The sequence below is a fragment of the Pinus tabuliformis genome, chromosome 7 (assembly GCF_031772625.1).
Source record: "Pinus tabuliformis cultivar Carrire ecotype Pingquan chromosome 7, CPIR1, whole genome shotgun sequence".
Lineage (NCBI taxonomy): Eukaryota > Viridiplantae > Streptophyta > Pinopsida > Pinales > Pinaceae > Pinus > Pinus tabuliformis.
In genome coordinates, this window is record NC_142293.1 from 87,339,367 (window position 1) to 87,411,455 (window position 72,089).

Sequence of the window (72,089 nt, forward strand, 5' to 3'; positions counted from 1 at the left end):
CATGTTCCTATTGCAACTCATTGGACTATCTATGTAGCTTCATGTTCCCCATGAGTTGCTAATTCAGCACATGAAACTCCTTCTTTGTTCCATCTTTTGACTTCATGGGATCTTCATGTTGCATCATCACTTCATAGCCCGAGTCTCCAAAGTTTCTTTCATGATCAGTGGACCTACTTGATCTTGAAACTTTTCTTCGCCTCTATGCTGTTAACAACCTTCCTCTTGCATTCACTGCATTTAATTCATTTGTTGCGTTCACTGTGTTCGGTATGCTGCCTTCAGTTTTTGTTCATGATGTTTCTTGATGTGATGCTCTTGCTTCATGTCCTTGTCGATGAACAACTTGATGTCTCCATGAGTAGGTAATCCCATGGACACTTGAGTGATTGCAACCCTAAGCATGCTATGAATTGTGTCTTCATCTCTGCTCTCTTGGAAACAATTGTATCTGTACTACTGAGAGGCAGATGAACACCTATGATAGCTAAAGATTTGGCAGCACTCATAGCAAGCAATCTGTTAGTTGAAAACAAAAATGAAAATGAGAACTAACTTGCAACATACCTAGGTGAATGATCATGAAGGTTGCACAATTTTGGCTGGGAGGTCGGGAGACCGATTGCCAAGTATGCACAAGGCACAGACTAGGTTGCTGGGAGACTTACTAACTACTGGAACTGCACAATGCACAGTCTAGTTAAGTAGTTGGTTGTTGGGATTGTGCGATGAACAATCCCAATTGGGAAGGACTCCTGCCCCAGGGGTAGATTCGTGCAAATTTTTGGGCCAAGCAACCACTAACCTCCAGAAATGTGCAATTCAGTCCAGGAGGCTAGTGTTGGGCCATAATGTGCAAATCTGGAGAGGAAGGTGAGCCTTCCTTCTCTAGATTGTGTAATGCATCCTTTGTGAAGGCACAGACAGGGCGAAGGTTGGCCCAATTCGCCGATGGGCAACTGAAAGCAAGTTAGTCGATGAAATGCATAGCAACACTAAGTGATAGCAGAAGTGATAGATAGTGCATGCAAAACATGAATGGAAGATTGAGCAAATAGATCAACATGCATGTGGGTGAGGCCATTCATTGGTTGGGTGAATGTCTGTGCAAAACAATTTCATGCATTTGACAGTAGTAAGATAGAAATGAAAATTTAAACAGAGCTAGGACAAGCTAGAATATATGTAAATGAAAACAAGCATTCAAAGAAATCAAGCAAAAAATACTCATACAATTGAAAATAGAAAAAGCGACAGAAATGCAGCACAAGGCATGGGAAGGGAGCTTACCCCAAAAAAGCTGAGCTGAATGTGCCAACTGCTCCTAGATTTGATGTGGGATGTCAGAGCTACAAGGTTGATGTGAGGAATAAGCTCTGAAACCTTCAGTTCATGTGTTTTGATAACATCAAGTTTGTGACACGCATGCCACAAAACTAGGGGAAGCGACACTTGGAGAGAGGTTTTTGAATTGTTCCTTGCATGTAACCTCCAACTGCTAAACATAGATCCCTGAAACAATGGATTCCTTCGGATGTTGCCTTGGGAGAAGCAACCTCTGCATGCAAGTCTGTTTTCCTCGGTCCCGGAGGGAACCGGTCAACTCAGCTACAGATGCAAGTGACTACTCAACTACTGGATAAAAATGTGAATTTTTTACTTAAGCTAGGCTCACTGCCCAAGGGGATTGCACAATTTTCGTGCCTAGCAACTGATTTCTGCCCAGATTTGCGTAAATCATGGGCTGAACAGCCTGTTGATGGGAAATATTGCGCAAATCCTGCTGGGAGGGTTGGCTCGAAGGGTTTCGCAATCCTGGAGCCTAGCAGGTTTCGAAAGGGAATCACACAACTCTAGAGGGAAGGTCGGTTTCCCTCGAGAAATGTGTAAATTTCATTGGGAAGTTGCTTAGACTTCAGCTGGACCAAGTTCGAGTGAGCAGAGTGTGAAGGAAAAATATCAAACTACGATCGATAGACTACCTTTCAGCAAGAAAGACACTGAAGGTTGAGGACTTGACGAATCAAGGAAAGCTGCTATGAAGGTTGGTAGGGAGGCTCCAAAACAGGCTAAGGCAAAATTGTTGAGGGTGGCTGTAGCTGCTACAACACTTGGTGACACACTAGTAGAACTCCAGCTCTTTGAATGGACCTTGTTCACGAAAATCAAGTCTAACACCTCTGAAAGTATTTTTCATCTCTCAACTCATCTTGGCTTAACACTAGCTTGATTGTAAGATGTAGCATCTGCCAGACTCCTGGTCAATTAATACACATTCCAAGCCAAGGAAACACAATTGTTTCGATTGGGGTTGAGGGGTATATAAGTGCACAAGTATTACAATTGTTAGAGTCTGAGTTTCATCTCTACTGTTGCTCCACTGCTAGCGGGCCTTGACAGTACCCTGGTGGAGTCACATAAGAACACAAGAATGGCTCCACTACCAGCGAGCCTGGCCAGTACCCCGACGGATTTACTTGCATCACCTCCCTGTGTAGGAAGCCTTTCTCTTCTTTCACCTTATTCATTTTTCATTTGAATTTTTTGACCTTTCATTCATTTTTTTTTTCACTGTGCGTAACACTTATTCATTTCATAGACGGAAGAGGGATCTTGACTTATTGAGAACAGAAGAGGTTGTTCCAATAGATAATTACTTTATTGTATCTCTGATGTGCTTGTTAAGGTTTTCCCCTCACCTTACTCTACTTGACTGATCTGACAAGGGTTAACCCAAAAAAAACCGACTAGAGCAGGTGACACTAGTTAGCATGCAAGCGTTGTGTTTACACCAAGTTTCACTTTGAAGAGTATGTATTTTCCTTTGATTTATCATGGAATAAGTGTAAAAATTTCATCATACAGAGGCAAGATGACAGATAAGCAAGTAGTGATAGCTATGAAAACCCTCTTATACTTTACCCAGCTCGTTTCATGAGTCACACATGGTTTCATGTGAGCTAACCTATGAACGAAACAAGCGAATGAACTAACAATCAACAAATCGAAGCAAGAGAAGAAAAAAAAATGAAAGAGAAGTAAGTAAACAAACATGAAAGAAAAAAAACAAGCAATCAAAGCATGAAATAAAATAGGCATGCAAGCAAACAACTGAATGCAAACACTACTCCTACTCCTACACTAACGGTGCATGGGCCTGATCACGTGAAGTGATACTTCCAATGCAACCATAGGTGCATTGGTAGACCCATGTGGGTGAAGGCTTGGTCCGTGAGTAACCCAGTCGTGCAAACTAGCATACAAGAAAGATATAACATTGAAGATAGCCACACTTCATGCTTCAAAGCTCCCACGGGACATAAATGAGTGTATTTGCATGACGAACAGCCTGTGGACTTATCATTGTGTTGTGTTACACTTCGTGCAATTTTGAAGCAAAAGCACACTCTTGAATAAGACATGCAAGCAAACGAAAGAAACAAATATAACTTGTGTCGTGCATGATTTCTTGCAATGTAACACTCCTCCAATGCATGAGAAATGGGATCGTGAAGTTCGAGTGGAGGAAGTGTGATCTGTGTGTGAGATGGATCTTCAATGCATACAGATGAGTGATGAGGAGCCTTGGGTGATTGAATAGTTTCATGATTGGAAGTGATACTAACCCAAAGAGAGCAAGGACCTGACATAACCATCAGCTTGGGCTGAAGTGCCTCAACTGTCTTGGGTGTCTCAACTTCATCATCACATAGATCATCATAAACCAGTGTCCTCGAAAGATCAATTGTGATAGATTCACAATCGTGATAAAAAACGGAAGAAAATGGATCAAGCCTGCCATGATCAGAAAAATCAATGAATTCTTTGGCATCCTCATGATCAGATGAATCAAACGGAGGGGTAGATAAAAAGTGAAAGAACTCATCCTCTGTGTTTTTGGAAAAGAAATATGAACGATCAAGTGGATCTTCAATGAATAACTTATCCTCTCCGTTGTCGAATGATGGACTAGCATTCGTTGAGTCCTACGATTGATCAACAATGGGTGCACCTGTAGATGAAGACACACATACAGAATCATGGATGACAGGTTCACCAAGGAAGCTAGGAAGGAACGGAGGGGGCTTAGACGGAGGGGAGTCATCCTTAGTCGAGTGTTGATGTTCAAGTTCCCACTCATACTCTCCATGGATGATAGCACATGTTGGTTGTGTAACACCAACTCCGTCAATGGGTTGTTCCTTGTTCAAAACAAGTAAAGAGTACAGAATGGATGAGCACAAGACAACATCACCCGAGGAACACCTGAGTGCGAAGACGGAGGTTGAAAAAAATAATGCATATGGGAACTCGAAGGACTCACAATCAACTCTACGCAAAAATTGAGTGGAGCGATGTTGGAAGGGTGTGAAGAGGGAAAAAATGTGCGAATGTTATCCTTGGCATCACTAGGAGATAGTAGAACTGTTGAATGAGAGGGAAGCAGACAGTCCATTGAGACAGTGTCAGCTCCCACATGGGATTGTGTAGTTCCATCAATGAAGAAGGTTGAGCCAGGCTTGAAATCAATCTTCCTCTTGGGACGGGAAGATTTCTTAAGATAGTACTCGAACTGGTCCCAGAGATAAGTGAATGTCATCTCACTCCTCGGAGCTTGAAACTGCAAGTCGCAAAAGCTATTGAGGAAAATTAATTACCTATCATTTAATTGTCAATTCGGGGGTTTCGTAGAACTTGTGAAGCGTGCATGCACTATATATGCTAGAAATTAACTATTAATTTAGATCATTGTAACTACGAAACCAAATAATGAAAAACCAAATTAACCTATTCTAATTCAACAATCAACACAAAAGAAATTGTAGTACAATGCACTGAATTGAAATCTTAATCTTTCAATCTTGCAGGAACTGAAAAGCACACCACTCTTTCAGAAATGAAAGAAAAAACAATCATTCTTAACCTCTCACATAGGAAAAGATATGAAATAAAATAAAAACAAATGCTCTTAACTTCTAGGTAGAAAGAAAATAAAACGATCACTCTTAACCTCTCACACAGGAAAAGATATGAAAGCAAATAAAAACAAATGCTCTTAACTTCTAGGTAGAAAGCAAATAAAGGCAATCACTCTTAACCTATCATAGAGGAAAAGATATGAAAGAAATAAATCTTAATGTATGAAAGTAATAAAGCTTAATCTACAAAAAACAATAAATCTCACACATTGTAGGTGGCCAATCCAAAAGCACGAGAGATGGAAAGTTGAGAGGCTCCAAATGCAAGCATAACCAAATCAAGGTGAACATCACTCATGAGCATGGTGCCAAATCCAAATTCTCTATTCAAAACATGAGAATTTCCCCAACATTACACGTGCCTTTCAAAGGAGAAGGCTCTCCTATTTATACAAAAACATAAGAAGCTACCTCATTAATGGAGGTCCATTATTCTCTCCCTAGATCCCTAGAAAATCTCATAGAGTTACAACTCAAATAGGTAATGATGAGACACATATCCTCTTTGACATTTATCCAAATCTCCGTCCATACCTTGAAGATAATTCGAATTTTAGCATTGCATGCCACATAAGGGTGCCTTGGAAGCTTCCAAATGACCTACACATGTCATGAAACTCAAGTCACTTTTAAGTATTAGCAAGTATATGTCATTTTTCTAAATTTTAACCATTTAATTCACTTATAATACTAGAAATCATTAACTTTTGGAAAACAAAAAGGTAACCCATATAATTATGAAAATGGAGGCTAATGAAAGGTTATATGGTCATGGAGTTGTGACATGTGAGTGAAATGGTGGTGATAAAGGTGAAAGTGGATGATATTTTGAATACATTTTGGAGACTCTACATTCCCCCCAGCTGACGTTATTACATGTCCTCATGCAATCTACTGCATTTCTTAATCATGATTTGTTTTTGAATGAGCTTGGATTATATCATATGTCCTTAAAATTTGCATTTGATAGTATTTGAAAATTTTATTTCGCTTTGCAAAGTATTGCTTGTCATACATCGAATTGAAACATGCTTGGTTGGTTCTTGTGTGACAACCAAATTCTAATTGGTATTGGTTCTTGTGTTTCAATACCTTGTTTCTTTTTATTGCTGCAAGATTCATTGAACATATTTAAGAATGCATCTTTAAATCAGCCATATAATATGCTCATCATTTAAGCATTTATTTGAAAATCACATAACTTTTGAACCATAATGCTATTATAATGATTAGGACAATTATTTTACGATGAAATGAAGTGAAATGGAATGAAGTGATATGGATGTGATAATAAATGGATGTCCCTTCCCCCCAACTAAAGGTGTTTATGTTTTTTTTTTCAAATGAGAAAGGAAATATGGTGAAGTATTTTCCAAAAATTATAATTTTAGAATTCAAGGAATTTTATGATTAAAAGCTAGATAAGGACGTACCTTTACTTACGTAGGAAGTGGACAAACTGTGCATATGTAAAGAAGTTGTAGTTGTTCCTGGATCATGGAATAGAATGTAGAATTTCATCTTCTTCTTCGTTGCATAAATAGTGGATGAGGTAGTGAAAGTGGATTATTTATTTTTGCTACTAAATCTATTGTGTCTACTGCAAAATGTTGAATGATATAGTCTTCACCTGCTACAAAACCTGATGGTACAATTCTAGTCATGTGAATGAATGTGTTGTTGTCGAGCATTAAGAGAAGTCATTGGATTATCGGCCATTGATGAATGTCGTTAACCAATGAGAGAAAAACTCGCCATTAATGTCAAGGAGTGCCAAGGTACCTAAGTACATCTTGAAAATTGTGAATATATGAGCTAATGTCGATCCACTTGCAAGATGTTGGGTTGTGTTATATTCTTTCCATGACTAGGCCACGAAGTTAACCGAGGGGTTAGAGGGGGGGCGAAGGCCCCCCTTCGTTGTGCCTATTGGGTAGCGGGGGCATCACAAGGGGGTTTAAGGGGTGCAGGTAACCCCATTTTATGGGGTCTTGGGCAACGGCTCAGAAAATTTTGGTTTTTGGACCCTATATTAGGTTGGGCGGACCTACCTATGGTTTTATGCATGATTTTCGCACATGGTTTTGGACGCGATGGTTTTCAGTCCATGGTTTTGGACATGATAGTTTTTGGTCCATGGTATTGGATGCTTTGGCATGTATAATTACTTATTGTAGCATTGAAAAAAACATAATGAAAAATCAAGCTAAGAGTCCTGATTTTGGGATCAAGGGGAAAATATTTGTGTATGTGTTTTATGTGTTATGCTCTTGCATTGTTGATTTTCTGTGTTTTAGAATTCGTATGCAGGTAATTTCTGTACGATGTTAAAACCTACATTTGGTATCATAGCTATTTTGGCTTCAAGGAAACGCCTTTGTTGCTAAGGGGTTTCGCTCGGGCCTATGGTAGACCCTATTCAGTGGGAGATCTGTGAGATCAATTCTAGTGGTGAAAGAAGATGGTCAGCAGTCGAAAGATAGAGATCAATAAATTTAATGGTCTGAGTTTTGAGTTGTGGAAACTCAAGATGGAGGATCTGTTGGTGGATAAAGATTAGTGGATCGCAGTAGATCTAGGTACTAAACCAACAAGAGTGTCTGATGAAGAATGGAAGAAGTTGGATTGGAAGGCAAAGAGCACAATACGATTGTGTGTCTTAGATTCAGTATTTTTTAATGTATCAGGGGAAGCTATGGTGAAGACTTTGAGGGACAAGCTAGGAACTTTGTACCAATCTAAGCCTCTGGTGAATAAATTGTTCCTGCGAAAAAAGCTGTATAACCCGAGGATGAGAGATGGAGACTCGGTGACAGAGCATCTGAATGCATTTAATATTGTGGTAAGTCATATATTATCTATTGATATTAAAATTTTAGATGAAGATAATTGCATCAGTTTGTTGTGTTCTCTAGCGGATTCGTGGGATAGTCTGGTTATTGCAATAGGTCGCAATACAACTGCCTTGCGGTTTGATGAAATAGTCTCATCATTGCTGATGGAGGAGATGAGACGGAAAAATATGGAGAGCCAAAATGGTGATCCCTTGTCTGTATGACGACAGTCCCAGAACAGAAACAAAAATAAGCCATCGAGTGCGAGATCTAAATCTAGAGGGAGATATAAATCTCCAGGAAAACATGTAGAGGTTGTGTGCTAGAAATGCGGAAAGGAAGGGAACTACAAAAGGGATTGTAAATCTAAATCTCGTAATAAAGGAAAGGGATCTGATGACACTCCTTCTGTAGAGCCGAAAACCACCTCAGATGAAGGTGGAGATGTATACTTGGATTCTTCAAGTACACATCTAGATCATGAGGCATGGTTGATTGACTTAGGTGCATCCTTTCACTTCACTCCCCATATAGAGTGGTTCTACGAGTATGAGAAATATGATGGTGGTGATGTATTCTACGTGGATGACAAAAAGGCTAGAATCATTGGTCATAGAAAAGTAAAGTTGAAGTTGCAAGGAGGAAGGGTTAGAACACTTCTAGGTGTTCTACATATTCCTGCATTGGCCAGAAATCTGATTTGCATAAGTAAGTTGGATGGTGCAAGTGTAAAAGCAGTGTTCGAGAAGGATACCTACAAAATGGTTCTGGGAGCACTGGTATTGATGCGGGGAGTTCAGATTGGAACTCTATACAAGCTACAAGGTAGCACTATCATTGATGGGTGCAACAGTTCTGTGGTTCCTGAAAGTGGAGCAAAAAATCTAGTGGTCTCTGGAGAGAAGACCATGCTATGGCATCAAAAGCTTGGACATATTAGAGAGAAGGGCCTTTGAATACTTCATGGCAAAGGTATGGTAGAAGATATGAGTAATAGCTCTCTATATTTTGATTTCTGTGAAAATTTTGTATATGGGAAGCAGAATCGGGTGAGTTTGCCCTCTAGTGGTAAGAGGGCAAAACATATATTAGAACTTGTGCACAGTGATGTGTTTGGACCTGTGAAGGTTCCATCACTAGGTAAGTATTTGTACTATCTATTATTTATAGATGACTTCTCAAGGAATACATGGATATATTTCCTTAAGAAGAAATATGAAGTCTTTGACAGGTTTAAAGAATTTAAGGCTCTGGTGGGAAAACAGACAGAGAAGAAGATAAAGGTGTTGAGGACAGATAATGGTGGAGAGTTTTGCAGCAAGGAATTTGAAGAATTTTGTAAGAAGTGTGGTATAACACAATAGAAGACTACTCCATACACACCTAAGCAAACTGGAGTTGTAGAAAGAATGAACAAGATGTTGATGGAAAGGGCAAGAAGCATGCTCAGTGGTGCCTGGTTTGGACAGGAATTCTGGGTATAGGTGGTGGAGACAACATGTTACCTAGTTAACAGATCACCTTCATCAGCGTTGGAGGATAAGACTCCACAAGAGGGATGGACTCGTAAGAAACCTTCCCTTTCACATCTGAGGATATTTGGATGTGATGCACATGTACATGTTCCAAAGGAGAAAAGAACGAAGTTGGATAGTAAATCTGAAAAGTGCGTCTTTATTGCGTATAGGGATGGTTTAAAGGGTTATAAGCTTTGGAACCTAGTAAAAAGGAAAGTTGTGTACAATCGAGATGTGGTGTTCAGAGAGGTGAAAGTTGTTATTAAACATGAAGTCCAACCAAACGAACTTGAGAAGATATATTTTGAGCTTAAGGAGGAAGAATCAGACTCTACAACAGAGAAGGAATTAGAATATTAAGAGCCACAAACTCCGAGTGTGAGAAGATCAATTAGAGAAAGAAGGCAGCTGGAAAGTTATAGTCCATCTGCTTTCTACTCAAATTTTTCTTTATCTATTACTGATGATGATCCCAAAACTGTGAAGGAAGCAGTAGATTCAGAGGATGGAAAACCCTGGAAAGAGGCCATGGTTGATGAAATGGCATCTTTGAACAAAAATGAGGCTTGGTATCTAGTGGAGTTTCTAGCTGGAAGGAAAACCACTAGCAACAAATGGGTGTTGGGCATGGAATCCCCCCACAGCATGTTTTGGGGCTAAAAGCCCAAGTTTTGGTCAAATGTATTGTAAGTATCCATGAATTGCGGGCATGGAGCGCGAAGTATACGTTGAGTCATAGGGTTGTCCACCCTAAAGTATTGTAATGTAATGTGAAGTCATGTCGGCCTACCCATGGTCCGAGGACCATGGGATTGTATAAATAGAGCGAGGCTCTAAGTTGTAGGGAAAAGGAATATGAGAGATGAATATGAATGGTTCGAGCATAGAGTAAGAATCTAAGTGTATTGGGTCATAGTAGTAGGAAGAAGCTTTGCAGCTGAGTGCATAGAGGCCTAGTAGAGTCTGTAGCTGAGTGCGCGGACCCCTGCAACTGAGTGCGCAGGGCGGTGTTGAGTATGTAATCTCAAACAAAGAATAATAAAGGGAAGTTTATTCCTATTTTTGTGAATTTTCTTGTGTATTGCCTTCTTTACATTTATGTTGTTTTTTTTATCGCGTGCACTTATATGATTGTAGGATGTACTGTTAATTATCACTAGTCTTACACAAATCAGTTAAGTAATTGAGTAATAACAGATTAAATAGAAATAAAATTGAGTATAATATGGATCGCGCCCTGGGTAGGGCTGCGTGAAGGTGGCCTCACAAGTTGTGAAGGACTAATAGGTGCTCGTAGTGACGTGCACGTAGGGTTAAACCAAAAACCACCAGAAGCTCATCATACATCCCCAGGGTGCGGAAAACTGGATCTAGCACCCTCCCATACTACTTTGGGTGAGACCTCAGTCCGTGCTCTGCAGACTGTTGCCAAAAGGGCTAGTAGTACCGGGATTTGTATGGCTAAATCACCTCTGAACCTGGGTCAAGCCCATACAAGCCAACAAATGGTTCCGTTGCCGGGACCGGGATCTGCATAAGGGATGTCTGATGTCATGCCACTAGAATCCAATAAAGAAAGAAATTGAAGAGTTGTTGGACAAAAATATTCACGAGTCCGCAGTGCAGGAAAACAGAAATCCGTGAGTATCTAAGGAACAATTTTTGGAGCACTACTTGTATACGGAAATCCACAAAATTTTCTTTGCATCCTCTCCTTCTGAGCTGTATGAGTGGATCGCGAAGTTAGTAGACAACCAGGGAAGGTGTAGGATCGACAAACCAATAATGTCAACTCTGGAATTAGTGCACAGACTAGAAGTGTCAGGAGATAAGATCGCACGAGCTGTGGACGATTGGCTCGACCGAATAATAGGAGGATTTATCATTGAGTTCTCAGTATAGGTGACTGTAAGCTACAGTGAGGCGGAGTGACATTTCCTCAAATGACCGCAACGTAAGTATATTAAATCTTTGAACACTTGGATTAAGATGCTATTGTGTGAAAAGTAGGATATGTGAATAAATTAAAGTTTGGAGCTATGCGAAGTGGGAATATCTACAAAAGCGGAGGTAGTGAAGAATTAGAAACTAGTCCCTTAATTTCAACCTCGCGGGAAATCTAGGAAGAGCTCGCAAAAGTTTCTCTGAGAAGCACAGTCAGTTTGATAAGGCAGAGAATTCTGTGTTTACCACCTCCACCCACACTGCCACTCATCTCACCCTCCTCACCTCCATCTCCACCCACCTCGCCTCCACCACCACCACATTTCAGCATGGCGAGTGCGATCAAACTACCGGTATTGAGAGGAGTGGGGAGTGAAGATCCAGACCAATTCTGGTTCGTGGTAAGAGCAGTATGGGAAGAACAAGGCATCGTGGATGACAATATTAAGAAGGCTAAGCTGGTGAGCGCGTTGCAGGATCACGCATTAACATGGTACATCAAGCATTCTAATGACCATCCAAACGCAGGAATCACAGAAATCCAGGCTACACTGAATAGGGAATTTAATAGGCCAAAGTCAGAAACATAATCAATCATCAGGTTTAAGGAGATCGTGATGCTCCTGGACGAGTCCCCCTAGGATCTGGACCAAAGTATGAAGAGTATGATTCGCGAAGCCAATATGACTTTGACAGATGGATAGCACTGGGCATGGTTTGTAGCGTCACTTAGGCCACACTTAAGGATGACGCTGTCACAGCAAAAACTTTCCACCCAGGCTGAATATTTGGAGATTAAAATGAGATTACATGAGACCCCTATACAAGACCCTGGGTTGGGAGTCCAAAAAATCAATGCACAACTGCAGAATCTGTGTTTGGAAATGCAGAGTTTGAAATAGGACAGGACACCTCGGCCATAGGTGCGTGAGGAGGTATGGTGCATAAAATGAAAACGCCAAGGGCATGACAAGAACCACTGTCCAGTATTCGCAAATTACTTAGCGGGTGGAGGGCTGATGCCGTTAAGACTTGAGGCACAGGTAGGACCAAGCGTGACACCTGCATTATGGTGCGCAATCTATCAGATAGGAGGAAAACATGCTATGGATAATTGTCACCTATTGCAGAAGTATATGCAAACGTCTCAGCAATTGTTTTGTAATTTCTGCAGGTCGGTAGGCCATGATGAGCACACCTACAGAAGATACGAACTAATGATGGATCAGAATCCTACCTACAAGGTGCAAGCATAAATGCGAGCCCTCGACCCAAATGTAGGGATGACGCACACTGGATTTCAGGGGCGTGGTCAGGGTCGAGGCGGAATGGGACCAGGAAGGGGTCGCAAACAACTAATTTATTATAATTGCATAGGGACAGGGCACTATTCCCGTGATTGTACAAACACAATAAGGACATCATGCTTGTACTGTACTCAGTTTGATCATGAGGTAGAAGACTGCCCTTCACTGATAGTGAGGATGCGTGAAAGAGGGGTAATCTAGCCGCCTCCAACTCAGAATTTACTGATGATGAGGTCTGAGCTATGTGAAGAAGACCCAAATGTAAACATGATGCTCAGGAGCGGTATAACCACTGGTGATGATAAAGGGAAGCAGCCGGAACAAAGTGCATGGGTTTGCAAGGCTCCTACAAAGGAACCCAAATTTGCTTTAGAAAGAGCAAAGGAGACATTCATGGAAGCTAAGAAGAGGTTCATGGAGGCCTCCACTTCAAGTAGTAAGGATCAACTAGAACAAGGGATGGATCCTTCAATGCTCACTACCTTTCTGGAGACATGCATGAAACTGTTGTGTGACAGCAAGGTAGTCAAAGGACTATAGGGACTTAGCACTAGGTTCACGACGTCAGAAGAGCCATGCATGGTCTGGAAACTTGGAAAGCATGCATTACGCACAGGAAGGGAAATGAGGTTGACTGTGCAAATCAGACAGTATGAAATGGATTAGGTAATCCTGGATCTTGGATCGGATGCGAATGTATTGCCAAAACAAACATGGGAACGCATGGGCAAATCCACACTGCTGTGGTCTCCCATCTAGTTACGAATGGCGAACCAATAGAAGATTTTTCCCATGGGAAGATTGCAAGCAATAACAGTAGATATCGAAGGTGTGAGCGCGAAGGAAGATTTTGAAGTGATAAATATTTTTGATGATAGTAATCCCTATCCTGCACTACTAGGAATAGACTGGGCCACCGATATGAACGGAGTCATAATTCTGAAGAAGCGCAAAATGATCTTCGAGAAAAAGTCATTACGTGTAGTAGTACTGCTAGATCTAGCCGAAGGGGCGCGATACACTGAACCGGTGCGCAATGACGCTAGTGATGACAATCTCAATTGTATTTACAAGATAACTGCGCAGGAACAGGATTGGGTGAATCTGACTGCAGATGGAAGGATTTCATGGGAGCATGAAAGCTCCTGCACTTCAGATTCAGACGAAGAAGTAGAGCGATGGAAGAATTGGCTACACGATGTAACAATGCTTAATTGCAACATGATGGTTAGATCACTGAGTTGCATGATAATAGAGGCAAGGGAGCTGCCAACATATGATGGATTGACAATGATGGATCAATTCCTGAGCAAATTTGAATGCATAGTACCAGAATAGCAGCGATTCGATGCTCTGAAGTGGGTGCTGCAAGCAACGCCCACACGATGGTGGGGTACACATAAAGGAATTTTTGAGGAGTAGGTTGCTGAAGGATGATGTGCCTATGCTTTAGGAAGCCCCAACCAAGAACGCGAGCTAGCCAACTAGGCTGGAACAACTTGTGTGCCCACCTTTTCCGATGGGTACAGAAATATGCTGTATAGACTACACAAGCACCCACCACTACTAGAATAGAGAATCAGAACAAACCGCAGCCACAAGAAAGGCGATACATGATACCAATCATCCACGGAGAGGCATTCGATAGGATGTGTGAAGTACTAAACAAGGTTCACCAGGTGAGACGAACTAATTGGGACCTATGTGTGCCAGCAGTTCGATGGGCCTATAGGACCATGTGCAAAACCCTGAGCGCAGGAACGATTCCAAAGGTGCGGAACAAAGTAGAGACTGTAATTTCTGAAGAGAATACAAAAAGGAATTTGCACGTAATGGCTCCCGCAGTTGTTATAGTGCGCGAAGACCAGGAGGGAGAAATCACACAGCTATGCGAGGTTGAACATATAAGGATTCAGGAATCCATTCAGCGAGGGAACCTTAAACTTCGCGAACTTGGAAAGGACCAGGTATGATTGACAAAGAAAAGCATTTTGATGGACGCTGAGATCAAGAGGCTAGAAAATGAGATCACACAAGCATGTCTCGTTGATAAACCAAGGATGGCAAGGCAAGATATGGATGATCTGTTATGCTCTTAACCTGCAAAATAATACCCAGATACAGAATATGCGAAGAAAAGGTACCCAGAACACAGAATATGCGAAGAAAAGATACCCAGAACACATAATAGCAATGATTTTATTATTCAAAGAGCAATGTTCACATGCCTCTTCGAGGGGGCAACCTCCAATAGAGCAGAGCTCGATTACAAAATAAGACACGATGCTCCTCGCAGGGAGTCTCTATCCTTTATATATGACTCATACATGCAATACCACGGGCCAATACCGTGGGTTTTATTAATACCATGTATCTAATACTACGGCCCATTTGCAACTAATTGTGGTCCCGTCATTAATTGCGGGTTAACCACTTACAAATATTAATATGGGCTTTATTGACTCTTGACTATGACGTGATCCCATGACATAAATAAGGGGGTTAGGGTGGGACCCTAACATGCCCTCCCCCTTAAGACTAGCCTTGTCCTCAAGGCTGAAGCGGCGGAAACTGCTGAAGAATAGTGGTTGGTTCCCAAGTTGCATCTTCCGGAGAGGTGTCTTTCCATTTGACGAGGACTTCCTTAATCATGCGGCCGCGCAGGTGCTTGTCTCGTGTGTCTAGAACCTGTTCGGGTTGAAGCCAGATTGACCCTTCTTCGTCCAATTCAGGTAGACTGGTTTGAACTCGGCAATTGTTCCCAATCACTTTCTTGAGGCACGATACATGGAAAACTGGATGGATTTTTGCCGTAGGTGGCAAAGCCAACTTGTAAGCCACTTCTCCAATGCGCTGAAGTACTTGGTATGGTCCGTAGAATTTTGGAGAGAGCTTTTGACAACCCTTGTCTTTGAGTGATTTTTGCTTATATGGTTGCCGCCTCAAAAAGACCTGATCCCCTTCTTGAAATTGGCGCTCTGAGCGATGTTGGTCGGCCTGTTGCTTCATGCGGTTCTATGCTTGATGAAGATTCTCGCGAAGATGGGCGAGGATGGTTGCGCGATGTTGTAGAAGTTGATCCACTGCTTGTACTTTGGAGAACCCCTTGAGATATGAAGTAGGGGAAGGTGGAAGTTGACCATAGACTGCTTCATAGGGAGTCATTTTGGTGGTGGCATGATAGTTGGTGTTATACCACCATTCAGCCAGAGGTAACCACTGTGCCCAAAGGTGTTGCTTTTTTGAAGTGAAACACCTAAGGTAGGTTTCTAGACATTTGTTGACGGCTTCGGTTTGACCATCTGTTTGCGGATGATATGAAGTACTGAGTTTGAGTTGAGTGCCTTGTAATCTGAAGAGTTCCTGCCAAAAATTGCTGGTGAAGATCGGGTCGCGGTCAGACACTATAGAAGTGGGCATGCCATGTAATTTGAAGATCTGCTCCATGAAAGATTGAGCAACCAAAGTTGGTGTAAACGGGTGGGGTAGGGCGCAGAAATGAGCATACTTCGACAGTCGGTCCACAACCACCATGATGACTGACTTGTTCCCTGACTTTGGAAGACCTGTAATGAAATCCATAGAAACCTCCGTCCAAATTGATGCCGGAATGGGCAATGGTTGTAATGTGCCTGGTGTGTTGACGGTTTCCCCTTTGTGGCGTTGACAGACATCACATTCTGCTACGAAAGTAAGGATGTCTTTTTTCATGCCTGTCCAAAAGAATGATCTTCTGGTGCGAGCATACGTCTTCTGAAAGCCCGAATTTCCTGCAATGGGAGATGAGTGCAATTCTGCCAAAATGCGACTTTTGAGGGTGGATGTTGGTGATATTACGACTCTGTCCTTGTAGCGAAGAATATGACTCTGTCACGAGTAGCCCTTGCTGGAATTAGGATCTACCTGCAATTGAGAAATGAGTTGGGAGAGCCCTGGGTGTGAAAACCATTCCCTGCGAGCCTCTTCAATCCAGTCTGGAATGGGAAGGGAAATTGTGAGCAGAGTACTTTCCTCCTCAAATTGGCGCGATAATGCATCTGCTACACTGTTGTCTTTCCCTTTTTTGTAAATGATCTCATAATCATATCCCAGCATTTTGGCTAACCATTTATTTTGTTGTGGGGAGGATAGGCGTTGCTCCAAAAAATATTTAAGACTGTGATGATCTGTGCGGATTTGGAAACGTCGCCCCAATAAGTAAGGCCGCCAGGTCTCGACTGCATGTAAGATGGCCATCATTTCCTTCTCGTAGGTAGATTGGCCAAGATTCCTCCCACTGAGTTGTTGGCTTGTGAAGGCCAATGGTTGCCCTTCCTGCATTAAGACCGCCCCAATACCTGTACCCGAAGCGTCACATTCAATGACAAAGGATTTGGTGAAGTCAGGTAGTGCTAAGACTGGAGTGGAACACATGGCGTTTTTGAGAGCGGTAAATGCCTGTCGTGCTTCCTCGTTCCAGAAGAAGTAATTTTTCTTTAGGAGTTGAGTGAGGGGCTTTGCTATGCGGCCATAGTTGCGAACAAATTTATGATAATAGCCTGTGAGACCCGAAAATCCTCTCAAGCTCTTCAAGGTCTTAGGTTGAGGCCATTCTTGCATTGCATGGATCTTTTTGGGATCCACCTTGACACCTTCACGCCCCACAATGTGGCCCAAATACTCAAATTCTTCCATGCCAAACGAACACTTAGACATCTTGACAAATAATTTATGCTTGCGGAGCAGTTGCAAGAGTAGATCTACATGCTGAAGATGTGCTGCCCAAGTGCCACTATAGATGAGAATGTCATCGAAGAAGACAAGGACAAATTTTCTGAGATATGGTTTGAGTATGTGATTCATAAGACTCTGAAAAGTAGAAGGGGCATTACAGAGACCAAATGGCATGACCAGGAACTCATAATGGCCTTCATGAGTTCTGAAAGCCGTCTTGGGAATGTCGACTTCCTTCATGCGAATTTGGTGGTAGCCGGAGCGAAGATCCAACTTAGTGAAGAATTGAGCCCCATTGAGTTCGTCCAGCAAATCGTCAACCACCGGGATGGGAAATTTATCTTTGACTGTCAACTTGTTGAGGGCCTTGAAGTCGGGACACATCCACCACTCCCAATCTTTCTTGAGGACCATGACCACTGGGGATGAATAAGGACTAATGCTGGGACCAATGACACCTGCTTCCAACAATTCCTTGATGATTTTTTCTATTTCATTCTTTTGGGTGAACAGATATCTGTATGGCCGCACATTTGGGGGTTGGGCCCCTGGAACCAAGGTGATGCTATGATCATGTTCCCCTTGCAAGGGTGGAAGCTCATGAGGCTTGTCAAAGACCGTCCGATGGTTATTTAAAATCTGCTGCATCTCAGGATGAATTGGAAGAGACATGGTTTCTACTACTTGGATGGCATTAAATTGAACTACCACTCCATGATGGCCCTTTTTTAACAATTTTTCCATCCTATGCGAGCTGATGACAGAGGGGGCTCCCACCTGGAGTCCACGGAGGGTATGTGTGGAGTTGTTCTACTTAAAACTCATATATAACTCCTGGAAATCCATTGTGATTGGCCCAAGAGTGCGGAGCCATTCAGCGCTTAGGACAATGTCGCAACCCCCCATGTGTATGGCAAACATGTGGGTTTTCAACTGATAATCCCCCACTTGAAGTTTGACATTTTCACAGCGGCCTTCACATTTCATTGTGCCCCCATCTGCAATTTGGACTTGGAAGTTAGAAACTGCCCGTACAAAACAATGCGCTGCTTCGGCGATTTTTTGATGGATGAAATTATGGGTACTTCCACTATCAATCAAGACTACTACTGGGCGATGTTTAAGAAAACCCCTAATTTTGAGAGTTTGAGGGGAAGAAATTCCTGCCAACGCATGTAGTGAAATAACTGGTTCGTCAGATACAATCTCCTTTTGGTTGTCTTCTTCGGTCGCCTCCGATTCCTCAAGTGGTGGATCTTCCTCGGTGGAGCTATAGTCAGTGGCATCTATTTGAAAAAACTTGGGCTCCTTGCATTTATGGCCCGGGGAATATTTTTCATCACAGTAGTAACATAGTCCTTGCTTCCTTCTTTCGGCCATTTCCGCAGGTGACACCTTTTGAACCTTAAGTGTCTGAGTCGTGTTGGGAGCCTGTGGGGGACGACCTTTAGCGGGGAAGTTGGGGCGGCTGGATTGGGCTGTTAATGCACGTTGCACCTTACGAGCTACCTGGCAAGCCTCTGTCCACGTGGGAGGGTGGTGGAGAAGAACTTGAGCTTTGATGGCTTCTTTAAGACCGCTGATAAAACATTCCATGTAGAACTCATCTGTGAGACCCTTAGTGCAGAAGGCTAAGGCTTCAAAAGCGGTAATAAATTCATCCACTGTACCCGTCTGTCGGAGCTTAGTGAGACGCCCCAAAAAAGAATCTTCCTGTTCAAAGCGATTTATAAGAGCTTTGGTAAATTGGGCCCAATTCTGAAAAGGTCCATTGCAACGCTGATGCCATTCCCCCCATTGCCATCATTCATTGTCCAAATACCTGGTCCCCACCATAAGCTTAGTCCCCTCATCTAGGATATGATTCAATTTGAAATACTGCTCCATTTGTGCTAGCCATGCGGACGTGTGAGAACCGTCAAATTTATGCATATCCAACTTGGGAGGTCGCTGACTAGGTGGTGGATGGGTGTGCCAGACGTGAGGAGAGTGGCTAGACTCACCCTCATGGTATTCATGGCCCTTATATGCCTCCTCGTGGGCTGGCTCCTTGCCCTTCGAGAGTGCTAGCTGTACCTGGAGACCTAGTCCGCGAATCTCAGTTTGGATGTTGTCCATCACAGTTTGGATGGAGGTCACAGTGTCTTCAATTTTGTCCATCCTTTCATTGGCCATCGCTTGAGTGCGAGTTTCTACAATACACCAACCTGATGAAAAATTGGGACCGCCTAAAAATTTTTACTAATAAATTGAATGGTACCACCTTGCTCAGCTCGTCGTCCTGATTCTGATGGGCTAGATCACCAATAAGCGCCCCGGAAGATCTCAGACTTTTTTTTTTTTTTTAGAAAACTCCTAACGGAGTTTTACTCCTTCTTGATTAATAATGCAGTCGCCAAATCCTCAAAATGTCAATGCTGCCCAAAAGTCCTGCTAAAAGTATTCCCCTGTATAGGAACCCTGCACAACAACTCCGATCTGGTGGATCTGAGAGATCTGAATGGTGGAACAACTGCTGCTGCGGATCTGATGGAGCTGCGAGACTGATTTCCGCTGCTGCAGCATGTCTTTGCACACGCGGATGTGTGATCCCCGATAGAAAAAGGAACTATGGTCGAGAGGAGTGTCAGGTGCTACAGATCGCAATATACATAAGGGTTTGACGGTAGTACTCAGCCCAATGTTTCAGGGCTCTAACTAAGGAGGATCGACCGTACCCTTAGCCGTACAACCCGACTACCCTATCGTACGGGTGAGTAATCTCTCCGAGTGATGTTCTTGGTGTAATGTAGCCACAAGACGGCCGAAGGTTTATCTATGGCGAGGTTTCAAGGGAGCCTAGGGGGCTTCCTATATACCCAGAGGGTACGTGGAAGACAGTCCGTGCACGGTTCTGTCTAATGCGCTACTACTCGAAGGGGTACCCATAAGGGTTACAAGGGAGTCCAACAGACGTGACCACCTCTTGTATTTCCTGCGTGCATGCCTCCCCAAATCCGCAGGTTTATGCGCTCAACGACAGATCCCGTGGTTTAAAGACGCCGGAACACGTCTCTAGCCAAAAAAAATTTGCTAAAAATTGGAGATCCCACCGAGCCCTGGAAAGTGCTCTGATACCACTTGTTATGCTCTTAACTTGCAAAATAATACCCAGATACAGAATATGCGAAGAAAATATACCCAGAACACAGAATATGCGAAGAAAAGATACCCAGAACACAGAATAACAATGATTTTATTATTCAAAGAGCAATGTTCACATGCCTCTTCGAGGGGGCAACCTCCAATAGAGCAGAGCTCGATTACAAAATAAGACATGATGCTCCTCGCAGGGAGTCTCTATCCTTTATATATGACTCATACATGCAATACCACGGGCCAATACCGTGGGTTTTATTAATACCATCTATCTAATACTACGGCCCATTTGCAACTAACTGTGGTCCCATCATTAATTGCGGGTTAACCACTTACAAATATTAATATGGGCTTTATTGACTCTTGACTATGACGTGATCCCATGACATAAATAAGGGGGTTAGGTAGGACCCTAACATGATCATACCACTATATTAGAAGGTTGTCACCAAGAATTTATGACTCTACTGCCCTGGCTACGACCGCACCTCACCAAACATGGTAACGAGTGGAGTGCACTACATATGGTAGAACATGCGGCGCCGGATGTCACGAGGGAAATTGAGAAATTTCTAGGGATTATATTGGAAGGTGAATTGAAGTCTTGCACAAGCGGTGCGACCACCTGACTAGCCGTAGGGAGCACAGTCTCAGCACTCCAGGCAGTTGAAAGAGAGTGCAGGACTATAAAAGAGTTTGTTTGGGAACTGTGCGATAAGGGAGATGTGCGCAGAATCAGAATGTCACAAGGTTCGTGCCTGCGCACGGTGGGCTGCGCTACCACGTGGGTAGGCTGGGAAGTGACCGTTGGTGTCACTATTCATGACGGGATGTCCGATTTAAGCCAAAATGGAGCTGGCGACAGGTATTTAAGATATGAATTAAGGGAAAGATTTGGGACAATCTACCGCCAAGAAAGCATTAATGGCCCAGAATTGGGGGGAACAGTCGAATTTGAATCCATAAGGCGCTATAAAACTCGAGGGGCTAGCCATAGGACAACCCTTGTTCACTTGAGATTAGAGCAGTTGATTAGAGACCAGAGTGTCCAGCGCCGAGCGATATTCAAGCCCCGAAGTTCGTGAATGACCACATACCGTGCAAACAAGATGGCAGCTAATAGGAGAGGTGTGGGCTTTGTAGAAAGAATGGCCGATGGAGCCATGGAACCCACAGTGAAGGATGTTTCGGTAGATGCTGGGAATGTGCCAGAAATCCTGAAATCACCTCGAACGCCAAGGCCAATAAAAGATAAGCAGGTAGCAGGACTAGTCCGCATGTCCCTGCGAAATCCATAGTTCAGTAAGCTCTTAATGGAAGGAAAGGGCAAGGCTGTCACCATTGAGACAGATGACAAGGAGGAGGACCTATAGGCTCTCATCGATGATTTAGAGGAACCAAAGGACATAGAAGAGGACATCCAGCTGGTGCGCTCTGCAACGAAATTGCCTGAGTACATCCCTTCGCGAAAAGGGAAAACAAAGATACCAAAGGATCTGGATGCCACCAAGAACGCACTCCAGACCTTGCTCGTCCGTGATGGAATTATGTTTGAGGGCTTGCACCTGGGCCACCTGCCCATAATGAATTTTGAAGATTGGGACCTCGTGGACAACAAAAAGTTCCCACATTTAGAGACGGAGAGCCTCATGAAGTAGAGCATGGAGGGGCCAGTCACAACATTACAACAACGAAAATGGCTGCACGGTGTGGAGAAGGTCGGATTGCTTCATTTGCTATGGATTCCACACTTTCACCATGTGACCATCACTATTTTCGTCATCAGGCAGTTGCCATGCTTGCTGCACGATGGATACCTATGGCTGGACGAGCATATTACCATCACAGCAGATCTCATCCATCGAATTTCTCGGCTTCCTTGTAAGGGCAAGGACCCCACGATGATAGCAGGAAAAAGTGGTGATTTGGCTCTCGTGGAAGCCATGAGGAAGAAATACAAGCTCGAGAAGAAAAAGAGGGGTTACATATCAGCAACATCAAAGATAAGGTGGTGATCGTAGCCACCCAACTCCTGGCCGGGAAGGTAATGAGAAAATGCCTTGCCGATGAAGTACCAGCGCCGGTAGTTGCATTGGCTGAGCAATGCATAGAGGGGGTCCAATTCAACTGGGTTGAGTTCCTCTACAAGGAATTCTTGACCAATTGCGAAGAAGCCCAGGAGCAGGGTAAGACCTTCCACTACGAGTGGTTTCTCTTGTCCATTCTGCTAGTAGCGGGAGAACTGCCAGAGGACAGTCAGTTCCTGAGCATCGAGCAGGACTTACTAGAGGCCGCAAAATATGCATCTCTCTAGGCTACCAAGGATGGGAAGTGGATTCGCGAAACAAAGATCTTCTGGGTGCTCATGGAGGCGAGCATCCGCATGTGGATTAATAAGAGGCCGTTCCTGTTCCCCATAGTTTACAACAGTATGCAGAGCTTTGTAGACTTCAAGGCAAACATGTACACCATCTACATCAAGGCACGAAGGGATCTGCGCAGCAGTGGACCAAGCTGCCCTTCATCACCATTTACAATGCGATTTTTTCAGTGTTAGAATCATGGCCTCGTGAGTGGCACGCCTTGAATTTGACAGAGCTGGATAGGACAGTAGCCTAGAAGAGAAAGCATGAGCTTGAAAAGTGGAAGCAGAGGTATGGGCTGTCCGCGAAGCAGTAAATGCAGCCACAGAGTAGGAAAAGGCCACCAAAGTTGCAGTAGTAGCGCAGACAACAGGGGCCACAACAACGCATCAAGAGGAAGGCCATGACATGTCTACAGGATAGGAGGCAGAGGACACAAACCTTGTAGAAGAAGGTGCGGACCCTAGCACAACGTCTACCCAACTGAAAGGGTTGTGCGTCATAGAGAGATCGGGTCCACGGAAAAAGGTCAAGGCCTCCAAATTGACCTTTGACCTGATCACGTTAACAAAAGGCGACCTCTATGACATCGACAACACGGTTTGCGAGGTCACCAAGGAAGCTCTCCAAGAAGCCATGTCAGAGTAGCAAACTTTGTTGGGGGCCCTAAGGGTGCAGCTGCAGGAACTACAGGTGCAACCCCCACAGGAAGAAACCGTAGCCAGCTACGGTGCAACAGGCACATCAGCAGCAGAGCAGCTGCAATGCGTAAAGATGGCCAACACCATATTGCTACCAAATGGGGCACTAGCAACAGAGAATGAGACCGACAGAGCCATGGTTGGAAGAATCAAGGGACATGGCCTTAATTTGGCTACTCTTCCATGCGACACACTATACCAGCTGTAGGATGGCATAATAGCAGAGCTCCGCGCAAGGGAGCGCCGCGTGATTCAGGTGATGAAATGAGAAAAAGATCAACATTGAACAGCTCAGCCTGTAGCGTGACGAACTGGTGTCATAGAACCAGTAGATAGTGCAGATAGTTGATGAAGCATGTCGGCGGGTCCCAGAGTTGTCCATCACCGCAGACTTACCAACAAAAATGTGGATTCATTGTTTGGCAAGTGGATTTCGAACCGCATGCGAGGAAATAACACGAGTGCAGCTAGAGGTGAATCTCCAGATTTCCAAGCTGCGGCTGAAAGTGCAGCCTTCAATTCCTACCGAAGTTAGGGAGCAGCAAGTTAGCACTATTCAAACAGGACTGGAAGAAATTGGATGGGTAGTGCCGAACTGTATTGATACATTGGACCAAGCCTTATGATTCCTCACATCCTTAAAGGAGGATCCCAACATACAACGCCTGGAAACAGAAGCGCGCGAGCTTCAAGAGCAGTACGACAATGTAAGGGGAATGACGCAGACAGTCATCCTCACTCAACAACTCGCAAATATGCAGCAAGCAAGGGCACTGAAAGAGCAGGTGGATGCCACCAGACAGAAATAGGCACTCCTCAAATCATGCATCCATCCATGGATTGATGATGCCTTCACCATTACAGCAGATATCGAGGGAAAACTCGCACAGATGTAGGGGATTTACACGCTAAGGCAAGGATTTGATCCACACAAAGAAGTATCAGAAGAACGCATGCAATAGGTCCAACAAACCTTAGAACAGTGCATCGCGGACCTCCGAGTAGTTCGGGACTAGTTGGAGGGACTCTGCGCCAAGGTTGCTGCGCTGACTGAGTGACTCGACGACGAGTCATGATGATTGTGTTGGGGGCTTGTTGGGCATGGAATCCCCCAACAACATATTTTGGGGCTCAAAGCCCATGTTTTGGTCAAATGTATTGTAAGACTCCATGAATTGCGGGCGCGGAGTGCGAAGTATAGTTTGAGCCATAAGGCTATCCGCTCTAAAGTATTGTAATGTAATGTGAAGTCATCTCGGCCTACCCATGGTCTGTGGACCATGGGATTGTATAAATGGAGCGAGGCTCTATGTCGTAGGGAAATGGAATAGGAGAGATGAATACAAATGGTTCGAGCATAGAGTAAGAATCTAAGTGTATTGGGTTGTAGTTGTAGGAAGAGGCTCTGCAGCTGAGTGTGAAGAGGCCTAGTAGAGTCTGTAGCTGAGTGCACGGACCCGTTTATCCAAAATGGATCCTCAAAACCCTCTAAGTCTTCAAAAATAAAAAACTATCGCAAAGGATGAACTTTTAAAAATGGCGGATTACACTATCGGCCCTGAACTACATTTAGAAATAGTGAAAAACAGAGCTATCGGAGGTTTGAACAAAGATGCATAGGAGACGTCGGATCCGGCCATTCAACAGTCCAGATCCAATCGGCATATCTCAATCGGAGATGGAAAGAGGAGGCTATTGGAGGCTACCATATGAAATTTGCGACAGGGATTAGCACAAGTCAACGAGGACCGTCAATCAAGCGTCCAGATCGACGACCCAGGTTAACTCACAATATCACATCGACAACGTACAGGGGAGCACTTACCAAAGGCTCGGGGACTATCCAATATGTGATATCGCAATATCGCATCGGAGCGATACAAAGGAGAGGGAATGGTACAAATGCAACTTGTGATAGCTGGATCCAACGGGGTTATGGATGGAATTTAATATATTTTGAGTTCCATAAAAAGGGGTTTTTCTGTGTAAATTCGTGTTTTCATTAAATAAATGAAAAACAAAGGAAATGGGAATTGGTCGATAAAACCGAAAGGGTTTTTACAAGCAGCGATATATATATTCTGAATTCTGGAATGAGCGGGATATCGGGCAGGGTTTAGGCGGTAAGCCATATTGGCTGGGCTCTGCCCAATCCTATACACTAGCCGACACGTGGCTAGGTGCCAAAGAGAGAAAATCACCTTTTCGGGCGAGTGTTGGGCCTCAAAATAGTCCTTATTTTCACTCCATTATTTTGAAAAAATTTTAAAATCAACAAAATTTTATTTATTAAAACCTAATAAAAAAAATTCTAAAAATATACTATAACTAAAATGAAGTTAGTTTTTTTTTTAAATAAAAATAAGAAAATGACAAAAAATTATTTTGTGTTGTTTTGATTTTTTTTCTTATTTTTTTTTTTAATCAACACAAAATATTATTATTATTATTATTTTTTATTTAAATAACAAATTAAAAATAGTTGTTTTGAATTTATTATGTATGTTGATTTTTTTAGATTTTTTTTTTTTTAAACAACAAATTAAAAAAACAATTTTTTTTTTTTAATTTGTTATTTAAGTTGAGATTTTTTAAGTTGAAAATCAACAATTTTTTTTATTAAAACCTAATAAGGAAAAATTCTAAAAATAAACTATGTTTTAGGATGGGAACTATTTAGTGAGGGAAGTGGCCACATCCACTGATCATTAGGTCCTAGTGAATCGATGGAGGACTCAAATGACACAGGGGATGTTTCCTGCTGTAAGTAATGCACTAGATGTGGTGAAAGCAAGTTGAGACGCAATGGAAAGAAGCTTCCGACATAGTTGGAAAGGTAGAAAGATTACTACACCAAGAAATATCATGTTACTAGCCAGCACCGTTATTGTATTTTGAATAAAATGAAACAAAGGTCCTTGCATCCCCACAAGTCCATCAAATGGCACATCCTCAATACCATCCGCATCATCTCCACCATCAAAAATTTGCTCAACATGTGCCTCAAGTCGTGCCGCTTGCATTTCCACACGAGCCGCTACATTTTGTGCATTTCTCCTTATCAATTGCCCTGCACCTACGTTTTCCTGGCCAGCTCCATCTGGTACAGGTAGACGCCTTCCTGCTCTTTCCCCATTTTGCCTGTTGATGCCATCTTCTTCCCTCTCAGGATTTGGCCTCTCAATTTCACAAAGATTTCTAAAGAACTCGTGCAGAGAGGTTGCACACAAAAATATAAAAACAATTAAAGCTGACATAAGGAATCCATGCAAACAATCTGTAAACAAAAGAGCAAGAGAAATATGTGTCGTGGAGATATGACTCAGAAACAAAAGACAGCTGCCAGATCCAGAAATTTATGAATGGTATAAAGATGAGCCATATAGAAAGTACGAAGGAAAGCTGCAAAATGAAGTGCAAGCCATGCCATGCTTTTGCTACTGTGCCAAGTAAAACCTCTCTAAAAGGTAATCTTGATGGTGCATTTTCAGCATAAACAAGGGAAAAACGGAAGGGGTGGTTGCAGACCTCACACTACCGCGCGTTGTTGTGATTGAGCCACTGAAGAAGGAAATCCTGATGAAAATATTTGATGCTTCCACTGCATGCACACGGGTAAAATAGAGGATTCTCCAAGTCTCCAGACGTTCTGCATATTCGACAAACATCTTCATCCTCCTCCCAATACAAGAAATATGCATTGGATATATCCTTTCATAGAGATATATATGTCTTCAGATTATATTATTGTATCTGTACCATGATTACATTCAAGTTTCAGTAGTATTCGTGATGTCAAGAATATTAATAGTTGTGGGTCGCCTGTCTATCATGTAATCGACATGCAAATTGAATTCAAAGAGAGCACAAGCAATTTCTCAGCAACTACTCCATGGATTTAGCCTGTATAGAAGGTCACCTCAACCAAATTCCTTAATGCCCACTCTGGATTTTCAACCAGCTTTTCTCCAGCAATTAAATGCTTTGATTTTCACGGGATTTTTTTGTCAACCGCTTCCATCTTCTTTGTTTCCCTACTCACTGTTATAGACATTTTTGTGCCTTACAGCATTGAGCATGAAATGTCCATAATCTAAGGGATCCAAAGTCCCTAAACATGTTGTTCCTACCCCTAGAGGAACAAGGCTAACAAACCACAGTAATTCACAGAAGTTCTCCACCAGAAACTGCTCAAAAACAAGTCAATTCAGGATCAATTCAGTGGCTCCACTAGCTCTCTACGCTGAATGTCAAATCCAACACTGGCTACCTACGCTGAATGTCAAAGCCAACACTGGCTACCTGCGTTGAGCGAGAATTGCCAAATGGCAAGTTCATTCCAAGAGGTGTCAAGACCCACGAAGCTTCGAGAATCTTCCTCAATGACACTTGCCTCAGTGAATTCGACTGGTGATGAGTAAGAGGTTCCTAATCTCCAAGTGGAAGCAAGAACCTCCAAGTGGAATCAAGAACTGACAGAGGGAGAGGACAGTAGTCAGATCTCAAGCTGACTCATCCTCTCTCCAAACATCTATATATGGATCTCTCCTCCATGAGATCTAGAGGCTGGAATTTTGTTATTGTAAAGAATTGATGTTGGTTTGAGATTAGAATCATTGGGTGCTTAATGCTTTGAAGGGGGTGAAGATAGGAATTCCATTTGCTGGGAAGGAGATGCTGGATTGGAGCCCTCTGGGTTGTATCTCTTCCTGAACCTTGTTATTCATCAATAAAGCTATCTTGGTTTCTCCTATATACTGATGTATCTTTGATGTATGTTTGCATTAGTATGTTTAGTTTATTTCTAATCCTGAACTAGTTATGAATATGAATCCATGTCTTGTGTAGTGTTCTCTTCTTGTGATCTTGCAGAAAACTCTTGAAGCTGGGCGAGCGAGAAGGCAAGTAGCTGGGAACTCTCCAAGAGAAGAGAAGCCGGATCGAGGGACAAACGGAAGACACCGGTTAGTCCATCCATCTCTCTCTTCATTCTTAATTCATAAAGGAAGAATACTAGAATAGTTGTCTCTGTTTGTTGCTAAGGCACTGTCACACCTTAGGTGGATAGGATCGTCCTGCATAGGCATTTTTCCCCACAACAAATTGGCGACTCCACTGGGGAGATCTGTTTAGTCATTTTATTTGTGTCTCTGTCATTGTTTGTTTCATAGACTCGACAGCAACAATCGAACTGCATCTGCTATTCCCAGATGCAAAGTAGACAGTTGCTGCTTTGATCCAATCACTGGACTTGTCTATGATCTGAACAATGGACTCACAAATGATTTGATGATCCTTTGTGATAGATCTTAGTACTCCCTCAAAGCATCCCTTTGATTGCACCTTGCTTGTTGCTTTTATTTGGCCTAAAACAGTAGATTAAATAGCAATCTCTGACCCAGAACCCAGTGAGAAACGAGAGTTTCTCCTTCAGCGCAGACCCTGTGAAGGGATTCTGCATTTCAACGCAGGTCCCGTGAAGGCTACCTACGCTGAATGTCAAAACCCCTGTGTTGAGGTTGCGCTGAACCAGTTTGGCCTTGTGAAGCTGGGGTTCTCTGCTCTGTTTTGCCTTGTTTTGATCTCTGATTTTTGCAGCCTGTAACCAGCATATGTACCAGTCTGATAACTCCTTTTCTCTGCTTAAATTCTGCCTCCTTTTGTACAAAAAGACTGTGAGTGTTTTTATGTGTTTGTGGTGTCATTTACAGTTTTCCTTTGCAAGAGTGAAATAGTCATCCTGTGGCCCTTGATTCAGATCTGTTGATTGTGATCTTAGGAGAGAGTTCATTGGCTGTTTGCAGTTGATTATACATTTACTCTTGCTTATTGGTTTGAGTTTGTCTCTTTTAAGTGTCGAAACAAGTGTTCATTTCGAAAATCGTTAAGTGTTGTAATCTCTTCTACCCTTTCTGATTTCGAAAAAAGTAAACTTGTTTGTATTTGTCATTTAAAAGCAAATTCAAAGTTGTACAAAAAGCTTTCTTTGTAGGTATCAATACTAAGAAAGCGGAAAACAAACACCTGCATTGTGCATTTGCATCTTGATAGTTTGCATGTTTGATTTAGGAAAAGTGCATTAGAGTGTGCTGATTTCTCTTTGAGAAAAGATGGTGTCTTTCTTTTCCCATAGTAGATAGGATTTTCAAAGTTGAAAAGATATAAAGCTTGCTTATCATCTTTAGACTGCATTTAGGAATTGTATCATACATCTCGTGGTGAACCTCAAAAGGCAAACTTCTAAAAAGATCAACCTAAAATAAATTGAATGAACTTAACAACGCTTTGCAACATAACGCACAACATAGAGGTCTAGGCTAGAGACGTGTTACGGCGTCGTAAAGCCTGGTGACTGTCGATCTCGTTGATGGTGGGTGATTCCTCCTGAAGGACGATAGCGCCAGTACGGATTGTGCTCCCACGTACCGTCGTGTATATATTGGTAGACCCCTATAGGCATAAAACCTTTATCCTTAGGAAGCCGTGTCAGCCGCCCTACTGATCGCAATGCACTGAACACAGCATTCAGGAAGATCGACCGCCCGTACCTTAAAAAGTATTCTGCGGTTTTGCGAAACGTTTGGCACACCCTCTGCCTAGAACTCGAGAGCAGTTCCTTTTGGCCTTTTTCAGACTCTATAACGGAAAAAGTCCATCCGAGCATTTGTCACTTCGGGCTCGTTAAAACATCGAAGGAGACTAGAGTCATCTTTAGCTTTTTCTCGACTCTTTAAAATTGAAAAAGCAAGTTGTGTCTAAAGCGTCGTTAAAATTTATTTTAAACGGAACAATCACCCTTTATTCCTGCGTTGATCTTTAGGTTGAAAAAATGGAGCACACCAACCAAGGAATTCCCCTTGGTGGAAATCCTAGTCCCTTCTCCTCTTGGGGAGATGTTGGTGCGCCCCATATGGCCACATTGTCGCTTCCAGTACTGACAATTGGCCTGCCGGTCTGGCTCTTTTCAACCAATGTCGTTCAGAACACCACCATTCCTGAACAGTCGAGTCAACAGTTAGACCAGACCAGAGTTGCCCACCAGCCTTCTACTTCATCTAATTCTTCCTCTCCTCCTTCCTCTTCGCTTGACGGAACTGGTAAAACAGAAAACCAAGTTCCTAAGGAGAAGAAGGAAAAGAAGAAGAAAGAGAAGAAGAAGAAGGAGCCAAAAGCGACTGGGGGCAAACAAGTGTCGTCTGACAAAAATCCACACACAACACTGACTAGGCCTAAATCGCCATGTGTCATATGCAAGGGAGACCACTTCCATAGAGATTGTCCCTGCATCCCTCGGATACTAAGGGACTGGTCTCCCCGTTTGCACAATTCGGTGGCATCAACCTCTGATAGCCATGTTGACTACTCACCGTCAACTAGTGAAAGTGAAGCCACAGGACAGAGAGGGAAAGCTAGATTTCCCTGCAAACTGTGTGAAGGCGATCACGCCATCCACCGTTGTCCCTTCTTAGACGAGGCTAAAAGAGTTTTGGAAGATCGCCCGATCTTACGAGCGCAACTTCCTCCTCGATATCAAAAACTCCTGTCAAGTCCTTCACTAGTTGAGAACCCGGTTGGCCCGCCCAGGTAGTCAGCCGAAGCACCCATCATTGAAGATGAACCATCTGAATCCATACCTGACGAAAGTCAAAAGGTTGAGGCGGCAGTTGACCCGGTTTTGCCTTCAGAGGCTCTGTCTTCAAATGATGCCATCACAGAGGAGAATAAAGACGACACCGTCCAAATTCTCTTCGTCAACACAGACTCCGACAAACAAGGGGGCAATTTGCCCATTCCTTTATCGCAGGAAGGAACTTCGTCAGAGTCATACCCGACCGTCTATTCGGTCCCACCACCAAGCAACCTGGTTGTGTCCTTCGACTGGAACCAACTAGGCAGACCCTGGTTGCCAGCAAGCATACCATTCAGAATTATCGTTCAAATATACAGAATGGTAATGGCTGGCACTATCATTGATGAGGGGGCATCTGTGAGTATCCTTTCCTCTATTGCTTGGAAAGCGCTTGGTTCGCCAGCACTTTTGCCTGAAATGAGAAATCTATCAGGCTTTGATAAAGGAACCAGTCGACCTTTAGGGATCCTCCCCAATATGCCTATAACATTGAAAGGGAAGACCGTTCAAATGAACGTGATGGTCGTTCAAGGACCCTTGGATTATAACCTACTCCTTGGACGAGACTATATATATTGCATGGGAGCCATCGTCTCCTCACTCTTTAGAGTAATGTGTTTTCCGCATGAAGGAAGAGTGGTCAAGCTCGTGGACCAACTTTCATTTCCCGGATCACGCATCGCAAATAGTCATATACCATCCCTAAATGGTCTCTTCATGCAAGAAATGTCTCAACCCGGGGTCCGTCCTCCTGATGAGCGCGAGTAATCTGGGAGGATATGACTGGAACCCAGGGGGCATGCGTCCTGGTCTGCTTCGGCGGGAAAACTTTGGGTATAGGGTAGGTTTCCGCGGGAGAATATGACTAGTCCGTACCCCGTCCGTGGTTGGAAGAGGGGTTGTTCTGGAATAAGATTCTCTTGTCAAAGTTATGTGGTTTGCACTCGTTGTTACTCACCTTTGTCTATTTCGGTAGATATCGCCGAAGAAGTGTTTTGTTGAAAGAATAACAGAACAATCTTTGGGAAGCCTGAAAGAGGTAGGCCTCTCCTGGTAAAACAAATGTTTTATCTGCAAATTGAGGGGTAACCTTGAAATCGTACTCTATGCCTGGGGGCATGCAAACCTTTTGGAGTGCAAGAAAGGGGCGGCTATTTATTTTTTAAATTTTTAGGTCCTCCCTTTAAACCTGTAGGTCTAACCCTTTAAACTCGTAGGATTAGTCATTTCCGAACTTGCATAACGAAAGGATCCGGAGCAAAGCTTAGCGAGATGAAGCTCCATAAAAAATAGAATCTTGATGAGACACTCTTATCATATGACTGGGTAATCGAGCAGTTTTAGCACACAGTTCATGCTCGTTAAAAAATAAACGCAAGATCCGAGCAGTTTTAGCGCATAGTTCATGCTCGTTAAAAAATAAACATAAGATCGAGCAAATGTTTCCACCCGCGTTTAAGCTCGTTAAAAAATGAACTATCCCGGTAAATAACCACAGTGAATGTAATATCATCAGCCATTAAAGCCTTGGTCGTGTTTGCACCGTCACCTCCACCTTTCCATTGGCCGATCGTTCACCTCCATATGTTTGTTTACCCATTTTGAGGAACAGCTGCGAAGAGTGATTTCACTAGCCATCCTTGTGACACTGTCGTGCTTGGAAAATTCCAACCTGTACCTGGAATCAGCTGCTAACCTGTTTCATCACTCGTTCCTCAAAAGATGAGTCTTCTTTAAGCTCTTTTCATCTGACTCGTAAAATATGAAAAGATTGCTGAGTTTTGGCCTTCCAGCTCGTTAAAGGGACAGGAAGTGCTATCCCTCCTCTAGATTTTAATCTTTTTGGACCTGAGGGATTATTGCACAAAAAGATCGAGCGCTTGTTTTGTTCGGCTCGTTAAAACTATCGAAAACTCATCCCTTCTGTATTGTTTTATACTTTTTCAGACTTAATGGATTAGATGACGAAAAAGGACTTCTGGAGTTAACTTTATGTACCTTTTCAGACTCTCTAAAAATGAAAAGGACCGAGTTATCCTTGTCGTTAGACTCGTTAAAATCATTAAATAGCGACAAACTTGTCTTTAGACGAGAACGAGTTTCACTATCGCTAGGCTCGTTAAAACATAGCGATGGGCTTGCCCGAAGGGCAGGTTATAGAACAAGCATATGTTATCCTCCTCAAGCTTGACAAAAATAAAGAGTTACTGGTCAGCAATGACTGGGGAAAAATTGGGAGAAACTCAAGAAAACTTTGATGGTAGCAAGTCGCTCTTGAACATGACACTTTTCCTCCGTACCACAATCGGGTTGGGTTGTTTCATTCACCGGTCACATCACCATGGTCTCGCCATACCATCCACATTTGGGGTAATGCTACCGATCCATCGCATCAGTGTCGCCACATGTTCAAGAGAAGTCGTTCAGAAAAGTCAAACGTGTCCCATCCACTGCCATACATTATCCTTCATCCTTTCATGACCGCCACCCTGAATCATATGTCACAGATCGTTTTCACCTCCATCAAAATCATTAGCTCCGTTCCGTGTCATTGATGTGGGATTCATTAAGGCCCTCCTTTGACGGATCGCTTCTTGTCGACCAACCCCTCGGAGATCTAGGAACAACCCCTTCAGTACTTTGAAGCTTGCATGCCTCAATGGCAAGTTTCTCACTTCCGGCGACAGGTATACATCAATGACCTTCGACCGAAATATTTTGCGTGGTGTTCGACGCCAAGTCCTTTATTCACACCACGTGAATTGTACTGCAGTACCTTGAGGGTCATTATCATTATCGGTGATTCCTCTCGCGCTTGTTAACGGTTTAATCAAGCGATGTCTTTCCATGTTCGACTTCAGAACATTCCTCACATGGATCGACTTGTACTTAGAGTGAAGATCGAACGAGTTTGAAGACCCCGGATCTAGTTTCATCCATCCGGGCTGCGATATATATTCAGGAAAGATAAAGACATTGACATGTACATCATTGCAGCAGATAATCATCCTACTCAAAGGATGATAATTTCATCAAAATTATCAGTCTACCATCAGACGATTGTCTGTTCTATGTACAGAAAAATGAATTTATAAAGCTGAGCATGGGAATGCCTGCCTCAGCTAGATCATGAAAGTAGTATGAAAAATAATGTATTGTATTGTATCTTATTACAGGTCTCCTCCCAGCATTGGATGAACTTCGGATCCCCCTGATAAAGCATTTCACCCGATAAACGGCCTCATACTTTAGGGGGCAACTGTTATAGACATTTTTGTGCCTTACAGCATTGAGCATGAAATGTCCATAATCTAAGGGATCCAAAGTCCCTAAACATGTTGTTCCTACCCCTAGAGGAACAAGGCTAACAAACCACAACAATTCACAGAAGTTCTCCACCAGAAACTGCTCAAAAACAAGTCAATTCAAGATCAATTCAGTGGCTCCACTAGCTCTCTGCACTGAATGTCAAAGCCAACACTGGCTACCTGCGCTGAATGTCAAAGCCAACACTGGCTACCTGCGTTGAGCAAGAATTTCCAAATGGCAAGTTCATTCCAAGAGGTGTCAAGACCCAGGAAGCTTCCAGAATCTTCCTCAATGACACTTGCCTCAGTGAATTCGACTCGTGATGAGTAAGAGGTTCCTAATCTCCAAGTGGAAGCAAGAACCTCCAAGTGGAATCAAGAACTGACAGAGGGAGAGGACACTAGTCAGATCTCAAGCTGACTCATCCTCTCTCCAAACATCTATATATGGATCTCTCCTCCATGAGATCTAGAGGCTGGAATTTTGTTATTGTAAAGAATTGTTGTTGGTTTGAGATTGGAATCATTGGGTGCTTAATGCTTTGAAGGGGGTTAAGATAGGAATTCCATTTGCTGGGAAGGAGATGCTGGATTGGAGCCCTCTGGGTTGTATCTCTTCCTGAACCTTGTTATTCATCAATAAAGCTATCTTGGTTTCTCCTATATACTGATGTATCTTTGATGTATGTTTACATTAGTATGTTTAGTTTATTTCTAATCCTGAACTAGTTATGAATATGAATCCATGTCTTGTGTAGTGTTCTCTTCTTGTGATCTTGCAGAAACCTCTTGAAGTTGGGCGAGCGAGAAGGCAAGTAGTTGGGAACTCTCTAAGAGAAGAGAAGCCGGATCGAGGGACAAACGGAAGACACCGGTTAGTCCATCCATCTCTCTCTTCATTCTTAATTCATAAAGGAAGAATACTAGAATAGCTGTCTCTGTTTGTTGCTAAGGCACTGTCACACCTTAGGTGTATAGGATCGTCCTGCATAGGCATTTTTCCCCACAACACTCACCCTACTTATTTCTCCAATTTCTCTGCAGATTTTCTGGAATTTGTTGAGTGCTAAGATTCTCAATAATTATCTCTTCGACCTGGCTATAATAACTTCTACACTTTAGTAATTGCTATTTCTATGGAGATGGATCTCACATGCACCTTGTCGTTGGTTCTGCTTTTCACCTTTGTGTTTACTTTGGTGAGAATTGTGATAAAAGTATGGTGGAAGCCTGGTCGAATGAAGAAGTATTTTGAATCGCAGGGTATCTCGGGTCCCCCATACAGACTGCTGTATGGAAACACAACGGAAGTCATTCAAATGATGAAGGAAACCTACTCAGCTCCCATGGAGTTCTCCCATGATATTTTTTCTCGAGTTCTTCCAGAGCTTCATTCTTCGACCAATACCTACGACGAGAATTTCATGTACTGGTTCGGTCCTGTGCCAAGAATTGTTATTCCCCAGCCAGAGTTGATTAGGGAGATGCTGTGCAATAAATCAAAGCAGTACGAGAAACCAGAGCCGACAACCCACGTAAGGCAGCTGCTGGGCGATGGCCTTGCGACTTCTCAGGGAGAAAAATGGTGCAGACAAAGAAGACTCATCAGTCCTGCTTTCCATGCAGAGGCTCTAAAGTCTATGGTACCAGAGGTTGTGGCGAGTACATCATCTCTATTAAACAAATGGGAGCAGGCAATCACTTCTGGTACGCAAGAAATAGAAGTCGTAGAATAATTCCAGAATCTCACTGCCGATGTCATTGCTAGAACTGCTTTCAGCTCTAGCTATCTCCAATGAAAACACATATTTGATCTACAGAGTGAGCAAGCGATTCTCGTTACCGAAAGTTATTGTAACTTCATCATTCCAGGTTACAGGTTTTTTCCCACCAGAGGAAATTTGAAAGGCCGAAGGTTAGACCGGGAAATACAGAGGTCACTGAGGCAGATAATCACTGATCGCCAAAGAAATGCAACGGTGGAAAAAGGCAGGAACCCCTACGGCAAAGATCTGCTTGGCTTGATGATGGCAGCAACTAACAACGATGAAGTGAAGACGCATGTCAGCATGTCTTTTCAAGATATGATTGATGAATGCAAGACCCTCTTCGTGGTGGGACATGAGACAACCTCCCTTTTACTCGCATGGACTGCCATACTCCTTGCCATGCACACACAATGGCAGGAGCTCGCAAGAAAGGAAGTGATAAGCGTATGTAACAATGAGGGTCCTAATGCCGAGGTCCTTGGTCACCTGAAAATCGTCAATATGGTTCTTCATGAGCTGTTGAGGCTTTATCCGCCAGTACCCTTTATGGTAACAAAAAAAAAAATAGCTAATTTTTTTATTTATTTATTTTAATAATAATATGTATATATATGATACATATATTATTATTATTTTGTGGAATTTTTATTTTTTTTAAATTAAAAAAAAAAAAAAAAAAAAAAAAAAAACTAAATTTCATCTAAAAATTTAAAGATGACTTTTTTCATTCACAAAATTCTTTATTGTCTTTTTGCAAATTAGTTCTCCAGCAAGAGTATTTTTATTTGAACAAAATCAATAGATTTTTTGATCTTCCTGATCGCACGAAGCACAGGAAGAGAGCATACTAATCGCTTGATTTGTTTTTATTTATGCATGGGTTTTTTTTTTTTTAAAGACGAAATTTAAAACTAGCTAAACACTAAAACATCAGAAAACTCAAACTTAAACTCCTTTGTGAAGATCCTGTTGTCACCAGGTTTCACAAATTATTTTGTCTAAAGAAAAATACTAGTACTGAATTAAATTCCTAATGCCTAATCCCTTAGCACCATCCCCGGCAACGGCGCCAAAATGTTGGGCAATTTATTTTCTTAAATTGTTTTCATTAAATTATCAACCAGGAAGTAATCTTGTGATGGTGCCAGCAATATATATGCAGGAGTAGGCAACTAATTCTATGTCTAGCTAAATTATTTACAATTCAATATAATATGCAAGGGAAGAGGCTCCTAATGAAGGAGGTCTTGGTTTTCCTTCCCTACAATATCATAGAGAAATCATTGATTACATAAAACCAGAAACTTGAAATAAAGACAAGAGAATGAACTTTAATTGTTGTTCAGATTCAAAGAGAGAGAAAGACTAACTTATTCTCTTGATTGTCCCCTCATATACTAATCCAAACTAAACTAAGATTCATTCATAAGCGTAAGAAATGAAATGACTTGAAACATAAAAGGATTTCAATTATCATACAAATCAAATGGAGAGAGAGCCTAACTTAGACTCTTGGTTATCTACTCATATGATACTTGAAACATAAAAGCAAAAAAAATGAGTTTCATTTATCATGCAAATCAAATAGAGAAAGAGCCTAACTTAGACCCTTGGTTGTCCTCTCATATGCTGATAAGATTTAAAACTCATTCATCAATCATAAAAAAATCCTCAAACATCTAAGCAATTAAATGAAATAAGATCTAATATGAAATAACATGTTCCTTTGATCCTTCTAGAGTGAGCTCAATTCTCCTAAGAACAAAGTCACAAGCTATTCCATAAACTACATTAAGGCAACTTATACCTAAAACTACATAATGGAAATATATGTAAAATGAAGCTTTATTCTATTCCATCATAAGTTGGATACATGCTTCAAGAGTCCTCCCTTTGGAATGGAGGAGGTACTCCTATTTATACAATGGGATGAGATAACAAACTCATAATGATGATCCACTAATCTCTCTTTAGTTCCATACATTTCTCAACCATCTAGACACGTAACCCTATCCTCCATGATCTCCTCCATGAGTTCCATGATCTTCTCCATGAGATCATGATCTTTTCCATGAGGCTTATCTTATCAAATTCGAATTTGATCATTCAAGACCACATAAAGATGCCTTGGAAGCTTCCTTTGTACCTACACATGTCAACAAACTCATTCTAATTGTTAGGTATAAGTATAAGCATATTATTTTCTAAATTTTAGCCATAAATCCACTTAAAAATGTTAAGAATTAATAAACTTTGGAAAAGCATAGTTATAACCCAATAATGAGGTAAATGTAATGATGTGGAGGTGGAATGGAGGTGACATGAAGGTAAAATGTGAAGGTATTGGTGAATAATGGAGTGAAAATAGGGACTATTTTGAGGCCCAACAGCGGGTAACCTCTGTGCGCGTTCGCGATAGTGCCCGAAGATGGATCCGAAAGGATTATAGGGTGGAACTGATAATAGTTTAGGTTCGAGAAAAGGTGAAGGATCTCATGAGAAATAAGGGAGGTGAGTATGTGTTGAATGAATTTAAAAATTTATGTCTGAAAGAAGGCATTTGATGAGATTTGAAAACACACAACAACCCACATTATAATGGGGTGGGTGAGAGAAATAACCGTAGCACTTTGGAAGCAATGAGGGTGATGTTGCATGACCAAGGCCTACCTCTGCATTTGTGGTTTGAGGCATGCAATACAATGGTTTGTTTGTAGAACTAAAGTCCTCGTCTAATTCTTGCCATGATTACACTGGAGGAGGATTTCGGATGTGTCGCACTTCAAGATTTTTGGATCTTCTGTTTACTGCCATGTATGTAAAGAATCAAGGAATAAGCTTTAGTCGACCGCTATGTGGTGCTCCCTTGAGAGGGACCTTTAGATCCCACCAAAAGATGAGATTTTAGTTCCAAAATAGGAACCTCACGAAGTTGTAGAGAAACCACAAATTGTGGATCAGAGAGTGGAGACATTCACTAAAGTAAAACCTTTAGAGTAGGTAGAAAAATAACTAAGGAATTTGATTGACTTGTGTAGGATGTGAAGGAGAATGTGGGGTATCCTTCAAATTTGCATAAGAAAAGGAGGTCACCTGAGAGGTACACTAGCTACATGGCTCTTATGACTGAGCCTATAGAGATTGAGGCATCCTATTTTGAAGAATAAATAGAGAAACTTATATGGGTTGATGCAATGGTGGAGGAATATGAATCCATTAAAGAACAATGTTTTGGAAAAGGTCCCAAGACTAGCATATAAATAAATAGTGGGTTTGAGATGGATCTTCAAGGTGAAGCAGGAAACGAATGGAAACATAGAGAAGTATAAGGCCAAATTTGTGGCCAACGGGTACTCTCAAGTTGAGGGAGTTCACTATGAGGAGAGATTTACCCTTGTAGCAAGGTACTCATCCATTAGATCAATTCTTGGTCTGGATATGTAAATGCAGTGGAATATCGACCAGATGGGTGTAAAATTAACATTTCTCAATGGGGTTATTAAGGAGGAGGTGTACATAGAGTAAAAAAAAGGTTTTGAGACATTTGATCAAGAGTCTCATGTGTGCAGACTCAAGTGAGCATTCTACAAGCTCAAACAAGCACCTCATGCTTGGTACACCAAGATTGATAGTTATCTCACCAGTTTGGGCTTCACCATAACTGAAGAGGATGTAAAACTCATCACATCTTGATAGAAGGTAAATTGCTTATTATTGCCTTATATGTTGATAGTTTTATTTTAACTAGTGAGGAGTATTTGATCATATCTTGCAAGGAGGACCTTGCAAGGGAATTTGAAATGGAGGACATGGGTCTCATGAACTACTTTCTTGGGTTGGAAGTATGGAAAGGTGATGGGGAATTGTTTTTCTCTCAAGGAAAGTATGAAAATGATATACGATAGAGATTCTACATGGAGAGTTGTAAACCCATGGAGACACCTCTAATGAACAACTAGAGGAAGGAGAATGCCACTTTAGGTGAAATGGATACTACCATTTATCGGCAGCTAGTGGGTCCACTCATGTATCTTGTGAACACATCACCAGATATGTGTTGTGCAATCAACCAGTTAAGCCAAGCTATGATTAGGTAAAACAAACTATTTTGGAAGGAAACTAAGCATGTTTTACTGTACCTGAGAGGCACTACCTAGTTTGGACTATGGTACAGATGAAAAGAGGGAGTGAAGTTATGCAGCTTCAGAGATGTAGATTGGGCATGAAGTCCATCAAATCGAAAGAGTAAATTAATTGGAATTTTCAGTGTTGAGTCCACAGTTGTTTCTTGGTACAACAGGAAGTAAATATATCTAGTGCTCAACTAAACAGAAGCATAATACATGGTTGCAAGTCAAGCCACACATGAGGCAATATGGATGAGAAAGATACTTGTTGAACTATTTTGTTAGATGATGGATCCAATTGTGATTATGAGAGTTGCATCAATCTCTCTGAGAATCATGTATTTCATAGATATCCATTATCACCATTTACGAGACTGTGTCTAGAGGCAGATGATGTTGCTATACTCCATTCTTACAAAGGAGCAAGATGTTGACATTTTGACAAAAGCTTTGTCAAGAGCGAAGCTAGAGCTCCATAGGTTTAGGATAGGGGTGGTTGATAATCCCTTTATTACAAATATGGATTCTTCAAAAATGAAGTAAGAAATTCTCATTTTTTTTTCCTTGATTAAATTGAGAAAATATGAATTTCCACATCAACGGACAACTTGGATGCAATTTAATTGTGTAACATGGCTTGTGTCACCCGGTTTACTTAGTAAATTCGATTCAGACGAGTTATAGTTGAGTTAAGCATGTATGATCTCTAATTTGTAGAAAACAAAGTGAGTTAGCTCAAGTTGTTTTTAGTGAAACTAGTTCCAACTACTTGAGGAACTAGTGGAAGGCCAATTTTGCAGTGGGACTTCAGTCAAACTCAATGATCATTCAGTTAACTCATCAATCAACCCAAAATATCTAGTGCATGGAGAATTCGAGTTCCCCAACTATGGTGGAGATTCCAAGGCATTGTAACATCAATTTTATATTAGTCTCGAGTGTACAGGTGTTTCATGCAGTCAGATGATCAACCTTGGGAATTACGCAATCCATTTTGTAAAAATTCCTAAATAATAGGGGCCTAATTTCTTAAGGAATTATGCAAGGAAATATGGACTCAAGAGGAGGTAGAAATTTACTAGGTCTAGGTCAAAGCATCTCAGTGAGTAGAGAAACAAGTTATTCACTTGCTCGTTATTCTCAGTTGAGGAAAGCAATTGTAATACATTTCTATTCATCATATTAATGCAAGCAGACATTGGGGTTTTCAGCATATTACTTTCCCTAGGAAAACTTTCGTGTGCATGTTTGTTATTTCTTATTGCATGTATGAATTTTTTGTTCTAAATTGTGAATTAACTTCTGTAGATTGAACAGAGATTCCATACAGGCTGGTAGAGTATTTAATTAATGGAAAGACCTGTGAGCAATTTTGAAACCGACGTTTCGGACTAGCTAGGTGAGTCCATCATCAGGGTAATGAGATCTGCATTTTGAGAAGAGAGAGTCAAGAGAATGAGAACCTATTAATAGAAGGATGGATATATACCCTAGGTTTGGAGAGGTCGGCTTGATTTTCATCAATTTATTAATAAATGGATTAAATAGATTTTAATTTTGTTTTAAATTTTAATTTAATTAATAGGTTCTCATTCTCTTGACTCTCTCTTCTCAAAATTTTAATTTAATTAATAAATTTAAAACTATATTAATATAGTTTTACTTTTAATATAGTTTTAAATTTATTAATTAAATTAAAATTTAAAACCAAAATTAAAATCTATTTAATCCATTTATTAATAAATTGATGAAAATCAAGCCGACCTCTCCAAACCTAGGGTATCTATCCATCCTTCTATTAATAGGTTCTCATTCTCTTGACTCTCTCTTCTCAAAATGCAGATCTCATTACCCTGATGATGGACTCACCTAGCTAGTCCGAAACGTCGGTTTCAAAATTGCTCACAGGTCTTTCCATTAATTAAATAACTTCTGTAGAGCAGTAGAGTAGGTTTGTGTCTTGTGATTTTGATTAAAACTTCATGAGTAGTTGCAAATATACACCATAATTTCTACAAGGAGGGTGGAGGCAAATTATAGAATATTCCTTAGTAGACAATATGCCTACTTCAAAATATCTCTCACAACTTTCGTGAGGAGCAGACATTGAGGATAAAATATTGGATTATGGAAGAATTAGTCACAAAATTCACAAGGGCAATAATTTTGGTTGCAGGTGTGGAGGTAGATGGATTAAATGTAATTTTAGCTGCAGGTGTGTAGGTAGACAAGTCAGAGTTACTCCTTTCATTTTTGTCGATGACGTGTTAACCTTTGGTAGATTGACCTCTTTTGATAGGTCTTTAGACTCCTTATGTAATATTAAATCTCATATGGATTCTTCTTAACCAGATGATGAATTGGTACTGGAGATTTATGATATTTTTGGTGTTATCTGCACTCCATTAGATGTATATTTTAAATATCTTATTTTATGCTCCAACCTAATTATTATGGAATGAAGGATTGGAATTGACTTACAGAGAAATCCATGTAAACTTTTATCATGGGCACACAAGTGGCTCTCCCTAAGAGGCAAGTTGACTCTAGTTTGAGCAGTCCTTCAGAGCATCTCTATATATTAGCTTCATATTTTTGATATGCCTAAGAATATCATTAAATGTATCTTTCCGGCTTCATCTTAGCATGGGACAATTTGTTTCGTAAAGGACGGAGTGGGCCTGGTTGTTGTTTACTCTATATGGAGGTGATCGATGACCGAAATCATCTATTTCTTTGATTCTCCTTAGAAAATTCAATTTGGAATGGTGTATTTAACATGTTGCATTTACAAGCAAATTAGAACTACTCTTTTGTGGTTCATTGTATTCGGTATTGGATTATTGAATATAAAACATCTGGACCACTTCCAATATACATTGGAGTTTTGACCCAAAGAATGCATTACAGTCCCAAGATCCTTTGTTGTGATACATCCACCTCCATCCTTGTCAAGCAAGCTAAAAGCCTCCCTAAACTCAGACATAACCTCCATCCCATATTCCTTTAGTAGATAAAATCGTTCTCTCATTTCTGACCATGCCAATCTACCCTCCATCCTGTATTCTCTCATGAGCCCTATGTAAACCACCATTTCATTCAAGGATGGGGATTTTGATGTGTACTTTAAAAATATTTGTTAGATACTTTCCCCCTTTTCTTGCTTATCCTTTCTTGAGTTGGCCTCCTCTAAATATTCCCCACTCTCCTTAAATTATTTGGAAAGGAGCCTTTGGTTGCTAACCCCATTTTACTCATCCAAAAGAAGCAATAAAGAAGTTGTTAACATCATCAAGAAGTCAAGGTGATCGCCCTCTAAGACAATGATCACTATTTGAAGGAATACATCTTCTCCATCATATCATAAGTAGCGCTTCTTGGTTATACCCTATACTTTTTTTTGACCCATTCATTCCTCTCCTTGTGAGTAGAGTCACTAACATACCTGAAAAAAAGTCATTTGGGAGGATAAACATAGTTCTTTGGCAGAAGGGAAGTTATTAGGTGTTTAAGGAGGGTTCTTATGTGGAGGTTAAGGGGCCTTGTTTAGTATTAAAGTGGTTTTAATTAGGGGCTAAGGTTCGTATTCAAGTGTGTTTACTGAGGGGGCAGGCAGGCCTTTGTGAGTATGTGGGTTAAGACCCTCACGTTGGCATTTCCATGAAAAATAACCTCCTTTCTGTCGGTCTTCGGGAGATAGATAAAGACTTAAGAGTGTATGTCCTCAAGCCCAAGATTTCGTTCTAGGAATTGAAGTTCAGTGTTATACATACCACTTCGCCACGCCAACTACAATATAGAGACCTTAGGATAGGGCCAAGATTCTTGATTGAAAACTAGTGGGTAGTCACCCTAGCTTGGTCACTAAGAAAAAATCCCGGTTGTAACAACCCAAGGCATAGGAAAGGACTAACTATCCTACCCTAAGAGAGTACGTTATCTCCGGCCATTGAAAGCTAAAGAAGGTCTATCCGTCCGTGGCTCTAATTGTGAAGTATATGCTTCGCTTGGAACTCTCTCTCATAGATTCAAGAGATGAGAGCACGTATCTAAACAAAGCCTATTCCTACCTAAATTGTAGGATACGCTGTAATTAATCATTCGTCGACAGACTCCTCACTATTGGTATGCTAACCATTGAGTTCGGAAAGGTACCAAAGGAGCTCTTTCGACTGCCTTTGCCTTGTGGAGAGGTGAATAATGACAAGGTGAGGGCAGTTGGTCGTATGGGCTAGACCTTGACCGAACAAGAAGGAATGAGACTGAAGATATTGTCGCCAAGGAGTATCCTCACAAGAAACTATCTTTATGTCCACATATGAATCTATCAAAATGTATTTTTTCAAGGTGAGAAATAGGTCGGTTGGGTCATCAAACTTTTTTGCAGGGAAGAAGAGGACATATTTAACACTCATAGAAAATGAAGTTGTGGAGCATGTCAAGGGCTAAATCACAGAACCTCCAAAGGAAGAACCTAAATCTCTTAAAAAGTACATGAAAGGGGAAGTAAGGGATCAAAGAATTCTCATAGAATCCATCAAGGATCCCCTCATTCACTATGTATCAAAACTAGAAATATCAAAAGAAATATATGACAAGCTTGTAGAATTGTTCTCAACTGATCTCATTAAGGAAAAAACTCTACAAGATGAAGATATCAAAAGAAGAAGGAGTGGCCTCTACTTTATGAGGGTGGTAGAAATAAGAGACCAACTCCATGAGTTGGGAGAAATAATGTTTGACAAGGAAATTACTATCATAGTACTCAATGCACTACTAGAGGAATGGAGCAACTTCACATCAAGCATCTATGGGAAGAAGGAAGCTACTCCATTCAATGAGCTATGGTCATTATGCAGCATCAAAGAAACCAGGTTGAAAGAAAAAATCGATGTAGGATCAAAGTGAGCAAAAGATACACCCAAATTGTGAGATTTAAAATCTCTCAAAATTGCAAAGTTATTGACATATTTTTGTTGCTTTTATTCTTTTGTTATTTTGGGTTCAACTTTAATTTAAATCTAGCTATTGAGTTTTCAACCATTCCATTCAAAAGTATCATTTTCAATTTACTAAGATTTGTGATAGCTTTGTAAATTGTTTTTTTTTAATTTATTTTGAGAGTGATTTTGATATAATTTTAGTTGTGATTTTAGTTTGGATGTATTTTTATTTTAACTATTTAATTCAAAATTGTATTGTAATTATAAATGAACTAAAATTAATGAAAATTGTGAATTTATATGATAGATTTGTCCCTTATATTTAGAAATTTATATAATAAATTTGAAAACAAAATATTAAATTTTGAATTACCAAATTTTATTAAATCTTGTGTCAATAAACTAAATTAAATATAAAATGAGTATATAGTTGTTTTGATAAAAGTGACATTTATTTGGGTAATTTTGGTAAAAATAAAATATTAAAAATGAAATATTAAAAAATTGTGTACATGACATTATTTTATTAATTTCTTAAATTTTTCTTAGGTGGTTATTTTTGAGTTGAATTTTCTTCTGAGTGAATTTTAATTGTATTATTATTTTGTTTAAACAAATTGCTTTTAATAGCTATTATTTTTATTGCCATTTTTATTGTGAATTTTAAAGGATGCTAGCTCAATGAAATAGTAGGAGGTTGGTTAGATTCTACTGTGTCCTAATATGAATTAATCAATGATATTGTAATTTATTTTTAATTAAATAATTTTAATGTTGGTTTATTTCAAGAGTGAGATATTTTTCTAGATTCATTATTTTATATTGTATCTAGAGAGACCAGAGTGATGCATTGTCTTTGAATGTAATTCTTTATAGTTAAGATCAAAGACATTGTCTCCTTAAAGACAATATGTCTTTAATCCCAACTATTGTCTCTCTAGACAAAAATGAAATTGTCTATGGAGAGACAAAAATGAAAATGAAATTGTTTATGGAAAGATAAAATGGTTTATGTTATATATTGTCATTATAGAGACGATATTTTAAGACAATTTAATATGAAACACAATACACAAGTTTTCTTTTCTATCCAATTAAGATTGTCTTGAAAATTTAAAACCAGTGATTTTTGTGAAATAATTTTCCTATAAATATGTTTTCCATATATAAATAAACTTATCACCTTCGGCTTTGAATAATTATAACAACCATACAAACTTATCACAGTCGGCTTTGAATAATTATAACAACCGTCATAACCGCAACGGCTACCCAACGAGACTATATTTATCATGTCCATGAGAAATAGGGATAATGGGAGTCTCAAAATCAATATTCGCATTAACGAGGAGAGGAGATCCATCCAACATTTACAGTTAAAAGTTGGTGTCTGCTTTGAAGTAGGTATTCTGGCAACAATGAGTCGAAATTTGCATAATCCAGATAGAGACTCGGTCCTTAGCGTTATGAGATTTGTGGAAGTGGAGTTAAATGGAGGAATTATCCCTCAAAACCCAACAGCCGCAGCAACAACTGAAACTCGCAGAATTGAAGATGAGAATTTGGTGTCTACTGTGAGGGTGAACACAGTGCCTGCAGTTTCGCCAGGTGAACACTACGTGCAGGAAATAGAGAGTTTATCAGAGAATATTAATATACGTGGATTAGATGATCGATGGCGTGGAGACAACGTTCATCGTTTCAGATTGAGTAACAGGATCAATGAAAGTGAAGATGAGGACTATCTCACAACATTTACATTTCCTCCCAATATTATTGTTGTTCGATACATAGGAGATTTTCGCTCAAATTACTCACCTCAAGTTCAAATTATATGGAACTCCAGATTCTCATGGCGTGAGATCAAACAATATGTAGAAGACTATACGTATAACTTCGATTTCAGAACTGAAATAATCTTTGTTACCTCTGGACAGCAAAGATTAAATAGAAATCTTTCCGAGGAGGAAAGAGTGAATAATATTAGTGTAGCAGTGGATGGGTTGCCATCCATTATTATTAGCAGCGAAAACGGTGACGAAGTGGTGTGCCCAATTTGTCATGACCCATTTTCCAGTACAGATCCTGCAAAACAATTGCCGTGCGGACATCTTTATCATTCGGAGTGCATTCTTGAATGGTTTTGTCGTAAAAATTCATGTCCAACGTGCAGACGTGAACCCGCGTTGCTTAATATTGACTGGATGTTTTAATTTGTTTGTTTCGTAATTTCCTTTCCTTTTATGAGTACCATGAATGAACGTTGAGTATGAGAAACGTGTAGTATTTCTTTTCATTAATTGATCTTTGCCTATGACAAGTATGTATTATTTTTGTTATTAATTTTAATTTTAAACACTTTTATGATTACCATGAATCAACGTTGAGTATGAGAAACGTGGTGTATATCTTTTTATTAATTGATCTTTGCGTATGACAAGTATGCATATTTTTTTTATTAATTTTAATTTAGATGTTTAAAGACGCTGGTTTCATTTACCCCATGGTCAACCATCAAAGTCAAACCAAATTTTCTTCTGATCCATTGATGGACTAATTTACTGAAGTGTGGGAGGATAAGATAAATGAAATTGAAAAAATTGTTTAATTCCAAATATAATTTAATATAATAAACTATATAATTTATTTAAAATTTGGAAAATAGGAACTAAATCTAGACACACACAACTATGAAACAACTTTCCAAATTAATTTCAACTCTCCTCCTTAATGGATCAAGGATTCACTTGCACATGTAACATCTAGCTAAACAATTCAAATTTCATTTTCCCAAGAGGGTTGGTGAGATATGAGTTGCTTTTTGAGAGGTGTTACAATATTCAAGAAAAATCTCTTTGGAGTGAACTTTTTCTCTAACAAAATGAAATTGAGTATCTATATGTTTTGTGTTTTTATGAAAAACACTATTATTTTTGAGGTTGATTGAACTTTGGTTGTTGTTGTAGCATATGTTTGTTCTTCATGTGCATCATGCAGAAGTCTTCCCAACCAAACTCCGCTCAAATGATCTTCCAGTTGACGTCTTCTCAACCAAACTCCTCTCCAACAAATGACCCCAAACCCAATATTAAAAGCAAATTGAGCTATAGATCTTCTATTGTCCATAGATCTTATACAGTCCATATTTCCACCCCAATCTAAATATGATAGCCTATTAGTTTAACATCAAAATAATTGTTATATTTAATGCTAAAATTTAGGACACCTTTTGCTGCCATCCAAAGAGGGTTTTGTTATAAACTAGCTCAAGCAAGTAGGGTCTCGTTGTAGTCAAATAAATCAAACTTCCAACCACAGTTGTCTATATAGTGTATCATACACCTCTTTAGAACCATCATCACTTTAAAGTAGAAAAGTAGTAAAGTAGCTTTTAGGTAGTAAAGTAGCTTTTCTTCTAACTTTGGAATCTTATGAATTAATTGTGAAATGTTTATGAAGTTATAGTTTAAATTGGTTTTATGCAATTCGAGTCTTTTTGGACTGAATTCTTCTTATTTACATTATTAATTGAGAGATCATATAGTAATGTCATTGGGAGGTACTAACCTTAATGAAATGCAATATATTGCTAACATTTCTCCTAACAAAACCTTGGTGATCCCAATACCTCTTTTCAATGTCATGAATGAAGGTTTACATGGCGGAAGTAAATTGACAATGGAGGTTTATATTTTTTATTTACATGAAATTTATCTTTGTAATTTAAAATTAGAAAACTATTTTTTGTCTAGGTTTTATTGAATTTTATCCAATCCATCCATGTAATGGAATCATCCCTTTCATTCCTAAGAGAACGAAGTGTTTACAAATTTACTTGAGAATAGATATGTAGATATTGAAATTTATAACATAGCTTAAATATTGATGATCATGGTAAGACAAGACTTTATGATTCTACGTGTTGGAGTTTCTTCATTTAGAGAGGCCATGCATATGGGTTCATAAGTTTACCATCATTTGAAGGCATGCTTGTGCTCCTTTGACACCTCACAAATATTTTGTTTCTCATGTTTGTTTTATAAAGAAAGTTTGAACACTAAACTACACAATATGTGCATAATCTATTTTTAGTTTTCCTTCTTAATAGAAATTTTGTTTTGTTATTGATTTTAAAAAATTTCCCAACCTTTTGTGGGTCTTCCACGTTGTAATTAAGAAATATGGTCAATATGAAACAAAAGTTGGAGACGAAAGAGGCTTTGCTTCAAACATTCACGTGCTTCATTGAATTAAGAGTGAATATTAAACTTCAAATTTTTTTGTTTCTGCAATTCTTATTGTATAAAATGTTATCTTGTTGAAATGCACAAGATTGAAGAAGCCATGGAATTATTAAAGATTTCCATTGAGAAATAACTCACAAGGCTCGCATTCTTATTAGGTTTTATTATTTTCCTTTGTGGATTTTTTATTAGCTATAATGCTGAGATTAGTTACTCATGAAATATTGTTTTAATTGGGAGGTTGTTATTGGCATGGATGTAGCTACTTCTTAGTTCCACATTGAGAAGGATGAAAAGTATGATTTGAACTCCAAGGAGGAGGTGAGCCTCTATTTTTCATTATTGATACCAATGCAATGCATTTAGTGTGCTCTCTATAATTAACATGTGCATTGACATGTGGACTTCTTTCAGATTAAAAAAATAAATTCAACTCATGAGGAAGGAACATGACCATTATCCCTCGAGTTTTGCACCCTTATTTCCTTTGTAAACAAGAGATAAACAAAAGAGGCCTTAATTAGAAGGAAATTCATTAGATAAATTATGTTATTTACTTGGATATAATTGTCTTGTTATCTTGGAATTGGATCGCTACAAAATAATAATGGTAGCCAAAAGATAGCTAATCAAGCTTTATGAATTGTTTATTGAGGATTATCCAATTGTATTGTTGGGCATGGAATCCCCCACAGTTTTGAATACTATTTTTGTAAATATTGTGTGAATTGTGGGCACGGAGCACAAATTGTATGTTAGAGTCACAGGGTTGTCCGCGCTAAGTTGTGAATGTAGTGTGGGCCTACGCATGGTCCCCGGACCATGGGATTGTATAAATAGAGCGAGGCTCTAAGTTGTAAAGTAGCAAGTAGCAAACCAAATGGAGTTTAGAAGATAGGGAGCATAGAGTAAGAGTCTAAGTGCTTTGGGTCCTAGTAGTAGGAAGAGGCTATGCACCTCACTGCGCAGAGGTCTAGTAGAGTACGCAACTTAGTGCATGGACCCCCGAAGCTGAGTGCACAAGGCGGAGTCAAGTTTTTAACCAAGGAAGAAGAATAATAAAGAGAAGTTTGATTCCAAATATTGTGTATCTCTTCGTGTGTTATTTCCTCTTTGATACCATATGCAATCATACTATTTTATTTATCGCGCGCACCTTTATGAATGTTAAACATTGTTAAGTATACTTAGACACATACACATAAGCTAAGTGATAAACTAATATCGGGTTAATAGTAAGGAATTGGGTAATAACATGGATTGGGCCTCGAGTAGGGCAGCGCGAAGGCAGCATCGCATGTTGCGAGGTACTCATAGGTGCACTTAGCGACATGCGCGCAGGTAAAACCATGGACCACCTAAAATCATCAAACATCTCTAGGGTGTAGAAACGTGGTTCTAGCACCCTCCCGTACTACTTCGGGTGAGACCTGAGTCCACGTTGTGCGGACTATTGCCGAAAGGGTGAGTAGTACCACGATTTGTTTAGCTAAATAACCTCTAAACCAAGGTCAGCCCCAACAAGCCAACAAATGGTTCTGTTGCCACGACCGTGATCTGCATAAGGGATATCTCATGTCGTGATACTAGAATCCAACAAAGAAAGAAATTGAAGGGTGGCTAGATAAGAAGATTCAGAAGTTCGCGGTGAAGGAAAACAAGAACCCATGAGTATCTAAGGAATAATGGTTGGAGTGCTACTTATATATGGAAATCCACAAAATTTGCACTGCATCCTTTCCTTCTAAGAGTGGATCGCGAAGCTAGGAGACAGTCACAGAAGGTGTAGGCTTCAAAAACCCATCGTGTGGACTCCGGAATTAGTGCCTATACTAGAAGCGTCAAAGGATAAGATCGTGTGAGCTGTGGACCATTGGCTTGATCAAATTATAGGAGGATTATCACTGAGTTCGCGATAGATATGACCGTCAGCTACAGTTAGGTGGAATGATGCTTCCTCAAAGGACTACAAGGTAAGTATATTAAATCTTTGCACACTTGGATTAAGATGTTATTGTGTGGAAAGTGGGTTATTCGAGTAAATTAATGTTTGAGAATACGCGAAGTGGGAAGATCTACAAAAACAGAAGTAGTGAAGAATTAGAAACTAGTCCCTTAATTTCACCCTAGCAGGAAAGGGAGGAAGAGCTCACGAAAATTTCTCCGAGAAGCGTGGCCAGTCTAATAAGGCAGCGAATTTTGTGCTTACCACCTCCACCTACACCGCCACTAGTCTCACCATATTCACCTCCATCTCCGCCCACCCCACTGTTATAGCTCCAAATCTCACTCTTATGGTTTGTGATGCTGCACTTATGGCCTAGGGCAACCCCTCCTTCCAGACCTGGTCCAAAAATTTAAAAAACAGTGTTTTATTCCCTGTACGCGACTTTGCCCTGTGTTAAACGCGTGTACACGCGGGTCTGTCATACCCAACCCGCGTGTATCTATTAAAACACTTAAAAAAATATAATTTCCTCTTTTTCGGGCGGTGATCGCGGGTTTACCTGCTGGATCACCTGTTAGTGCCCGTGGCCCAACTCTTCCCAACCAACTCCTAACTAAAAAACTACTTTGGAGAGGGTATAAAAAGACATCAAAGGGAAGGCCAAGGGAGAGAGAGAAAGGAGAGCAAGATTATTATGCTGAGATTTTTCCCTTAGACCAGGTCTGAAGTCCTTGGTGCATTCTGCACTTCCCCCATTTTGCATAGGAAACCCTTGTTTCCATGTGTATTGGTGATCATTCATCCTTGACATCATCATTGAGTAAGACTTGGAAGGAGCTCTTGTTGGAGGCTGGAGGCTGGAACGAATCCGGGAGGAAGCTTCCTTGGAGCCTGCTGAAGGTGTTCAGGTGATATCTTTCCGATATATGTACTTTATTTGCCTTTATATATAAAGAAACACGTCTTTGTTCCCGAATAATCTTTCTTTATGCTTATGAGATTCTTGTGTTGAATTCTTATGAAAGTAGTTACTTAAAGATTTTTTATAACTAACTTTATAGCATAAAGATGATTTATACATAAACTTCTATACATGTACTGTTGTGTTCTTTGATTTGTTTGTCTTGCAGGTCAGAGAAAGAAGAAGGGAACTCCAAGAAGGGTTTGCACCCTAACGGTCTTCTCGGACGTAGGACCTTAGGTATGTACCCTAAACATTAGAATTTGCTTAAAAGTAAAAAGATGGCTGTGTGTATGTGTTTCTTTGTATAAGCAATTTTCAGTCTGGTAGAGTCTCAGCCCAAAGGACTCTAGGGGTACTTTCCCTTCAACCAGAATTGGCGACTCCGCTGGGGACAACACTCTTGTTGTTCCTAGTTTGGGTAGTCCTCAAGCCAATCAAGGCTCAGTCCCTCTGTTTGTTGGTTCTGACTGTCTGATATTTTCTTGAACTCCAAGCTTTTCCAGTTTTTCAGTTTGTGTTTTTTATTTTTCTTGAAACACTTCATATACGCACTTTTTCTGGATTACAGAAGCGTATATACGCAAGTTGCACTAAGTAAACCCGCGTATACGCAGGTTTCCTTAGTTACAGTCGCGTGTACACGCATTCTGCAAGTAATTGCAGGCGCGTATATCACATAATTTTCAAGATTTATAATTTTTCTTTTGGCTGAATATCTGTCTGGTGGTTTGGGTCAGTTTAAAACAGTCAATTCCCAGTGAGAGTTCTCTGTTTAACAGGGGGCATCTTGTTTCGAACTCTCTCTAGTTATAAGGAGTGCTAGTCTTGTTTTTCGTTGATTGCAAGCGTCATTGATTTTTGACACACAAGGTTTCTGTTTAAGAATCTTGATTGCTCTGTTTCGGCAGAGTGGGAAGATAGTCTTAAAATCTTTGTGTCCATTTTGTTTTCATGACATTTGTGTTTGCTTAACGAAATCATTTTTATGACCATTTGCTCCTTCGTTTCGGGAAAGTTGTTTGTTACCATTTCCTTGAAACTTGTCTTTTGATTTCTTGGACTTTCATTGCTGCTTTTGATTGTCAAAAGCGATTTCAAACACATTTTATTTTTGTTGAGTTCTCATCATTTGGAAGGTGTCAATTCACAAAAGTGTTTGGTAGCTTGTTTATCAATCATTAGTGTCAGTTTCTTTTTTGAGAGTTTTCCTTTGAAAAAGACTTTTTGGTTTGATTGAAAGAAAATCTTTTGAAAGTTTTTGAGTTTCGCTTTCTTAAACTTGCTTCTCATCTGATTTCCTTTTTTGCGAAGTGAAAGTGCTTTGTTTTTTATCTTAAAACTTGTTTTTATTGTTTGGACGAAATGATTAGTAACAAATCATCTTCTATCTAAGCATTTCAGTGGCAAGACAAAATTTGGTAAAGCAGCAACTTTCCTTCTTTGTTTTTAGAGTAGTCTTTGAATCGTGCATCCACATTTAGTTCTTGCATTAGGGAAAGATTTGCATCTCTTTTTAGGCATATTTAGTTTTGTTAGTTTTTGTGAGTGTGGAGTCTGAAAAGAAAAAGGAAAATTTTTTTTGTTTATATTACAAGTGCCTTCTGAACCTCATAGAAATTGCTATTCATCGAAAACAAAAGTGCATGTGCATGTAGCTAGGTTTTATTAATTTCTTTTGCGTCCATAAAACACCACAAGTTTCACCTCCATTACCTTTGACTTAAAGAACAGCCTAATAAAATCAAGCGCTTAATTAAAATCCACTAGAACTTTTTGTTTTAGTTATTACACCAACAAGTTTAGGATTTTAGGGCCTTGGATTAGGCGAGTGGAGAGTTAACTCTCCAAGGCCACACAAAACGTCAAACATAAGAGTCTGATTAAAGAGAGTAAATCCAATAGCGTTAGGGAGACCAGGAAAGCTCCGGATCTGGGAGTTAAGCACGAGGGTCTGTGAAGACAGGGAAGAGAGATACCCCCTCTCCTACTTGTCCGAACTTACCTCACGACTGTTCCGCCTGGCTTCTGCGACGAGTTGGTACCCATAGTTGCCTCTCATAGGGATCTGCATAGGTGGCTGCGGAGGGGAATCCCGTGGCACCTGAGGTCGACGTTGTATCACTCTCGACAGTACTTCCGGAGGGCACCCTTGCGAAGCTTGGGGGCTTGCACCGGCGCAGACTGTTGTTAGGAGGTCAGCGTAACTTCCTCTGATACCTTCGCTGATAGGACTGGGCCCTCATCATCCCAGACTATCCTCGGAAGGCCCTTTGATTCACTTTCTCGTATTTTGGTGTCCGGTCTCAATCACCCGGAGCGGAAATACTTGAAAGTTGTTTGACTGGCTGTATCTTTAGGAACTTTATACTGTGTGCTCTGTGCTCCTAGTCGGCTTAGCTTTTAATTTTTTTTGAGTCTTTAGTTAGATCTTTAAAAAAAATTCAAAGTGGCTGACCGGTCTCCAAGACGGTCTCGAAGACTTCGTGGTCTCTCGCCACCTAGTTTAGAGCCTTCTCCTAGAAGGCGCAGAGGGAATACTACCGGTGGGGTCCGTCCCACGCCGGCTGACGCATCGGGGATTGATCCTCCTCTCGGGGATATTAGCGGCCAAGCAAGGCCTGGTACTTTTGAACAAGAGAGGGACGCTCCAGTCTTTTCTCAAGTTCGCTTTCAAGCGGAGGATAACGTAGAGGTAGAAGAACTTTCAGAATCATTAGTGATTCCAAATTCTCCACTACCATCTAGTTACCCAGACGTATTGCAATACGTTGGGCCTCCATTATATAGACCAGCGAGTCCAGGTTACGCTACGCGCTTACCATTTATGATCACTACTGGAAGCATGGCTTCCACGAGTGCTGCGACTATGCAAACCCCAACATCGGTGCAAGGGGGAGGAACCATTTCCATCCCCTCTGCTTCCTTGTTCGGATCGTTTGCTAGCACATCTTTGGTTGGGTCTACCTCCATTCCGTCCACGAGTGGAAATGCCCAAACCAATGCTTTTAGTACTGGTTCCTTCCTTTTTGGCACCCAATCACAGGGTATTCCGTCAGTTCCGTTCAATGCCGCTACGTCCATGATGGGCGGATCGGCTTCATTTCAGGGTTTTCCTTTTGGAAGTGGTCATATTCCACATTCCAACCCAACGGTAGGATCCATGCCTTTTTCTTCAATAGGACAAAGCAGCAATCCTTTCCAAGGTTGGAATAACCCTGGGGCTAGTAACGCAGGAACTGCGAATCCATTCATTGGCCAACAAGGAAGTAGGCCGTATTCCACGATTAGCATGTTTCAAAGTATTCCTCCCCTCGCTTCGGCTTGGAACCCATATCAGGGGTTATCGACTCCTTACAATTCTATAGGAGGAAACTTTGCAAGCTATGGAGCTTATACGGCAGGAGTTGGTCAAACTCCGAATTTTGCTGGACCACAAGGCTTGCCCTTTGGTTCAGCTGGTTCTACTGGTCACTTGGGGCAGCCTGGTGCCTCTCAAATCCCAGGACAATCTTTTCAGAACTTGGGGAGTTCTGCCCAGTCTGGGTGGAATCCCCTAGGTCCTCCTAGGCTTCCATTTCTGGCAACGTTAAACTTGCCAGATCTCACTAAGCTAACGAACGACCCTATCAGATACAATCCAGCCTGGCCTCCGGTCCCAACCAAACTCCCTTCGGACATCCCAAAATTCGAAGGGAAGAGTGGTGAAGATCCGGGCGATCATGTAACCACATTCCATTTGTGGTGCTCATCTAACTCCCTCATCGAAGATTCGGTTAGGTTGAGACTTTTTCAGCGCACCTTGACTGGTAATGCGGCTAAATGGTACATAGAGTTGCCAGGGGGCAGGTTTACATCGTTCGCAGACTTAGCTAATATCTTCTTGAATCACTTTCAGTTGCCTGTCCGCTATGATGCCGGAACTGAACTTCTGGCTACCTTTCGTCAGGATAAGGCAACCCACATTTCTGATCACATACAGGAATGGAGACGGAGAAAAAGGCTCATTAAAGCCGAAATCCCTCCGGAGTACCGTCTAGAGTGGTTTTTGAAGTCTTTGCAACCTGAGATCTCCAAGGATGTCTCCATGTCTGGGGTCTATTCTGAGGAGCAAGCCATTTTCAGGGCCCAGCAGTTAGAACTGATCTACTCTCAGTCTGGGATCCTCCAAAAGTACTTGCCAGATGCTCCTGGATCTAAGGTTGATTTAGCTAAGCCAAAGCCAGGTCCGCATGCGGATGGTATCGTGGGGTCTGTAGACTCGACTACAGTGAACTTGTTGAATCAATTGCAGCAGTTGTCATTACAAACTGCTCCTAACAACCAAGTCACAATGTCTAATCCACCTGCTTCCCAAAATTCTTCCATTAACGCCGTCCAATCCGATAACCCCAAAGGAAATCAAAATTCCAATGGGAAAAAGAAAGGACGTGGTAAAAAGAAGAACTCGGATGGGAAGCCCGATGCAAATAAATCCGGCAACAACGCTGGTGGTGGTGGAAATGAGTCGAGAAAGAAAGTTAAGTTTCCTTGCAAGTTATGCAAAGGAGACCATCTAACTCATCTCTGCCCTAGAATTGAAGACGCTCAGCGCTTGTTAGGACAGCAAGGGACTTCTAGTTCGCAAGCTGTGTTAACTAACCCGTTTCCCCAAGGGCAGCAACTTCTTGCTGGCGCAAGTTCGAACCCTGGTACCTCCGCAGGGGGCAACCAGGAAGGGGATAAGTCATCAAATGTTTTCATGATGGGTGCTCACGCTAATGTGGCCACACGGTCATGCGATTATGGTGAAGGTGAAAATTCTAAGGGTAAATCAGTTCCCGAAACTAACAACCCACTTCATATTGAGCGACCTTCTGTTGAGACTATACCTCGGGTGCCGAAAGGTTCATCTAAACGCGCGACTATCAACCCTAATATTAGGGCAGCCCAGAATTACTCCATTGTCGAGGATCTGGCTCAGAGTCCATGTGCTATGTCCGCGTTAGAGGTTCTCCAGACATGTCCTACTCAACGAAGTGCCTTGCTATTGGCAATGGGGGCAGTAGATCCAAGTAATTCCTTAGCTCTCTCTTTTGATATGAGTAATGTCAAAAAGAGACTTCCTCATCACATGGCTTTCCAGATAAAGTCTACCTACCAGAAAACGAATATTTTCCGGACGGTTGTAGATGAGGGAGCTTCCACGTGTGTCATGTCTATGTCATGCTGGAAGGCCATTGGATCACCGACGGTTGTTCCTTCACCCACCCTATTGACAGCATTTGATGGTCACTCTCATAGACCGTACGGGATTATCCCGGCTTTTCCTATATGTGTTGGAGGAAAGGTCGTTAATATTGAAGTAGAAGTCATAGACGCTAACCTAGATTATAATCTCCTATTAGGAAGGAACTGGGTATACGAGATGGAAGCCGTTGTTTCGACTCTATTTCGTGTCATTTTCTTTCCTTATGAGGGGAAAATCGTTAAGGTTGACCAATTGGACTATTGTCCAGCTGATCCTCAAGCAAACTCTGACTCTACCATTCCTTTAGTGGGTAACCCCCGTCCGCCTATTGAGAGTCTAGGAGTCGGGATGTATTCTTCATTGATGGGTACGTTTAACCTTCCCCCTCCTACAGCTGGTATAGATACAATTTCATCCTCCAGGGATCCTTTACGGAGAGAGTTTGTCCAAACTCTTTATTCTTCGAATCCTGGAACCTTAGCTTCATCTGTGACCACATCAGGTGACGACAAGGTGGGTGAAATAGAATCTCTTATGTCTGCAGCAGAACCTAGATGTGAATCTATCGATAACTCTGTAGATAACCATTCTACTATTTCCTCTGGGAAAGAAATAGATGGTGATGTGGCTCATTTTCGGACCCCTGATTCCACCTCTGCATCGGATTGCTCGGATATTGTTTTTCCATCGGATGAAGCGATATTCGAAGCAATGACGGCCGTAGATCGACCTTTGGAAGATTTACATCGTCGGTTATACTTTCATTCCCCTGTGCATGAAGTAGAATCTCGGTCCTCCAGTTCGACTAGTGATGTTTGTACGGTCCCTTTGGCTCTGACACATTTATTTGCCGAAGAGAGTATATTGATTGGTTCGATCGTCGTACCTATAAACATCCCTAGGTGTCAATTGGCGGAGCCCCCTGACGGGCTCTACCTCAGGAAGTGTTTTGCTTAGTTTTACCAGGCAATGGCTTCTTTGTATTTTATGTATATTTGTACATATCTTATCGAGCGTTTTTCTGATATCAGCACTTTTGGTCTGCTTTGGCAGGTGTTGATGGATGATTTGGTTTATTTTGGATTCGCCGATGGTGCTAGTCGGCACACTTGGAATCTTGCTTCCGCAGCTTGGGTACTTTATTACCCAACTGGTCAGTTGATGACATCGAGAGGCGTGTGTATCGGTCCTGCTTCAAACAATATGGCCGAGTATACAGCTGTTATCAATTTATTATCCGAGGCAATCTCTCATGGGATCGACTCGTTGGTAGTGTATCTTGATTCTCAATTGATAGTGTCTCAGTTAAATAACATTTATCGGGTTAGAGATCCATCATTATATCGCCAATATTTAAGGGTGCGGTTATTGCAAAGATCATTTATTTACATTAATTATTTGCACATTCCAAGATCTCAAAATTGGTTAGCTGATTCTATCGCTAATCAAGCATTAGATTGGCATATCAATCATTCATCATCATAAAATCATGCATCAAAAAGTCAAACTGTATATATATATATATCGCAAAGCGTCTCGAGTGTACATATGTGTGTCCAAAAATATACAAAATTGGGACTCAAATGCCCATAATCATGTCAGGCATATCTAATGCCTCGGCTCTGGATGAGCAGCTAAATAACTAACTATAGCATTGGCCACGCGCCGAAAAACGCGAACCCAGTCACGTGGCATCCCAACCACATGACGCTGCATATCTGGAGGAAGGTCCTCTATCTCGGCCATCGGTACTTGATAGCTCAATCTCGCCAAGTGTCGCTGGACGTTGGCGAGGGTCCTTTCCACATCCGCAGCCGCCTCTTCGGCTCCTCGGCCACGCCGTCCGTGCCGTGGGAATCCATCTGGTCGCACAGGCCCAATGTCTGGAACATGATCATCATATCAGTCATTTGAATCTCATCAAAAAAATATATTTTTCAAAGTTCATCATTATGCTTGAAAAATCCTAAAAATCATAAAATCATAAAAATCAAAAAAATCTTACCGATCTCGCCCCATGCTGCATCTGGTGGCAGCACTAGGTCAGGATCTCCTCGGAAATCCAGTCCAGCATAGGGGTAGTCGTCTATGGCGATGATCTGTTGCTCCCACCAAGCAAAAAAGTCGTCGTCGAATGCATTCCTGGGCACTTCCCCACCCCCTAGACGTTTCATCAAGTCAGCCCACCGGCCCATACGTGGATCACGTGGACTACTGATGGGAACTGCTACCCTGGGGCGGAGTGCGGGAACCTTCTCGAAGAAAAACGTGCATAAAATGGTTCCGTACCCAAAGTTCTTGGTCTGTCCCTTCCTGATAGAAGCAAGCTGCTCCTTCATGTTGGCAAGTAGCGGAGTACACCAGTCAAACACCGTGGTGAGACAGTCCACTGCTACGCTCATGTTTACCCGTGATGCCTGATGTAGCGAAGATGACCCGTTCACTCGAGCTATGGTGAACAGGATTATCCGCAGTGACAAACTCGCCACGTGTGGGATCGAGATCTGACTCCCGACCTTCCGATGACCTGGGCAGTAAAGTTGTACATAGTCGTCTACGCTGAGACTATTCCGGGTCCTGCCCCGGGAGTGGACTACCTCTCCCCTTCGGGAAAGGCCTGTGATGAAATATATATCTTCCACTTCTATCCTGAGTGGCATTTGATCAATCATAAAGGCTTCTTCCTCGACATCCCAATAATCAATAAGTCTCTCGAGCAGACGCACATTTGCTTTCATATTCGGCAACTTGAAGAATTTTAACAATCCGCATCCCCGTAAGGCATCTAATGCCTCATCATTCTCCATAACTTCATTATCTACAGCTGAGTGCTCTCTTTCACGCCATGTGAGAGTCATCCTGGAAGAAAAAATCATTTTCATCCATTAGTTTTTTGTATAAAAATTTTTCGCTGCGCACACGCGGTTTACCCTATACACAGTCGCGTGTAGGGCCGTCGTATACGCGATTTATATACATCCAACCCGCGTGTACGCCGCAGAGCAATTTTTTGCAAAAATCTAACGGTGAAACATTAATTAAACTTCCTAAAAACTATCACAATTGATTGCAAGACAAGTTTAGTGCTTACCTGGAAGTTTTCGGCAAGTTTGAACGGTTGAATAAGTCACGGGGAAAGTTTGCTCCTTTTGCTCCACAATTTGCTCTCCAAGTCAAACGGTGAAAATGGTAAGTCCAAAATTTCTTTTTATAAGTTTTGAAAATGCAAAATTTTTTCAAAATTTTATTTTGTTTGGTTTCATGTCACTTTTAACTTGGGAGCTTGGAATGTCGAGATTGAGTTGTTTTTCAGGACATTTTGGACATTTTTCGACGGTTCGAGACGGTTCCATGACTGCTGACCCGTCATGGCAGGTATCGTGTTCTCACTGGCATATAGGTTAGGGACACCATTTTTCCGTTGCATTATGCATACTAGCCTCCATTTGACCGATACATCTGCCGTAGGGTCGACCCCATCATGTTATGGTTCGCAAGCCATTTTCACTCGCCGATTCTTTAAATCATGACATGATGGTAGAGCCATCCTTTTACATGGGCATCCTAGTTAGCACCTCACTGACATTTGTTGCCCATGCTGCTTCGTTTTGAGTAGGCTCGGGAGTCCTCTGTAGTCCCGCCATGACTTATGCGTTGAAGACTCATTCTTCTTTGCTTCATTCTGGCCTTATACCCTAGAGGCTCCTACGTGTGTTGAGTTGTACTTCTGCATTGCATGTTGACCATTTGCACCTTTTGGCCTATAGCCGGCTTCACTTGGACTCGTGTTTAAGCCCACTTTTGACCATGACGTCTGCAAAAATCAACCTTGCATACCCTTGACCTCTGCAGCTTGACATACCCAGATCCGTGGAAGGGACATACCTCTGAGTGTCACTGACCAGTTTTTCACCTCCCTGCATTGAGCATAGGAACGTTCCTTTCCCAGGAACTAGATCATCTGTTTCACCGACACTCGTTCTTTCCACTGTACCATAGCATTCTTTTATTCTTTTTCCGGCTTATCAGAAAAAGACAAAAAAATTAAATATTCCAAAAAGAGCGGGAACAGGGACATTACTTCCATTTATTGTTGGCAGCTAGAGTCAGTCGTGTCGCCCTTGAACAAAGCACTCAAAACAAAGTCTCCTCCGCATGGGTGGGATTTAGTTTGACTTAGGTAAGCCATAACCTTGTTATCGAGTCAGTTCTCCCCCGATTGGTTATCTCTTCCAATCATATGGAGGGTTCGTTCATGCCTCCTGCATGACGAACTTATACAGATTCATTATATGCTGCCACATAGTCACATTGAGTCGTGCTTTTGTTCAAGGGAAGTTAGCCTGAGTCGGCCTTTCTGCGGTGTCTCTTGACTCATTTTTCAGTCGGCCATCCCTGGTTGTCAGTGTCATGTCTATCATCACATCAGTTATATTGGTCCTTCACTCGTGCCGGTTTGAGAAGGTCCCCATTGACTTCTTGCTGGCGGGTCTTGTCCTTATCGACGACGACACATTGCTCTGAGGGCAGACCTAGAGACCGCACCCTGGCCCTATTTTCATTATTGATAGGTCACCTTGTGCTCAGCATCGATCAGTATCATGGGTCTTTGACTGAGTGGTTTCCCTTGTGTTCGACATCAGCATACATTATCACACATTGGGATTCGTGCAGTACCTTGGTTTCCATTTGACCCTATTGGTGGATACCTCGCCTCTGTGTCAGCTTTCATTATTGGTTGGTTCAGAGGGTTTCTGCCGTGCGCTAGCCACATCTTGTGTACGCCGGAAACGTACTTCGGTTGGGTTACTACATCTTTTTCGTCCGATTCCTTCCACATTATTGGCCTACGGGTTACACTCGCGCTAGATTGATGGAGGATGCCTTAATGCCTTCCTTCTAGCGGATCTTTCCCTATCGACTCCGACTCATTGCTCTGGGGCAAAGATCTAGAGTCCATTTGGCAGTACCTTGGGGTTTGCAGTCATTAGTGGCAGATTCCTCGCTATCGACAGTGGGAAACCATCATTGTCTCCTGATTGATAGATTCTTACAGGTGTTCGACTTCAGCTCATCTATTCACACTTGTTAGATTGTACTGGGTACCTTGACGCTCATTATCATTATCGGTGAGTAGTCTCGCGTTTGTTAACGGTATACATCAATGACCGGTAATCAAACGATTTCTCACATGGTCGACTTCAGATCATTTATTCCCATGGTGTAGAAATGTACCACGGCGGTCGGTGAAGACCTCAGGTTGTATCAGCATTCATTGGTTCACTTGACAGTTGCTCCTGTTGCTGCTAGTTGATACCATTCCACCTTATATGTTGCAGTCAGTCATGGCGACATTCTATATGCTGGCACCTGAGTTTACAGTGTAGTGCCATCCTATTCCATCATGTTCAGTTGGTACCTTATGGGATCAGTCTTTGATTTCAGTGATCCGTTGCATCTTTCAGCATCATTGACAGTTTTATATGTGATATTCAGACATGTACTTACTCATTATGATCAGATGATCCATTATGTATTTTTACAGTCATTTATACTTGTATACTTAGTGGATCCGCTTGTACTTGATATGCGGACATGCTTTACTTTTCCTGAGCATGGGTATGCCCGCCTCAGACAGTGTTTCTTTCTGATCTCCTTTCGGTGGCTTGGCAGGCTGAATTCTGGTGAAGTCCTCCTCGGTTTTTCGGCAGAGTTCCTTTCCTTGTACTTACTTAATGTATTTCGGCCATCATGTTCCCCTTCTGACCTCATACATTAGGGGGCATCTGTTATAGCTCCAAATCTCACTCTTATGGTTTGTGATGCTGCACTTATGGCCTAGGGCAACCCCTCCTTCCAGACCTGGTCCAAAAATTTAAAAAACAGTGTTTTATTCCCTGTACGCGACTTTGCCCTGTGTTAAACGCGTGTACACGCGGGTCTGTCATACCCAACCCGCGTGTATCTATTAAAACACTTAAAAAAAATATAATTTCCTCTTTTTCGGGCGGTGATCGCGGGTTTACCTGCTGGATCACCTGTTAGTGCCCGTGGCCCAACTGTTCCCAACCAACTCCTAACTAAAAAACTACTTTGGAGAGGGTATAAAAAGACATCAAAGGGAAGGCCAAGGGAGAGAGAGAAAGGAGAGCAAGATTATTATGCTGAGATTTTTCCCTTAGACCAGGTCTGAAGTCCTTGGTGCATTCTGCACTTCCCCCATTTTGCATAGGAAACCCTTGTTTCCATGTGTATTGGTGATCATTCATCCTTGACATCATCATTGAGTAAGACTTGGAAGGAGCTCTTGTTGGAGGCTGGAGGCTGGAACGAATCCGGGAGGAAGCTTGCTTGGAGCCTGCTGAAGGTGTTCAGGTGATATCTTTCCGATATATGTACTTTATTTGCCTTTATATATAAAGAAACACGTCTTTGTTCCCGAATAATCTTTCTTTATGCTTATGAGATTCTTGTGTTGAATTCTTATGAAAGTAGTTACTTAAAGATTTTTTATAACTAACTTTATAGCATAAAGATGATTTATACATAAACTTCTATACATGTACTGTTGTGTTCTTTGATTTGTTTGTCTTGCAGGTCAGAGAAAGAAGAAGGGAACTCCAAGAAGGGTTTGCACCCTAACGGTCTTCTCGGACGTAGGACCTTAGGTATGTACCCTAAACATTAGAATTTGCTTAAAAGTAAAAAGATGGCTGTGTGTATGTGTTTCTTTGTATAAGCAATTTTCAGTCTGGTAGAGTCTCAGCCCAAAGGACTCTAGGGGTACTTTCCCTTCAACCACCCACCTCCACCACACCCCAGTTCGGTATGGCTAGCGCGACCAAAGTGTCGGTATTTAGAGGAGTAGGGAACGAAGATCTCGACCAATTTTGGTTCATAGTAAGGGCGGTATGGGAAGCACAAGGAGTCGTGGATGACAATATAAATAATTCTACGTTGGTAAGCGTGTTGAACGATTGCAGAATAACATGGCACATTAAGCATTCTAATGACCATCCAAATGTAGGAATCGTAGAAATCCATGCCACGCTGAATAGGGAATTTAGCAGGCCAAAATTAGAGACACAATCAATTATCTGGTTTAAGGAAATTGCGATGCTTCTGGGTGAGACCCTCTGGGGTCTGGACCAGAGACTAAAGAGTATGATTCGTGAAGCCAACGTGAACTTGACGGATGGACAACACCGCACATGGTTTGTAGCATCACTAACACTGCATTTAAGGACGACACTATCACAACAAACGATTTCCACCCAGGCCGAAGCTCTAGAGATGGTAATGAGATTGCATGAGAGCCCTATACAAGATCATGTTCCCGGAGTCCAAAAAATCCACGCGCAACTGCAAAATTTATGTCTGGAAATGTAGAGTTTGAAACAGGACACGACACCTCAGCTAGAGGCACGCGAGGAGGTATGGTGCATAAAATGCAAAGGCCAGGCGCATGATAAGGACCACTGTCTAGTTTTCGTGAATTACTTGGTCGAAGGAGGGCCGATGCCGCTAAGACCTGAGGCACAAGAAGGACCGAGGACGACACCTGCATTGTGGTGCGCGATCTATCAGACAGGAGGGAAACACACTACGGATAACTGTCATCTATTGCAGAAGTATACGTAGACATCCCAACAATTGTTTTGTAATTTCTGCAGGTCGGTAGCCCATGATGAATGCACCTACAGGAATGGCACGCGCTGGATTTCATGGGTGTGTGTTGTGGGGAAAAGTATCTGACTCGGAATGACCCTATCCCTACTCTAAGGGTGATAGTTCCTTAGCAACAACTGAAAGTAAAGCTTTGATATTTTTCCTTTATGAAAGTACAGAGAAGGAAGAAAAGATTGACCAACCGATGTCTTTCGCTTTTGTCGATCCTGTCTTCTCTCTTTGCCTCTTATTCCCAGCTCCTTGCTCCCTTTGCCGGCCCAGCTACACAAAGATCCTGCAAAAACAAGAGAGGGAAACTACAAGAAACATGTACTCATAACTGATGCATGGATTAGAATGAATCAAATATACAGATAAAAACAATACATCATTGCAATACAAGTATATAGGAGAACATCAAAGCTTTATTGATAGAAGAAAAAGGTTCTGAGAAGGTTACAACCATAAATGGCTCCAATCCAGCAGCACCTCCCCAGCAGCAAGAAATCTCCTCTTCCCCTCTATAAAAGCAATCACCCAATAGCTCTAACTGTAGACCAACAGCACTTCCTTGCTTTGCACAAAATTCCAGCCTCCCTAGACCTCATAGAAGAGCTCTATATATAGGATATTTGGAGAAAGGATGAGTCAGCTTGAGACTGACCTAAAGCTGCCTTGTGTCCTCTCACTCTTCAGTTAAACTTCAGTTCTTGAGTCCACTTGGAGATCCTTGCTTCCACATGGACATCAAGTACCTCTTACTCATCATAGGGCGAATTCCTTGAACCAAGTGTCAGTTTGGAAGCTTCCTGGGCAATTGACACCTTGCAGAATGACTGTGCCACTTGGCCAATCTCGCCCAGCGCAGGTAGCCTTCATTGGTTTTGACTTTCAGCGCAGGTACAAGGAGGAGCAGTTGACATTCAGCGCAGATGCTCAGTGGAGCAGCTGACATGATCCAAAAATAGCCTGTTTTTGAGTGTTTTCAGGTGGAGAACTGATAGGAAGTGCTGTGGTTTGCTGACCTTGTTCCTCTAGGGGTAAGAACAACATGTTTAGGGACTTTGGATCCCTGTAATTATCGACATTTAATGTTCCATGCTGCGGGGCACAAAAATGTCTATAACAGTTGCCCCCTAAAGTATGAGGCCGTTTACCGGGTGAAATGCTTTATCCAGAGGGTCCGAAGTTCATTCAAGTGCTGAGAGGTGCCCTGTAATACAATACAATACAATACATTATTTTTCATTATGTTTTCGTGATCTAGCTGAGGCGGGCATTCCCATGCTCAGCTTTATAAATACATTTTGGTACATAGAACAGACGATCGTCTGATGGTAGACTGATAATTTTCTGCTGAAATTATCATCCTTTGAATAGGATGATCATCTGCTGCAATGATGTACATGACAAATGCTTTTATATTTCCTGAATATGTATCGCAGCCCGGATGGATGAAACTAGATCCGGGGTCTTCAAACTCATTCGATCTTCACTCTAAGTACAAGTCGATCCATGTGAGAATTTCGCTGAAGTCGAACATGGAAAGACATCGCTTGATTACCGGTCAATGATGAAAAACCGTTAACAAGCGCGAGAGGAATCACCGATAATGATAATGACCCTCAAGGTACTGCAGTACAATTCACGTGGCGTGAATAAAGGACTTGGCGTCGAACGCCACGCAAAATCTTCTGGTCGAAGGTCATTGATGTATACCTGTCGCCGGAAGTGAGAAACTTGCCATTGAGGCATGCAAGCTTCAAAGTACTGATGGGGTTGTTCCTAGATCAATTTCTTGGATAATGAGCTGAAGTCGACAAGAAGCGATCCGTCAAAGGAGGGCCTTAATGAATCCCACATCAATGACACGGAACGGAGCTAATGATTTTAGTGGAGGTGAAAACAAACTGTGACATATGATTTAGGGTGGCGATCATGAATGGATGAAGGATAATGTATGGCAGTGGATGGGGCACGGTTGACACTTTCAGAATGACCTCTCTTGAACATATAACGACACTGATGCGATGGATCGGTAGCATTACCCCAAAATGTGGATGGTTTGGCGAAGACCATGGTGATGAGACCGGTGAATGAAACAACCCAACCCGATGTGGTACGGAAGAAAAGTGTCATGTTCAAGAGCGACTTGCTACCATTAAGCTTTGATGTTCTCCCAATTTTTCCCCAGTCATTTCTGACCAGTACCTATTTATTTTTGTCAAGCTTGAGGAGGATAACATATGCTTGTTCTATAACCTGCCCTTCGGGCAAGCCCATCGCTATGATTTAACGAGCTTAGCGATAGGGAAACTCGTTCTCGTCTAAAGACAAGTTTGTCGCTATTTAATCATTTTAACGAGTCTAACGACAAGGAAAACTCGGTCCTTTTCATTTTTAGAGAGTCTGAAAAGGTACAGAAAGTTAACTCCATAATTCCTTTTTCGTCATCTAATCCCTTAAGTCCGAAAAAGTATAAAACAATACAGAAGGGATGGGTGTTCGGTACTTTTAACGAGCCAAACAAGACAAGCGCTCGATCTTTTTGTGTAATAATCCCTCAGGTCCAAAAAGATTAAAGTCTAAAAGAGGTATAGCTCTTCCGGTCCCTTTAGCGAGCTGGAAGGCCAAAACTCGGCAAACTTTTCATATTTTACGAGTCAGAAAAGAGCTCAAAGATGACTCGTCTTTTGAGGAACGAGTGATAAACAGGGATATCAACTGATTCCAGGTACAAGTTGGAATTTTCCAATCACGGCAGTGTCACAAGGATGGCTAGGTGAAATCACTCTTCGCAGATGTTCCTCAAAATGGGTAAACACACAAATGGAAGTGAATGATCGGCCAAATGACGGTGGAGGTGACGGTGCACAAACACGACCAAGGCTTTTATGGCTGATGAATTTACGATCTCAGAAGGTTATTTACCGGGACAGGTTCTTTTTTTAGATAAAAATGAGCTTAAACTCTGGAGGGAACATTGCTCACTGCTTTTATTTATTTTTTAACGAGCATGAAGACCGCGTTAAAACTGCTCGGATCTTGCGCTTATTTTTTAACGAGCATGAGCTTTTTTCTAAAACTGCTCGATATACCAGTCATGCCCCCAGCATAACAATGCAATCGAGGGGGATGCCCCCTAGACTTCATAGGGTCGTTTCATTTTTTTTTTTAACAAGGTTGACATGGTAAAGAACTATCCTTATTTCATTTTTTAATTAGGTTGACCTGAGATAGGAACTATCCTCGAAGCTTTAGATCCATTAGAAACAGAAAGTTTCATATTCCATTGTAGCCATTTCTGCCAGATTACTTGGAGGCGGTAAGGCGAAAGTGCCCATCAACGGATGGTTTTTTAGGAAGATGAATCCGATATTTTGGAGAGAACAATTGTTCCCATGGATCATTGGAATGCTTCCCATGATGCGAGGTTGCCCAACTTCTGTCGAAGTTGTTGTCGAACTGCTTGGTTGATCTTGTCCTTTGCTGTTCGACGATTGCGGATCCCCGCAATCTTTTCTTCTTGTTGAAATCAAAGCATCGTCCCGTTGCTTAGAAGTTGACAACATTAGTACCTCGCATCTAGAAGCATCCCTACTATCAACCAGATTTTGACCCGGATTTGGAAACGGATCATTTAAAACAGCTGGGGTTTGCGAATTCTTTACGAATCTTTTAAGCTCAGCTTTGAATGGACAATCTCTCGTCCAATGATCCTCCTCACATATCTGACACCCTGACGGGGGTGGTTTCCTCTTTCCGGGAGATCCTGAAGAAGTTTTCTGAGGGGATGACTCACCCTGTTTCTTCTTCCCTTTGTTTTGTTTCTTCTTGCTTCCTGGTTGATTGGGGTTTTTTCTTTTATCCGTAGATACAGCATTTACCTCCGAAGCAAGAATCTCTTGATTTGCTTTTTGATTCGAAGTCTTACGGGCTTTCTTATTCGAATCCCTTGTCAACTTAGCGTTTGCAGTTCCAATCACGCCATCACCGGCATGAGAGTCACTATTTGATCCAGGAGGAGGAGGGATTGAAAATTCCGGTCTGGGGGCGTCAGGTATCTTATCATAGAGCGTGCCCGACTGAGTATACACTAAGTCCAAATATTGAGCACGAGCAATAACCTGCTCCTCTGTTACGACGCCTCCCTTGGCCACATCTTCTGTTATAGCAGGAAGAAGCGACTTTATAAACCACTCAGCTAATAGCTGATCTGGAACATAGGTCTTTACCATTCTGCGACGATGACGCCACTCATGTATATGATCTGATATATGTGTGGCCGTTGTCTGCTTGAAATTGGTCAAGATCTCTATTCCAGTTTCGTACCTTATAGGTAACTGAAAGTGTGTTAAGAAAGTCGTGGCTAGGGAACTAAAATTGTCGAAAGAGGCTCTAGGTAATTCAATATACCATTTAGCCGCCGGACCAGTCAATGTCCTCTGGAAAAGGCGAAGCCTTATCGAATCATCATTCAAGGTATTCGACGAACACCACAGATGGAATGTCATCACATGATTCGACGGGTCTTCGCCAGGATTTCCATTGAATTTAGGAATGTCCGAAGGAAGTTTGTGAGGAATCGCTGGCCACCAATGGGCATAGGCGATTGGATCGTTCGTCAATCGATGTAAATCTGGTAATTCTAGAGTTGCCACGAATGGCAACTGCTGATTCAGGTTTGGCGAGGCGTACCCAGGATACGATGGAATCGCCTGAGCAGTAGGAATTTGCATACCAGCATAATGCAACTGATGTTGATATGACTGATATGGCTGGTGGGCTTGGCCACTGTAAAGTGGTTGATTTAACCCGTTCTGAATATAGGGTTGCCCACTATTCGCAAAGATCTGTTGTTCAGATCCCTGGTACACCTGTTGAAACTGAGGTTGTTGGTATTGCACCATCCATGGTTGCGAAGCCATGTTTTGCTGTGCGATACTAACCGACGGACCAAGATGTGGGGTTATGGTTCCCGTTTGTGTCTGTGTCATCCCGGCAGTTGGCAATTGTGGTTGTGTTGCAGGTTCAATGGGCTGTTGCATTACAACTTGGGGTTGACATACAACAGGTATCGATTGAACTTGCGACACGGTTACAATTGCTGGCGTCGTCGGGATACTAGACATAGGTACACACTGTTGCATGGAATATACAACTCTTGGTTGTTGGGGTAACATAGGTACCCAACCACTCGTCGTTACTTCAGTCAAACCTGAATGTTGTTGAAAACTGCCGTATGGGTATCCCCCCGGAAGGGGAAGTGAAAGGGCATATTGCCCCCCATATGGTAACAATCCGGAACTCAAGGGTATAGATTGCCTTTGAGGACTAGATGGCCCAAACTGATTTCCAAAGGGATCAATTTGTCTAGTTTCAACATAAGAATTACCGGGTATTATACCGGAAGAACAAACTGGAACAGACCAAGTTGTCGTAATAGTCCCTGGGTGGACTCCTTCTAGCTGATGAGAGCTAGTTGGGACAACTGGTATGCCGGCAAACATCGTTGGAGTGACAGCAGGAGCTTCTGCTGTCGCTGTGTCATTTGGCACAGTCCTAGATGTCGACGGTTGCTCAGACATTTTAAGTCTATCCAATAAACTGCCTAACGATTCTACAGGAACTTCCAGTGGCGATGGACAAACTTCTGATGCAGAAGGAAAAAGAGTGGCGCCTACTCCAAAATGAGTTGGAGTATTTGCTTGCTGGTCCTCTACGATTTCCTCTATTGCAATCAGACCAGGAGGAAGAGGAAGACCGTCAGGTCCGTAAAAGATTTCTGGTGCCGAAGAAGGGGTTGCTTCGACAGCGACAGTTGTTTGAGCAACAAGACTCTGTGGACCGGTTTCAGATGGAACTGGTTCAGTTATGCAAGTACTTGTCCTCAGACTAGGATCAGTACAACTGTCCCTCTGTTGCTGTTGAACTTCTTCAATAGAGGCAGGGATTCCAGAAATATTAGGAGTGACCAGAATCTCAGATGTTGTCGGAACTGTTGTTCTAACTTTAATGGGAGATTTTGACCCGGTCAAGCGAGTTCGCTTCGTCCGTACTACTCTCGATTCCGGAGACAAAGACGGTTGACTCGCGAGTCTCCTCGAACGACGGAGTTCTAATTGACTTTCCTCCACGGTTGCGGATTACTTGATCAACTAAAATACAAAAAAGGGGAATTATGTTTCCGTATTGAATGAATTTTATTAGACGCTTTTAGACACAACTTTGCTTTTTCATGTTTTAAGAGTCGAGAAAAAGCTAAAGATGACTCTAGTCGCCTTCGATGTATTAATGAGCCCGAAGTGACAAATGCTCGGTTGGACTTTTTTAGTTATAGAGTTTGAAAAAGGCCAAAAGAAACTGCTCTGGAGATCTAGGCAGAGGGTGTGCCAAACCTTTCGCAAAACCACAGAATACGTTTTACGGTACGGGTGGTCAATCTTCGTGAATGCTGTGTTCACTGCATCGCAATCAGTAGGGCGGCCGACACGGCTTCCTAAGGATAAAGGATAAATGCCTATAGGGGTCTCCCAATATACGCGACGTTACGCGGGAGCACAAGTCTGTATTAGTGCTATCGTCCCTCAGGAGGAATCACCCACCTTCGTAGAGATCGACAGTCACTACGTTTAACGACGCCGGAACACGTCTCTACCTAGACCTCTATTGTGAGCGTTATGTTACAAAGCGTTTTTAGATTCATTCAATATATTTTAAGTTGATCTTGTTTAGCAGTTTGTCTTTCAGGATCACCACGAGATG

The 72,089-nt window shown here is 41.6% G+C and overlaps 1 pseudogene; it reads left to right on the top strand.

The window, feature by feature from the left end:
- Positions 1-35,570: 35,570 nt before the first annotated feature.
- LOC149245380 (cytochrome P450 734A1 pseudogene) lies at positions 35,571-36,797 on the top strand (annotated as a pseudogene).
- The last annotated feature ends 35,292 nt before the right edge of the window (positions 36,798-72,089 follow it).